At 38.8% G+C, this 72089-nt stretch overlaps 3 protein-coding genes across 3 annotated transcripts; 1 reads left to right on the forward strand and 2 right to left on the reverse strand.

Moving 5' to 3' along the window:
* The first annotated feature begins 28378 nt into the window (after positions 1 to 28378).
* On the forward strand, positions 28379 to 30147 carry LOC113349048 (metacaspase-4-like). Its single transcript, XM_026592971.1, has 2 exons — positions 28379 to 28915; positions 29077 to 30147. The coding sequence occupies exons 1-2, from the start codon at positions 28570 to 28572 to the stop codon at positions 29961 to 29963; spliced, it is 1233 nt and encodes a 410-aa protein (XP_026448756.1). The 5' UTR covers positions 28379 to 28569; the 3' UTR covers positions 29964 to 30147.
* Positions 30148 to 31701: 1554 nt separating this feature from the next.
* Positions 31702 to 32637, reverse strand: LOC113349050 (F-box/kelch-repeat protein At3g06240-like). Its single transcript, XM_026592973.1, has 2 exons — positions 32310 to 32637; positions 31702 to 32217 (listed from the first exon to the last, which is right to left on the reverse strand). Exons 1-2 carry the CDS (start codon positions 32596 to 32598, stop codon positions 32198 to 32200), a joined length of 309 nt encoding a protein of 102 aa, XP_026448758.1. The 5' UTR covers positions 32599 to 32637; the 3' UTR covers positions 31702 to 32197.
* On the reverse strand, positions 31702 to 33257 carry LOC113349049 (F-box protein CPR1-like). Its single transcript, XM_026592972.1, has 2 exons — positions 33126 to 33257; positions 31702 to 33020 (listed from the first exon to the last, which is right to left on the reverse strand). Exons 1-2 carry the CDS (start codon positions 33203 to 33205, stop codon positions 32606 to 32608), a joined length of 495 nt encoding a protein of 164 aa, XP_026448757.1. The 5' UTR covers positions 33206 to 33257; the 3' UTR covers positions 31702 to 32605.
* Between the last annotated feature and the right edge of the window lie 38832 nt (positions 33258 to 72089).

The raw sequence follows: 72089 nt of genomic DNA on the forward strand, positions 1-72089 counted from the left end.
CTATTTATACAAGTCATATTGAACGTACCCTGATCTCGTAGAAAGTTGGAATGATGGAGTTACGGAGAAGTGGGGTCATGTGTAAATGCAGAAACCACATTCCCACTAGGAAGGAAACGGGTTAGTTTACACCCACTACTTCTTGTCGCCACTAACTTCCCTGCTTTCTGACACTTTCTTATAATGGGCGTGTTGCACGCCGCACGCTGTAAACCTCCATACCAATACCCTGATGAGCATCCCCCAGTTTGTGACATGTTTGATTTCTCGAGTGTTTTAACGGAAAATGTGTAGCAGATTGCTATATGTGGTAAGTCAAAGTCAGGAGACTTGCCACAGGAGAATAGCATGTGATGTTATTAGGATTTTCTTGGCTGGTCACCTAAGACTTTCCACAAGCCTGTCAATTATGTGGCGAATTTGGACGGCTGAGATTGTAATTCATGAGAAAGGGTGGCCATTGACAATGGCCACACTCTGTTGGCTCCAGTAGTGGTATAGTGGTGCTGTGGCACCTGCCTAAATTAGGGTTCAGCATGCCACAATGCTGATTAGTGCGTGTGACATGTGGTCGCGACACGATGAAGTTTTTTGCGTAGATGGTGCCATGGCCGCGTCAAATGAATTATAGCAGGGCCATAATGTGGGAACGACCACAGGCGCAAGGAGAGCCATGGGTGGCCATGGCATGTTGCAGTGGCAGGTTTAGAGCAACCTGATTGGTCAATAGAAAGAGGGTCGGCAAGCACTATGGATGCGGCCTTATCCCAAATACGTGTGGCGTATTTAGAGCGACCTGATTGGTCGATGGAAAGAGGGCCGGCAAGCACTATGGGGGCGGCGTCATCCCAAATGCGTGTGGCGCATTTAGAGCGACCTGATTGGTCTATTAAAAGAGGGTCGACAAGCACTATGGGCGCGACCTCATCCCAAATGCGTGTGGCGCATTTAGAGCGACCTGATTGGTCGATTAAAAGAGGGCCGACAAGCACTATGGGCGCGGCCTCATCCCAAATGCGTGTGGCGCATTTAGAGCGACCTGATTGGTCGATGGAAAGAGGGCCGACAAGCACTATGGGCGCGGTCTCATCCCAAATGCCTGTGGCGCATTTAGAGCAACCTGATTGGTCGATGAAAAGAGGGCCGACAAGCACTATGGGCGAGGCCTCATCCCAAATGCGTGTGGCGGATTTAGAGTGACCTGATTGGACGATGGAAAGAGGGTCGACAAGCACTATGGCGCGACCTGATTGGTCGATGGAAAGAGGGTCGACAAGCACTATGGTGCGACCTCATTCCAAATGTGTGTGGTGCATTTAGAGCGACCTGATTGGTCGATGGAAAGAGGGCCGACAAGCACTATGGGCGCGACCTCATTCCAAATGTGTGTGGTGCATTTAGAGCGACCTGATTGGTCGATGGAAAGAGGGCCGTCAAATACTATGGGAGCGACCTCATTCCAAATGCGTGATGCGGATTTAAAGCGACCTGATTGGTCGATGGGAAATAGGGGCCGGTAAGGCAACATGGGGTGTGGCCACTTGCAAGTGGCGCCGGCTGGCCTATGGCATGGCCACACCTCTCTTTGTTGATGCTCCTATTCCGCGGCTCCTTTTATTTCTTGTTTTCTTATTTTGGGTAGGAATTTGCACCTACTAATCCATGGCGGATTAATTGCCTAGTTCTCCTAAGCTTAATTTCGACCGGCGGGGTCTAATATACTGCACAGGGCGCAAAACCCTAATTTTAACAAATTAGTCAGGGTAATATCTGAATCTTGTGAATTATCACAAAATTGATTGAATTTCATGTGCTGGCACAGAGTTCTTTAAGTTTATTGCCAGAGAGCAGTATGCTTTCTGATTGAGTACTTTTATGCAAGGACCTTCACCTTGATACTTGGAAATTCGTGCTACTCTGCTGCGAGTGAACACAAATTGTCATGCCACATCAATATTAAGGGTTCAACTAGGGAACAAAGGATAGGAAAAATAATCGACAGGCTCCGGCATTAGTGAGTAATACAGCTAGGAGATTATATACTAATTAGGCTCTATACTAGTGAACAATTAATCTAGAAGCTTGAGTTTAAATATAATATGAAGAGAGCCATAGGCACTCATCAGATTTTGATACATTCTCCAAATTCCCTGCGGAATATAGACATATCAATGTCTACTACATCTGATGCCGGGTCAGGTAGATAGACTTTTACAGTTGTTGCCCTATACTAAAAACCACCATCAACAGATTCATAAACAAGTTTATGAACTTACTTCCTTAAAACACATGTAAAACATTGTTTCCTAGGATGAAATCCTTACCTCATACCCATACATAATCACAATAGAATTTAAGCGATTATGTCGATGTCTTATCTACAAAGTTTAATGGTTAAGCAATAAACCTCGTATTGTATTCCTTAATACTATGTCTATCTAAAGTGTTCATGCTTCGCAGTTTTGTTTTCAATATGCACGACTTGAAAGATACGTTAGGGAATGAAGCAGTTCAAGTCAAATATCACTAACCTCAAGTGGAAGGATGATGTTGTCGTTGTAGTTTCTTACTTCTTCACTTCTTCAACTCTTCACAATACTTGTAATGTCTCATATCCTAATACTTTAAAGCTAACCTATACGAAATTGACTCTAGTACATAATCAAGCGACTCTTAAAATGAGTTTTGATTCACTAAAATATGACAACCAAACTTGACATACCAATGCTTGGTGGGTTCAACCGAGCAATGTTCTAACAATCTCCCCCTTTATCAATTTTAGTGACAAAACTCTTACAATCATGTGGATAAACAAAAGTACAAGAATTCATTACACATACGCTTGATTCCCGAATTCAATAACACAATAACCTGTATACATTCAATCCATAAATGTTGTTGTTGAAATTATAATAACAAAAGTAATACTCCCCCTAAAGGTAAGATAGGTAGATTATATCAATATGTACGTCTTTGTTATTCCCTTGGTAATTGTTAGAGCATAGCTCGGTTGAACACACCAAGTGTTGGTATGTCAAGTTTGGTTGTCATATTTTAGTGAATCAAAACTCATTTTAAGAGTCGCTTGATTATGTACTAGAGTCAACTTCGTATAGGTTAGCTTGAAAGTATTAGGATATGAGACATTCCAAGTATTGCGAAGACTTGAAGAAGTAAGAAGCTACAACGACAACATTATCCTTCCACTTGAGGTTAGTGATATTTGACTTGAACTGTTTTATTCCCTAACATATCTTTCAATTCGTGAATATTGAAAACGAAACTGCGAAGCATTAGATAGACATAGTATTGAGGAATACAATATGAAGTTTATTGGTTAACCATTAAACTTTGTAGATAAGACATCAACATAACCTTTTAAATGCTATTGTGATTATGCATGAGTATGAGGTGAGGATTTCATCCTAGGAAAAAATGTTTTACATGTGTTTTAAGGAAGTAAGTTCATAAACTTGTTTATGAATCGAAAAGGAAATCGCCAGGCGTTATTGGGATTGTTATTCATTGCATATCTTGTGAACATCCAATATGTGTGATTTAGTATAACCGCTCACGACTTGTTTGTTTTCTTGGTAAAACTATTCACAAAGTCCTGACTTATGTATTTGTATGACTTTTATTAGTGAAACCGATCTTAAGTAATAACCTGAGATGGTATGATCGAGTTTTTGATTTGTAGAACCGAATCTGGGTAAAGGGGAACCGATCATATGAAGAGGTGCAACACATCACAAAGGGGAATCGATTCTTGTATGAGGTGCAACAAGTTTATAGCAGAAAGGGGAACCGATCCTATGGACATGTGCAACACATATAAGTTAGATACCATATATATGTGGGGAACCTATCCTAGTACCTAGTCAACCGAATTTTGGAAAGCTAGTGTGACTATGCACAATACTCACATGGAGGTAGAACCGAAACTTGTTTTGGAAGAACCGTTAAACCCATGATTTGTGATTCAGTGTTTCTTAATCAATCACATAGTTCTTGAAAATCAGATGAACCAATTCTAAACTTATTTGGAAGTGTGGCAAATCGGTTTCAAGGTTGTAAGTATGAAAGAGGACTTACAAAGTAAGGATGTCGGCATACTTTTAACACGTACGGTAATGTTTATCTTTTATTGTTCAAAGTTATTCCTTAATAGCTATAGGAAGAAAATACCAGGATCGAAATATAAATAAGTTAAAAATCTTTTAATTAAGGTTGTTAATTTTATTTTAGGAAAATGAGAATTAGTAATGTGCATTTACTAGTTGAGATTTTCCAAAGATATTTTCGGTCATTATTTTGGACAGAGCATTTCCAGGAATTATGGAAACCGAATTTGGAATTAAATTGCATATCTTGAGAATATTTTCGGTTTTGGAAATTCCTTGGTGTCAAAACTTCCTTGTCTATAAATACTTGAAGTTTGCATTTCTAGCAAACTAATCCTTCGTGACAGCAAACTTCCTCGGTTGTGTTTTTACTGGTGTAGCCGCCTATTCAGAGAGGAGAGTAACCTAATTAGGCAAAATCTCTTACGGCCGCTCAGTTTAAAGTCTTCTTTGGGATTGAGAAGCTCTACGATAACCGCTGGTGGGAAACTAGATAATTGTGGTTTACCTTGTGTTTTTGATTGATTTGATTGACTAACGGTGGTTGAACTTTGATTGCACCTAGTTTGTTTATGCTAGAGAATCTTCTCTTCAGATATAAGATTCAGTCAAACTGGATCGAAGTTTCGACAGGGATCTTTAGACTGTTGTTAGTGCTAAAGACGATCTTGTGATAATCCATTGCTAAAAGACTCCGTTCTGTGCGTGATTGATCACAAGAGATTCAAGTTGTTGTGTACATGTGTTTATTGAAGATCTAAGAAGATTTGAAGACAAAGCGGATATTGAAGATTTCTGATTTGGGATTCATAATCTTTGGTGTGCACAATACTTGTTTCGGTATAAGAGGATCCAACTACAATTGATTTATCCTTGTGGTAGATTGGATTGATTAGTTGTGTAGATCGACATCAATACAATTCTTTGTGATTAAAAGTATTGATTGCAAAATCTTAACAATTACCTTTGGTGATTGACCATAAGATAGATCTAAGAACATGACAAAGGAGTTTATGTTAAGATAAACAGAAAACCTTTGACCGACTCACACCACTTGGTTGAATAGAGTTAATACCAAACATATTTATTGTTCCTTTACTGTTTGGAATACGAACCAAAGGAATTGTTCCAAGTACAAGACTTATTCATAAGTTGGAGGCGTGGGAATACAGACGGAACTAGGTGAACTATAGGTTTAGTTACTTAGTCTCAACTATACGAAGTTAGTATAATTTTGTGTAGCGGCTTAATCCTGAGAGTATTCAATTCTGGACAAAGTCCCGGGGGTTTTCTGCGTTTGCGGTTTCCTCGTTAACAAAATCTTGCTGTGTCATTTACTTTATATTTCCGCATTATAATTGTTTTATTGTAATTAAAGTAAATTACATAAACGTTAATTCCCATTTACTTGATAAGCAATCCTATTGTGTTTGGTTAAGTCCGAAACTTTTTATCAAGTAAACATACTTCGTTGTTGTATTGTCTCGATTTCGTATCCATAGACGATCACACGAAGTGTGAACCGATTAGTTGCATTGTCTCGACTCAGTCCATAGACAATCACTTTCGGAGAAAGGACTTATAGGTAGGAAAAGTTTTAGCTTGAGGTATATTTGGGTACCCTCGCCTTTTCAATTGGTATCAGAGCGGACAAACACGAAAAGATCTAACAATCTGTGTTTGGTGCGATCCAACTGTTTGAGGGTGAAAACAGTTTCTGCTGATTTCGGTAATTTCGGGTGTGTGGGTGAGAAACGAGTTTAAACCCTAAACAATGTACTGCAAGGGAGTACTTTAGATTCGAGAGATCAATTTGTACAAATCGGGCCTAAACCAAGAAATGGTCATTCCAGACTTGTTTCGGTCACAAAGTGAAGGAGAATGGGTTGGTTTTGGGGAGGAAAGCGAAGAAAGTGTTGACACCAGGTTGATTCTGGAAGAGTAGTTGTTTCAAGACTTCTATCAGAAAATGGAAAGCTCACAGATGGAAAGCTAGCGAATGTTTCTGAGTGTTGTATTGACCTGACTGAACTTGTTGTTCGGTGGAAATAGGTAAGACTCATTTATACAAGTCGAAGTGAAACGTACTCTGGTCTCATTAAGGAATGAAAAAAAATGGGTGAGTAAATGGGAGGAGGTGGTAACCGTTAACGCATGGAATTGATGTTCCATAAAAGAGAGAGTTTCACCATTACTCGCTGTATTTACTAACCGCCTCATCCTTATGACACTTCCTTATGACGGGCGTAGTGTACGCCGCACGCTATAAACCGCCAAACCAATACCCAAAGAGAATCCCCCAGTTTGTGATATGTGTTGATGTCTCGAATGCTTTCGTGGAAAACATGTAGCATATTGTTGTCGCCTGGCAAGTCGATCTTGGGAGACATGCTGGCTTGGTGACCTTCGACGGTCGAGATTTTGCATCTTAAGAGGAAAGGTAGTCGTTGATCGTCGCACACTTTCGTTTTTGGTAGCCGCATAGGGAAGGCCAGCATGGTGGTGCGACAAGGTTGGCATGACATTGGAATGGCATGCCTTAGCACGTTTGGCGTGGCCAAACTAGGGTTTTGGGTCAAAGGTTACCATGGCGTTGTCTGGTAACCTTGGACGGCTAGGATTCGCTCCTGGGATTGAAGGGCGACCGTTGATTGTCGCACACCTTCGTTTTGGTAGCCGCATAGGGAAGGCCAGTATGGTGGAGCGGCAAGGTTGGCATGCCATTGGCGTGGCCAAACTAGGGTTTTGGGTCAAAGGTTACCATGCGTTGTCTAGTAACCTTGGACGGCTAGGATTTGCTCCTGGGATTGAAGGGCGACCGTTGATTGTCGCACGCCTTCGCTTTGGTAGCCGCATAGGGAAGGCCAGCATGGTGGCGTGACAAGGTTGGCATGCTATTGGCATGGCATGCCTTGGCATGGTTTGGCGTGGCCAAACTAGGGTTTTGGGTCAAAGGTTACCATGTGTTGTCTGGTAACTTGGACGGCTAGGATTTTCTCCTGGGATTGATGGGCGACCGTTGAATATCGCACGCCTTTGTTTTGGTAGCCGCATAGGGAAGGCCATCATGGTATAGTGAGGCCGCGGATTTGGAATGCAGTGAGCGCATGGTGTGCCTAGCATGGCTAGGGCCAAGGAAAGGTGCGCTTGGCTTGGCATGGTGGGGCCAAGGGCTTTGCATGCCGTTGGCACATGGTGCGGCTAGCTTGGCAAGGGCCACGACAAGGTGCGGTTGGCTTGGCATGGTGGGGCCAAGGGCTTGGCATGCCGTTGGAAAATGGTGCGGCTAGCATGGCAAGGTGCAGTTGGCTTGGCATGTCGTTGGCACATGGTGCGGCTAGCATGGCTAGGGCCATGGCAAGGTGCGGTTGGCTTGGCATGGTGGGGCCAAGGACTTGGCATGGCGTTGGAACATGGTGCGGCTAGCATGGTTGGCATGCTTTGGCGCGGAGATGTGGCTGGCATGGTTTTTTATTGGCACAGTGGTGCGGCTGGCACGGTTGGCATGCCTTGGCGCGGTAGATGTGGCTGGCACGGTTTTCCATTTGCACAGTGGTGCGGCTGGCATGGTTGGCATGCCTTGGCGCGGTAGATGTGGCTGGCACGGTTTGCCATTGGCACAGTGGTGCGGCTGGCATGGTTGGCATGCCTTGGTGCGGTAGATGTGGCTTGCACGGTTTTCCATTGGCACAGTGGTGCGGCTGGCATGGTTGGCATGCCTTGGCGCGGTAGATATGGCTGGCATGGTTTTCCGTTGGCACAGTGGTGCGGCTGGTATGGTTGGCCTGCCTTGGCGCGGTAGATGTGGCTGGCACGGTTTGCCATTGGCACAGTGGTGTAGCTGGCATGGTTGGCATGCCTTGGCGCGGTAGATGTGGCCGACACATTTCCATTGGCACAGTGGTGCGGCTGGAATGGTTGGCATGCCTTGGCGCGGTAGCATGAGAATTAGGGTTTCAACATAGGTGAAGTCAATGCAAAGGGTTCTGCCATGGAACATGATCCTTGTAGAAAAAGGTACCCCAATAATTCTTACGTAAGCATGCTGATTGATTCAACAAATGTATTAATGGTCAATAAATACGCTAATGGTCATGGTGACGTCATGCCAGATGCATAGCTTTACGATTTTAACCCTAAGATAAAAACCACCATCAACATTAAGTCCCCTGCTTAGCTTGGAACAGAAGCATTTTTGCGAGGTAAGAATAAGATGGTGAAGAGTAAGGACCAAAATTGAAATGACAAGTCGTAAAAAGATGGTCAGGAAGGTCCGACTAACCTTTTTCGAGAGGTAAGGAGATATTGTGCTTCCCGTGTTGGCGGCCTTGCATGAATTGTACTGGTGGTGCAGACCGTGGAGCGGTGAGATGAAAATTGTCGGATTAGTCTGGTTATGCGTCATTTTGGCTGGCTTAGGGAACATCACGACGCTGGCTTGGCGAGTTGTTGGTGTTGGCGCGGCAAGTCATGGCGCGGACGGCTTGGCATGGTACAACCATGGCAAGGCGCGATTTGGTGAGGCAAAGCATGCACAGACGGCTTGGTGTGATGGGGCCAAGGCATGGTGCGGACGACTTGGCATGGTGATTTGTCTTCGCGGGCCCGGTTGCCTCTTTTCCTTACTTAACTCAAATAGGAATGGAGCCGTCAGCATCGGTCGGCTTGGAATGGAGCCGTCAGCATCGGTCAGCTTGGAATGGAGCCGTCAGCATTGGTCGGCTTGGAATGGAGCCGTCAACATCGGTCGTCTTGGAATGGAGCCATCACCAGCGGTCGGATTGGAATGAAGCCGTCAGCATTGGTAGGCTTGGAATGGTGGGAATGGTGATGATGCTGGAACTTCGGCTATCAAATGGTGGTGATGGCACCTGACAACTTTGTCTAATTTGGGGTTTGGCATGCCGAAACCCTAATTAGCGCTCCTTAGTAGAATCGTTGTAAATTTCTCGTACGAACTCAGATTTCGACGGTCCGACCATCCATCTGACCGGAAAAGAATTTCCTATCTCCTTACGCGAGAATATTTAGGTTTTGAGCTCTTTCAGAAGGTGAAAACGGCCCGATAGTGAAACTCAGAAAGAATCCATGAGGGATGTTGCGAGCCCGATGTGGTATAGTGATGAGTCCTAAAAAGTGCATATTTCTATATCTTTTTGTTGGCATTTAACTCATCTTTTGTGCATTAATTCTACATTTTATCCCATATTCTGTATTTTCTTTGTTTTCAAGAATAAATATTTTTATTAACTAATTTTGCATTTTTAGGTAATAAATAAAGTTTGGATGAATAGCGGAGCAAAAAGAGCAGAAAAGTGGTGGAAGCCAAGAGGAATCACACAAGGAAGCCGCGAAGAATGTTGTGCGCAAGACCAAAAGGCTAGAAATGGGCTTGAAGAGGAATAATTGTTCTTAAAGAAGATATGGGCTTGGCATACCCAAGGCCCAAAACCCTCACCCAAACCCATTTCCAATATCCATACCCGCCTTCATATTCAGCCGTCGGATTGGATCATCTCAGCATCGTACGGTCGCTTCATCATAGTGCATCAAAATCTGAAGTTCCTGTCTAACACCACAACACCTAATTCTAATCTCAACCGTCATTTTTAATGTATTCATCATCCAACGGTCGGTCAAAGCTTGTTCTCATCTTGCCGTCCGATTCATTTCATCATCTCATCATCCTACGGCTGATCTTCGCAAATCATCAAAGTGGATGATCCCGACTAACACCATAGCACCTAACACACCTATACCCCAGTCGAACCAAACACTCCCTACTCCATTTTCCATCGACTTCTTTTTCTCTTTCTCCCTCACCCTCTGCAGAGAACAACTCTGCCATCACCATCACCTTCTGCTATCGCCATCATCCCTACCAGCCACTACAACCACCCTACATCAAATACAACCAAAACCCATCCTTCCCCCATCATCCTATGCTACCTATTTCACTGATTTCACACTCCCTCTCTCTGTTAGGGTTTTAAAATCGATGAACTAGGTTGATAGGCAGAGGAAGCTCGAGCTGGAGCGTAGCAGCATGGAAGACATGAAGAGGAGCAGGAAGAAGAGCAACAGGAGTATGGGTGAGAATTGTCATGTCAATTTCTTTAATTTCAAAAACCCTAATTCACTGTTTTGGGAATTTGGGGGAAAGTGTAACCCTAATTCGAATTGTATAAATAGGAGCTGTGAGGGTGTTGTTGAGGGTATGCCTGGATTAGCCAGAGCACCACCAAGAGGACTGGACTAGCCAGTTCCTCAATTGTTCATGTTCTGTTTATGTTCAATATTTGAATTCATGTTTCAATTATCTTGTATGATGTATGTTTGTGTTAGCATGTTAGTCATGAGCTAAGTCTCACTAGCTGAGGCTCAGATGAAGCTTTAGTGGACTGTTAGGTAGTGGAATGTTAGGTTAGAAGCCTTAGTTCACTGAATTGATTGAGCAATGGGAGAAATCAGTGCTCACTAGTGCTTGTGATTGATTATACTGTCAAAAGACAGTCAATACTAGGAGAACATCAGTTGAGCAAGCTGATTATCTTGCTATTCCCTTTTTGTATGCTTAGGATCTTAAGTTGGCCTTAACTGTCACTTAGTTCCATTAGGGATTCAACCTAGAACTACATTATTTGGCTCGGTCACAAGGGTGGATTCAAAGCCGTAGCTTATCCCACAATTTGTTTTTACAGTCACTTGCAACTCCAATTCTGTTATTCTTATTGCTCAGTTGAGTTTTCCTTGCTGTTTTATTTAGCTTTTGCACTTCACATCTTGCTGTGCACTGAAATCAGTGCACTGCCTTCCCTGCCCTTGGCTCATAGCCTTGGTTAGATGTTTTACCATCTCTGTTTCACTGTCACTGCAGCCTTGTGACCTTGCATTTAGTTTTGCATCAATTATCAGCATAGTGTAACTTCATTGCACACTCCCAAGTCCCTGTGGAATGACCCTGTTCTTGCACACAAGCTACAACTGACCCTGTGCACTTGTAGGTATCACTGTATGCATCCATTTATTGTCTTATTTTCACATCTTTAAATGCCTACCAAGTTTTTGGCGCCGCTGCCGGGGACTTGGCTGCCGTGTTTTTGAAGTTTTTCTTGCTGTTCTTTGCATACTCATACCTGCTGTGTAGTTCTTGTAAGCATCTGCATATTAGTGTAATCATCTGCATCTTAGTATAAGCATTTTTTTTTTGCATTTCTTGCTGTGAACTGCAGCCCATTTGCACCTTTGTTGCTGGTTCTTCCTTGAACCTGGTGTTGCTGCTGCTGGTGTCAGAACTGCTGCCTGAAGTCCTGCTCTGTGCCTTGTGGTGCCTCTGAACTTGTGGTGCTGCTGCTGTGGAGCTGGTGCTGCTCTATTGTTGCTAGAACTTGTGCTGTTGTGGTTCTCCTGCTGGTGCCAGGCCAAGTCTGCTGCAATCTCTGCTGAAGCTGCTGCAGCTGGTGTAAGATAAAGCCCAACTGGGCTTGTGAAGTGAACTTATTTGAACCAAGCCCAACTGGGCTGTAAGCTGCTGAAGGAGAAGAAAGACCCAAGCCCAACTGGGCCTTGAGTGTTGAAGCCAAAGCTTAGGATGATCCAAAGCCCAACTGGGCTTTTGCAACCAAACTGAACAGCTGGGCTGTGCTTCAAAGGTAAGCCTAAACCCATTAAGAGAACCCAACCTGTGGGCTTCCATTTTTAATCTGTGGGCATGTAATAATTTTTAATTTTAATTTTATTTCTTTCTTTATTTGGGATTGTAATAATTTTAGTTTTTTTTTTTTTTTTTTGTGGGTTTGTAATAATTAGTTTTATTTTTATTTCTTTCTTTATTTGGGCTTGTAATTTAGTTGTTTGTTAGGCTTGTAGTTTCTTAATAGTGGGCTTGCTCTAAACTTAACTTTTTGGATTTTGGGCTTGCTTTTGTGAACCAAACTTAACTAAATTTTGGGCAAAAAAAAAAAAAAAAAAAAAAAAAAAAAAAAAAAAACTTTGCTCCTTATTTCAAAAACCAAAATTTTATCCCAAGCAAAACCAAATTTTCTTTTCAAAACCCTTTCAAACCAAATTTTCAAAACCCATTAAAACCAAATTTTTTGAAAAAATGGGCGAGTGTGTGAATAAACTCCGTAGTCTCCATGAATACATGTACCCTAACATAATAAGTCAGTTATCATGTATCGTCTTACCCCAGACTGATGGCCCATTTGAACTAAACGCAAGCATGATACAAATACTTCCTATATTTCGAGGGTTCGATTCTGAGAATCCCTATAACCATGTAAGAGAGTTTGAACAAATTGTCCGGGCTTTACAACCTGACCATATATCCGAAGACTCTTTGAAATTGCGTTTGTTTACTTTTTCTTTAAAGGAAAAGGCCAAAACATGGTTTTACGGTTTGAGACCGCAGTCAATCACCACTTGGGACCAACTCACAAATCAATTTGTCGGAAAGTTCTTTCCACATCATAGGACCATCTCTATTCGTCGAAGTATTAATTGTTTTGTCCAGTTAGATGGAGAAACACTTTTTCATTATTTTGAACGATTTAATGATTTGTTGTTTGAGTGTCCTCATCATGGCCTCGAGAATGGAGACTGGTCGCCATTCTTTATGAGGGACTAGACTTTAAGTCTCGAGCCTTGGTTGAATCTATGTGTAATGGTGAATTCATTGATAAAACTGTGGACGATGCATGGTTATTTCTAGCTGAAGTTGCAGAGAAAACCCATCAGTGGGAAACCTATAGGGAAACTAGGACCATGCCACATGATATGGGTAATCACCATGAGTCAGATGTTGATTTTCCCAATGAGCTTAATTCTGGATATAGTGTTTCATACCCTATTGCTGAAAATGTCAATCCATATTCACCTATTTTAGAGGCAGATGTATGGACGAAAAACACTAATGGTTTTGACAAAGTAGGATTTTCATGTATTTGTGATGATGATGATTATGATGATGTTATATTAGAAGAACATGTCTATGCTGAAAATGTTATGGAACCTTTGGGTTCAAATACATTAGGCTTTTCTGCCCCGACCTTCATGAATGATGTTTCTTCTAGTATTCCATATACATGTGATGAGGCTACTGATTTAGATATTGTGCAGTTATCCTGTGAAGAGCATGACTTAGGTAATGTTGAATCTTCTGTTGACACTAATGATCTATGCATGAAAATATAGTTGATGTGTCTGATTCCATACTTAAGCCACAATATATTGCTTCTTTTGATGTTAATTTGGATATTTCGGATAACCATGATTCTGAATTTGGACTTGTGAAATTGTGTTGTGATGATGAGCATGCTACACAACTTGATTATGATTTAGAAAATGCTGATGTGACTGATAATATTGGTACTTTTGATCTCATGCATGTGAGAAACTTAGATGTCACCTTCTTGCCTAAGTCACAGATTGAGATCATTCCACCCAACCTAGATTTGGTTTGTAACAAAAATTTTAAACCAACTTTTCTGAAGATTCCCAACCTAGGATTGGAACTGTGTGCCTCTCAAGTCCTCTTGGACTATTTTGCATCTAAATACAATACTTTTAAGGAGCCACAGTTGGAATGTGCATGTTTGTCCATCCCAAACAAAGTCCATTTTCAGTTAGACCTTGTGAATCCTGCACCCCTAAAATTGTTAGATTTTGTGCTTAAAAGTAAACCTGTTGAAAAATTTAGGTTTAGTGGTGATTCATCCGGTTTTTCACTCTCGCTCTCATTTCAGTCCAATTTTAGTGTTTTGAAACTGTCTATGTTTCAACACTTTGTCTTTTGGGTTGATCCTCAACTCTTTAGATTGTTAGTGTATGGTGAATTTTTTGTATATAATCCAGTAGATAAAAATTTTAAAAACCCTTTTGTTCCTTTTGTATATATTTTGCTAATCCAATATGATCTCGGCTGACATATGTTGGATTCTTGCCTGAATAACGGAGTTCTAATTACTTTCGCCGAAATCGGGTATTCTCTTTCCTTTCTCTACTCAACATGATCCTCTTCATATGTTGTATTATAATTTTGTTCATATTTTGAAACATTGAGGACAATGTTTAGTTTAGGTTTGGGGGTGAAAAGTAGATACTTTGATAATATGCCATAATTGAAAACAAGAACTCCTCTTTTTGAAAAAATTTGAAAAATTCCAAAAAAATTAAAAAAAATGAAAAAACATAAAAATGGAGCTCATTTACCTTGAAATGTTGACTCTTGTGCAAATATGTAATTATTAGGTCTTAGTCTAGATATTTAGGCACCCTGATTCTAGCACAATTCACATAGTGATAAGAAATTTGCACGCGCACGATCTACCAATACATGTATAGCCTCGATCTTCAAGGTGTTTGATAGGAAGTACGATTGCCAATCACTTTAGAATACTGAACGAACTTGACTAGCTTGTTCTTTGGTTGGCTGGGATAGAAGTTGGAGATACGTTAAGAAAAGCAACCATAGAATTTGACCGGATGCATTCGATAAGGCCACCTCTTGCTAAGAGTCATGTAATTATGTTTTTCTTTTTGTTCATGTATCAAAAGTGTCACTATGTTGTAAAGATCAAAGTTATTTCTTCAAAAAAAAAAAAAAATCAAAAAAAAATCAAAAAATCAAAAAAAAAAATATTTCAAAAAAAAATAAAAATAAAAATTCAATCAAGTATTTATTCCATGTTTTGTCATGTTAAAGACAATATTCTCTCTTGTTCCAAAAATAAAAGAGAGTAATCAATGTAAATAAGAGTCATGTAAATAGTCATATTTTTGTTGTAAATAGTCTTGTAATAAGCAAGGAGGGTGCAGCCATCGATGTATAACGCGGGTAAACTGAAATATCACCAACTCATTGGGTGAACATTCACAATTCTCGTAAAGCCGGACATCTAGCTTGGCTTAGAATTTGGTTCTTAGCCTAAAAACTATCTCTTGGTGATTAGTAGTCATAACTTCAGGTCATTCTAGACACATGTGTAGATACACTTTACACTCTTATCACATGTCTTTTTTTGTTATCAGTGCTAGGATTGTGCCTTAGATAGCTAGATTGACATCTCCATTTTGCTGTGAGCTTAAACTGTCTTGCACATGTCACATTTGATGGAATCTGAGCTTATATTTTGACCTAGAACTTTGTAGGTACGTTCTAAGCAAACCTTCACGAGACTTCACTCGTCCACTAGGGACACTTAGTGGTTTAAAAGGCTTAGTGCATACGCTAAATGCATTCGAGAGACCAGCGACAGTGGTATAGGTAGGATTTCCTTAGTTTTGTTTTACTTGAGGACAAGTAAAATTCAGGTTTGGGGGTATTTGATGAGTCCTAAAAAGTGCATATTTCTATATCTTTTTGTTGGCATTTAACTCATCTTTTGTGCATTAATTCTATATTTTATCCCATATTCTGTATTTTCTTTGTTTTCAAGAATAAATATTTTTATTAACTAATTTTGCATTTTTAAGTAATAAATAAAGTTTGGATGAATAGCGGAGCAAAAAGAGCAGAAAAGTGGTGGAAGCCAAGAGGAATCACACAAGGAAGCCGCGAAGAATGTTGTGCGCAAGACCAAAAGGCTAGAAATGGGCTTGAAGAGGAATAATTGTTCTTAAAGAAGATATGGGCTTGGCATACCCAAGGCCCAAAACCCTCACCCAAACCCATTTCCAATATCCATACCCGCCTTCATATTCAGCCGTTGGATTGGATCATCTCAGCATCGTACGGTCGCTTCATCATAGTGCATCAAAATCTGAAGTTCCTGTCTAACACCACAACACCTAATTCTAATCTCAACCGTCATTTTTAATGTATTCATCATCCAACGGTCGGTCAAAGCTTGTTCTCATCTTGCCGTCCGATTCATTTCATCATCTCATCATCCTACGGCTGATCTTCGCAAATCATCAAAGTGGATGATCCCGACTAACACCATAGCACCTAACACACCTATACCCCAGTCGAACCAAACACTCCCTACTCCATTTTCCATCGACTTCTTTTTCTCTTTCTCCCTCACCCTCTGCAGAGAACAACTCTGCCATCACCATCACCTTCTGCTATCGCCATCATCCCTACCAGCCACTACAACCACCCTACATCAAATACAACCAAAACCCATCCTTCCCCCATCATCCTATGCTACCTATTTCACTGATTTCACACTCCCTCTCTCTGTTAGGGTTTTAAAATCGATGAACTAGGTTGATAGGCAGAGGAAGCTCGAGCTGGAGCGTAGCAGCATGGAAGACATGAAGAGGAGCAGGAAGAAGAGCAGCATGAGTATGGGTGAGAATTGTCATGTCAATTTCTTTAATTTCAAAAACCCTAATTCACTGTTTTGGGAATTTGGGGGAAAGTGTAACCCTAATTCGAATTGTATAAATAAGAGCTGTGAGGGTGTTGTTGAGGGTATGCCTGGATTAGCCAGAGCACCACCAAGAGGACTGGACTAGCCAGTTCCTCAATTGTTCATGTTCTGTTTATGTTCAATATTTGAATTCATGTTTCAATTATCTTGTATGATGTATGTTTGTGTTAGCATGTTAGTCATGAGCTAAGTCTCACTAGCTGAGGCTCAGATGAAGCTTTAGTGGACTGTTAGGTAGTGGAATGTTAGGTTAGAAGCCTTAGTTCACTGAATTGATTGAGCAATGGGATAAATCAGTGCTCACTAGTGCTTGTGATTGATTGTACTGTCAAAAGACAGTCAATACTAGGAGCACATCAGTTGAGCAAGCTGATTATCTTGCTATTCCTTTTTTGTATGCTTAGGATCTTAAGTTGGCCTTAACTGTCACTTAGTTCCATTAGGGATTCAACCTAGAACTACATTATTTGGCTCGGTCACAAGGGTGGATTCAAAGCCGTAGCTTATCCCACAATTTGTTTTTACAGTCACTTGCAACTCCAATTCTGTTATTCTTATTGCTCAGTTGAGTTTTCCTTGCTGTTTTATTTAGCTTTTGCACTTCACATCTTGCTGTGCACTGAAATCAGTGCACTGCCTTCCCTGCCCTTGGCTCATAGCCTTGGTTAGATGTTTTACCATCTCTGTTTCACTGTCACTGCAGCCTTGTGACCTTGCATTTAGTTTTGCATCAATTATCAGCATAGTGTAACTTCATTGCACACTCCCAAGTCCCTGTGGAATGACCCTGTTCTTGCACACAAGCTACAACTGACCCTGTGCACTTGTAGGTATCACTGTAGGCATCCATTTATTGTCTTATTTTCACATCTTTAAATGCCTACCATATAGTCGCTCCCATTCATCTATTCCCGTTCATGGAGCAAGAATGAATCTTCATTCTGTTCAAACTCTAGAAACTCCGTTCGCATGAAAAGAGGTATCGACCCTCTTTTGTTGCTCGTCTGGATCTGTGCTTTCGTCTGCAGTGCCTCTCCAGTGGATTCCAAAATTTACCAAAACTCTACTGCATTCTTGGGATGAATGGATGAAATATATGTTTGGAAACGATCATGTCAGGGCTAATCTTGGGTATTGTTGTTGCATTGTCGGCCATCCTTGACTTTAGGTTGTTCAGTGTCTAGATCCTATGATTGCGATGATGATATATTGTGGATGATCGTATGGTAGAAATTTTCCCAAGACACAATTTGAAACAGATGAGTTGGGAGACATTCTGTCGCCGTTGTGCTGCTATCAAGTTTTCAAGGACTTTGTTCCAAGAGACATCCTTCGAACTAGCTTCTGAATCTTGGATTATCGTATGGAATGGGACGCGGTGAACAACCCCCAGTTATACTTCCGTTTGATCCGACGGTCATGGCCGAATATGTGAATGTACCTACGTAGCGTGCTTTTGGAGTCTTCGGTGTATATGTACGGCTTCATGTTGAGAAATTTTTGCGTAAAAATCCGACAGTGATGACGTTGAAATTAGAAATAACCTGGTTGAGGGGAGTGAAAGCGTCCCATGTTGGTAGTCCCCATGTGTAGCGTACTTCCATTGCATCGCCTTGGATCCACGTCCACGGGATTTGATGCAAGCTTATTTGTATTCTTCTGGATGTGGATGTGATGTCGGGATGCTCAGAATACCACATGGATGAAATATTCTGGGTAGCGAAGAGGTAGAAAATGATAGATTTATGTTGTTTGTCGTGACTCCCTATGTTTCTTCAGGGAACTGTTTCAGCCGCATCTCTGGAGTTTATCTCACGAATCTTTGATGGTCGTCGGGATGGAATGCGATGATCAGTGCCCAATCGCGCTTTTCTTTAGTTTCTGAAGTTGTTTTCTCTGGGAAGGCTTGGGATCTGTCGCGGCCTCGTAGAGTGTCGAAGGCGTCTTCTATACAGAGAGGTGATGTTATTTTTGCGCTGCATCCTTGAAGAGTAGATGACTTTGTTGTGGCCATGGCCTTTTGGTTGACTGTGTCACTGAGCTTTGACAGTGAAGGGATTCTGTGTATATCCTCAGTCCCCAAGTATGGTTTACATGTTTCCATCTTTGTAGTGATTGTTGCTGTGGTGAAGCTCTGGCTGGTATCAACAAATGAGCGGCAACATTTTTTGGTAGCAGATGTAATCAGAAGAGACTGCATTGTCGTTGTAACAAAGTAGGTTGTTTGGAATTGTATGGGAATCCATGGTAGTATAAGGATCGGCTGGATGCGTTAGCGAGCGAACTGTCCATGATCACGAGTTTTGGAAGGATGGATTAAAAGGCGGCCATAATTACGAATAATGGATGGCTGTGATCATGATCCTTGACACGGGGAACATGGTGGTATGACCTTTTGCAGGAAGAAGCGGTATTGATGCAGCTTCGGCCCTTGGAGAGGATGTTGAAACTTAAAAAAGCCAAACAGACATTGAAGTGAAGTGGTTGTTGCAGCGAACGTTGAAGCGGAGCGGCTGCGTTAATCAGTGTGTTGACAAACTGGACACCCTTCAAGCGAACAATGGTTATAATTCCCCAGTTCCATTTATCAATCGTGCTTTCCAGGAGAGGTTAGGGTTTGGGAACGGCTTCTCTGGTTGGAAACAACTGCTTCCTTGATGCAGTGCGGTTGAGGGATGCGAATATGTCTTGACGCTGCGCCTTGGAGAAATACAGATCTCACGTAGGTGTTTCATCATAGACTGCACGATTTTATGGGCGAAGTCCCAAGAAATCATGCATCTCCTGACGGGAAGAGAGTCTTTGTGAACTCAGGGGGTTGTTGATTTTCTTTGCTTCGATTTTGGAGAAGCCATTCCTGATATTTACGTGTTATGAAATTGGGTTGCTGATTCCCTTCTACTGGGCGTTCAGAAACAACGCTGGAAGAATGCAAGTTGCTAGTACTGGGAAGATGCAAGCTTATGTAATAATGCAAGTTGTAAGCGCTGGAAGGATGCAAGCTGTTGGTGCTGGGAAGATGCAAGATGTTAGCGCTGGATCGGCTTGGAATGGGCGCTGGCTTGGCACGGCGTTGGCTTGGCGTGGCGCAGACTGTTAGCTTGGCACGGTGCTGGCTTGGCGTGGCGTGGTAGTAATAAAGTGGCCAAGCATATTCACGGTCTGTACTCCAGCGTTTCTCTTCCAATTTGTTTTCTTGTGTTGGTGAATACCCTAGCCATAGGTATGCCTTCCATAAACATGTAGAAATATTGTTCTTCCGAACTGGTGTAAACCTTAGCCGTTGGTATGTCATGATAAACTTGTAGAAGTACTTATTCTTCTCTTCGAACATCACCGTAGTAGTGTCGGTTACCTCATGAATAGTGACTGGCAATCGTTATTATGCAAAGTAGGTACGTACGGGTAGGTGAATGATTCCACGAAGAACTGGGTGTTATGGTTTCTCTGAGATACAAAAGTTGCAGGCCGAGGTGACCAAAGGTCCTTCCGCGGATGTGGTCAAACAACAAGAAGCGGAGGTCGAAAGGCTGTCCAAAGAGTTTGAACGGAAACAAGCGGTCCACCAAATGACGAAGGACGCCTTCTTCGAGAAGAGCAAAACACCGTTGAATGGCTTCCTTTGAATGCACTTTTGTCTTCTGAAATTCTTCTGTTTCTTTTTATTTTCTTTCTTTTTTTGAAAGGAAAATGGAACACCTGGCTTATGGTTTTGATTTTCTGGATTTTTGGGTTGATAGACAAGTGTTTCCTATGAGAGTTTTGGATTATTATTCTGGATGAACTGTTTTAGGATGATGTCGTTTTGGTTATGATTGTAAGTAACACAAACATCCTAGGGAAGATATGGAAACATGAACGTTGCGTGTCGGTAGATGACATGGGATGAAACATAACATGGCTATCAGTTTTATCATTCCCGTGAAAACTTAAAATAGTAAAACATGTATTTTGTCTAGGCAAGACTTGCTCGATTTTTTGGATCTGCTAACTAAAACAAGTCAGGTGCAAGTCCGACCTTCTTGGGAAACACCGCGATTATGGAAAGTCCCTCGTCGTCCCTGAGTCACTTGATGATCGAGTCGTCGAGCCTGAGCGGTTCGTTTTGCTTTTAACTTCTGGGAAGTCCTCGGTCGCCCCTTGTCGCGTCAAGACTGGTTGGATCGTTCGCTTTTAAACTCTAGGAAGTCCCCAGTCATCCCTTGCCGTGTCAAGACTGATAATCAGGTCGTCTGGTAACTGAGTCGTCAATCCCTGAGCGGATCGCCTGCTTCTACCGTCTTGATGTCTGGGTCGAAGCATGAAATCGATGGTCGAAAATTGACATTGTAACCGAAAGATCAATCTCCCACTGTGGTCGCCAATTGTTTGAGGGTGAAAACGATTTCTGCTGATTTCGGTAATTTCGGGTGTGTGGGTGAGAAACGAGTTTAAACCCTAAACAATGTACTGCAAGGGAATACTTTAGATTCGAGAGATCAATATGTACAAATCCGTCCTAAACCAAGAAATGGTCGTTCCAGACTTGTTTCGGTCAGAAAGTGAAGGAAAATGGGTTGGTTTTGGGGAGGGAAGCGAATAAAGTGTTGAGACCAGGTTGATTCTGGAAGAGTAGTTGTTTCACGACTTGTATCAGAAAATGGGAAGCTCACAGATGGAAAGCTAGCGAATGTTTCTGAGTGTTGTATTGCCCTGACTGAACTTGTTGTTCGGTGGAAATAGGTAAGACCTATTTATACAAGTCGAAGTGAAACGTACTCTGGTCTCATTATGGAATGGAAAAAATGGGTGAGTAAATGGGAGGAGGTGGTAACCGTTAATGCATGGAATTGATGTTCCATAAAAGAGAGCGTTTCACCATTACTCCATGTATTTACTAACCGCCTCATCCTTATGACACTTCCTTATAACAGGCGTAGTGTACGCCGCACGCTGTAAACCGCCAAACCAATACCCAAAGAGGATCCCCCAGTTTGTGATATGTGTTGATGTCTCGAACGTTTTCATGGAAACCATGTAACATATTGTTGTCGCCTGGCAAGTCGATCTTTGGAGACTTGCTGGCTTGGTGACCTTCGACGGTCGAGATTTTGCATCTTAAGAGGAAAGGTAGTCGTTGATCATCGCACACTTTCGTTTTTGGTATCCGCATAGGGAAGGCCAGCATGGTGGCGCGACAAGGTTGGCATACCATTGGCATGGCATGCCTTGGCGCGTTTGGCTTGGCCAAACTAGGGTTTTGGGTCAAAGGTTACCATGCGTTGTCTGGTAACCTTGGACGGCTAGGATTCGCTCCTGGGATTGAAGGGCATAGGGAAGGCCAGTATGGTGGCGCGACAAGGTTGGCATGGCATTCCTTGGCGCAGTTTGGCGTGGCCAAACTAGGGTTTGGGTCAAAGGTTACCATGTGTTGTCTGGTAACCTTGGACGGCTAGGATTTGCTCCTGGGATTGAAGGGCGACCGTTTATTGTCGCACGCCTTCGCTTTGGTAGCCGCATAGGGAAGGCCAGCATGGTGGAGCGACAAGGTTGGCATGCTATTGGCATGGCATGCCTTGGCGTGGTTTGGTGTGGCGAAACTAGGGTTTTGGGTCAAAGGTTACCATGTGTTGTCTGGTATCCTTGGACGGCTAGGATTTGCTCCTGGGATTCAAGGGTGACCGTTTATTGTCCCACGCCTTCGTTTTGGTAGCCGCATAGGGAAGGGCGGTATGGTGGCGCGGCAAGGTTGGCATGTTATTGGCATGGCATGCCTTGGCGCGGTTTGGCGTGGCCAAACTAGGGATTTGGGTCAAAGGTTACCATGCGTTGTCTAGTAACCTTGGACGGCTAGGATTTGCTCCTGGATTTGAAGGGCGACCGTTGATTGTCGCACACCTTCGTTTTGGTAGCCGCAAATGGAAGGCCAGCATGGTGGCACGGCAAGGTTGGCATGCTATTGGCATGGCATGCCTTGGCGTGGCCAAACTAGGGTTTTGGGTCAAAGATTACCATGTGTTTTCAAGTAACCTTGGACGGCTAGGATTTGCTCCTGGGATTGAAGGGAGACTGTTGATTGTCGCACGCCTTCGTTTTGGTAGCCGCATAGGGAAGGCCAGCTTGGTGGCGCGACAAGGTTGGCATGCTATTGGCATTGCATGCCTTGCGTGGTTTGGCGTGGCCAAACTAGGGTTTTGTGTCAAAGGTTACCATGTGTTGTCTGGTAACCTTAGACGGCTAGGATTTTCTCCTGGGATTGAAGGGCGACCGTTGATTGTCGCACGCCTTCGTTTTGGTAGCCGCATAGGGAAGGCCAGCATGGTATAGTGGGGCCTCGGATTCGGAATGCCATGAGCGCATGGTGTGGCTAGCATGGATAGGGCCAAGGAAAGGTGCGTTTGGCTTGGCATGGTGGGGCCAACGGCTTGGCATGTCGTTGGCACATGGTGCGGCTAGCATGGCTAGGGCCACGACAAGGTGCGGTTGGCTTGGCATGGTGGGGCCAAGGGCTTGGCATGCCGTTGGCACATGGTGCGGCTAGCATGGCTAGGGCCATGCCAAGGTGCGGTTGGCTTGGCATGGTGGGGCCAAGGGCTTGGCATGCCGTTGGCACATGGTGCGGCTAGCATGGCTAAGGCCATGGCAAGGTGCGGTTGGCTTGGCATGGTGGGGCCAAGGGCTTGGCATGTCGTTGGCACATGGTGCGGCTAGCATGGTTGGCATGCCTTGGAGCGAAGATGTGCCTGGCATGGTTTGCCATTGGCACAGTGGTGAGGCTGGCATAGTTGGCATGCCTTGGCGCGGTAGATGTGGCTGACACTGTTTGCCATTGGCATAGTGGTGCGGCTGGCATGGTTGGCATGCCTTGGCGCGGTAGATGTGGCTGGCACGGTTTGCCATTGGCATAGTGGTGCGGCTGGCATGGTTGGCATGCCTTGGCGCGGTAGATGTGGCTGACACGATTTTCCATTGACACAGTGGTGCGGCTGGCATGGTTGGCATGCCTTGGCGCGGTAGATGTGGCTGGCACGGTTTGCCATTGGCACAGTGGTGCGGCTGACATGGTTGGCATGCCTTGGCGCGGTAGCATGAGAATTAGCGTTTCGGCATAGGTGAAGTCAATGCAAAGGGTTCTGCTGTGGAACATGACCCGTGTAGAAAAAAGGTACCCCAGTAATTCTTACGTAAACATGCTGATTAATTCAATAAATGTATTAATGGTCAATAAATGCGCTAGTGGTCATGGTGACGTCATGCCAGATGCATAGTTTTACGATTTTAACCCTAAGCTAAAAACCACCATCAACACCAACCTATAAGAATAAATCTAATAAGTGATTCAGTTAACGTACCACCAAGATTTAATGGGACAAATTACCCATTGTCGAAATCGGTTATGAAAGCTTTTCTTCAATCCCGAGATTTTAATACTTGGCTATTAATCGAAGATGGATACAAACAACCAATTGATTATTCAGAGTCAGAGTTTAAATGCTTAGCGTCTTATACTCTTGAAGAAAGAGCTCTTGCAAAGCAGAATTCAGATAGTTTGAATGCCATCATACATGCTGTTAGTCATGATCTTCTACATCGTGTGCTGACCTGTAGAACTTCTAAAGAGGCATGGGATATTCTTGAGAACGTATTCGAAGGAGATGAATCTGAAAAAGAAACTAGACTTCTTTCCCTTTCATCTGCATGGGAACATCTCAAAATGGATGATAACGATACTTTCGAGGAGTTTAATTCTAAACTTTCTGAGATTGTCAATGCATCTTTCTTTCTTGGAAAGGCTATACCTGAAATGGAAATAATATGCAAAATTCTCAGATCGTTACCATCAAAATACGAGTCTAAGAAACATGCCATAATAGAAGGTAATGATCTTTCTCTACTTTCTCGAAGCTCTCTCGTAGGAAAGATAAAGATCTTTGATTGAGAAATTCTGCTGAAGAATGAAACTAAGAAAAGTTTCCAAGAGGACAAGGTATCTATTGAAAAGGAGCTTGACTCAACTATTGTGTTTCTAGCGCAACGAATAAAGGACATATTATCTATTGATAAACATGTTCCTGATCCACTAGCAGTTTGCCATAAAAGGGGTAGTGATGAAGTACAATGCTTCAAGTGCCGTAGATTCGGACATATGACAAAACACTGTCCCAGCAGAAGAAATCAAAAGTGCAACAAAGCATATGTATCCACTCTTGATGATATTCCGGAGGAAGAATCCAATGAAGAAATATCTAAGTGTAATGCACTTCTGGCCAGCTCTAACAATGAAAAATTCTGTGAGTCTAATCAACTCCTAGAAAAACGTGAGTTGGAAATCAAAGAAAATAAAAGGTTAAGCCTGGTACTTGAAAGCCTTTAATTTGAAATTCCTTCCAGATAAAACCCGTAAGGTAAAATCTGAACGAGAAAAATTGGGTGAAAAACCAAGAGAATCGGAAACTAGTTTTTCTGTTAACATGATAAATTCTTCATGTGGAAAAAATAATTTCACTACAATCCTTCTTGAAAATAAACTTATCAAAACTCTTCATAAGAGGCTAAAGAAGACTGGTAAATTTATGAGAAAGATTGCAAACTCTTGCAATTACAAGAGAAAGAAAAAAAGAACAGAAGAAAACACAGTATGATGGAAAAGGGGGCACTTTCGTAATATATTATGGTTGGATAAAAACCCTATGCCTCTTATAATCTTCTCTCTCTTTAAATTTATGTGCAGCTTACTCTCTTCTTATCTTTTATGCGCAGCTCACTCTCTTCTTCATCTTAGTCTCTGACTATTTTATCATCTACGTTTCTAACAAAAAAAAATGGAAGCATACTGGAGATATAGTGGCCTAATTAAGTTCAAAATTCTTCATGATCTGAAAAGCTTTATTTTTTTTCTTCTCTTTATGGATGATTCCATGATTAATATATATATATATAGGTTGGATGAAGCAAACGCCACAAAACTTGACATTTTAGCTTGTGCTCCTACAACATCGGCTGGAACATCTGCGAATCGTCTTCAAATTGATTGTAACCACTCAAATTTTAGCTTGTGCTACTGTACGGCCAAATTTCAGTTTGTGCTACTTTAATCAAATCAAATTTTAATTGATACATCCCACATAAATATATCTTTCGTTTCTTTGATTTGATTAAACTTCATGTGTTTGAAAAAAAAAATCGAAATTCAATTTTGTTTTGAATTTCATATCATCATAAAATTTCTGATTATCATTTTACCCTCAAATAATTTTTTCTCTTTTGATTAAGTTGTGTAAATGTAGGGGCAAAATAGTCCTAAAAATTTGCAGCTTCACTCTGCTACAGGAAGGGTAGTTTCCTTTATATAATATAATATAGAATAGATTTATCATGCTTATGGATATTGTTATCATTCGATGTTTCATTTGGGTCCTATCACCAGCTTGGATATTTTGATGCTAGACGAAGACGTAAGCTATTCCCCAACCTTGGTAATAATGTAATATGATTTCACCATTCCTAAAAAAAATATGCGTAAATGATATAATGACGGAATCAATCTCCCGATTTTCCTCCCGCGCCAAATAAAAATGGGACTTGCATATGCCCACTGGCAATCCATATGTTGAGAGCTTAGATCTTATCCGTCCATTTCCCTGTCGGAACACTTTGATGTAGAAAAAGTTTGTACATGTAGCAACCTCCCAGAAACTGCAACATATGATGTGCCGTAAGAGCCAGCACTATGGTACTTTCCATTCCTTCCCTATCCCTCAAATGTAGGGAAGGGATAGTACAAGCAAGACAATCTCATTATGGTGTTCTCGTATCCTTTTCCTACACGAAACGACTACTCAGTAGCTGTATGAATAGTGTCAAACGGCTACTGAGTAGCCGTATTTTTTTTTTCTAGTTTTTTTTATTTTCCAATGGAAATCTATTTGTCTAGGTAAAAAAAAATATTTTAGAGTAAAAAGATATTTTAGAGGTAAAAAGAAGATATAATAGGTAAAAAAAGAGTTTTAGTAAAAGAAAAGAGTGGAAAAGGAAAGTTTTAAGGTAAAACTTTAAAAACCAGAAACGGTTACTCGGTAGTCGTGTAAAATGCTACGGCTACTCAGTAGCTGTAAAGTGTAAATAAATACAGCAACTAAGTAGCCGTGTGATTTCCCTTCCCTACAAAGGGATCAGATGTGATCCTCCATGTAGGGAAAGGGGTGGATATCCCTATACATGTAGGGATATGGGAGACCATAGTAGATGTTTTTGGAGATTTTGAGAGATAGTGAGGGATAAGGAAGGGATGGAGAGCACGATAGTGCTAGCTCTAAGGCCGAGCACTATGGGAGAGGGCATCCCTTTCATATCCCTCAAATAAAGGGAAGGGATATGAGTGAGAAGGCAGCCTCACTATGGTGTCTTTTCATCGCTTCCCTACATGACACGGAAACTGAGTTTCCGTGTGAATAGTGCCAAACAGAAACTGAGTATCCGTCTTTTCTTTTGCTCAATTTTTTATTTACGTTGGAATATTTATATAGGTAAAAAAAGATAATTTAGAGTAAAAAAAGGAGATATAATAGGTAAAAAGGTTAAAAAAGAATTTTAGTAAAACAAAAAAGAGTGAAAAAGAAAAGTTTTAGGGTAAAACTAGGAAAATCAGAAACGGATACTCAGTTTCCCTATATATGAGGAATAGGGAAGAGAAATAGGACACCATAGTTTTCGAGTAAAGCAGAGATTTACTCGAAAACTCATTTCCCTTCTCTACAAACGGGATCAGATCTGATCCACTTTGAGTAGTAGGGAAGGGATATCCCTATTTATATAGGGATATCGGCAGGGGCAGAGCTAGAATTCGACATACGGGTGGGCAAGTTATAAATCAATGCATGTTTGAGGGGGATGCAAAAGGGTTAAAATGACTAAAAATTGGATCAAACTTCTCAAATTAGGCTTGGGAGCTCACATTTGAGGGGTGCAAATGCAAACCCACCTCTCCATGTGGCTCCGCCCCTGGGTATGAGAGATCATAGTTGATGGATTTTTCGGTTTTTCCCCATATACTAGGGATAGGGAAGAGAAACAAGACACCGTAGTGCTTGGCCTAAAATATATCTGAGGCCCACCAAGCATCACTGATTCACTGTGGCTGATTTTAAAAATGCCAGAAAATCCTATATTGACCGAAAGCAAATCCAGAAGCAGAAGTTAACCCCGCAACACACAAAACAGTGGGGACTCACTTTTGTCTTTATTAAACCCAATGTTGAAAGGCTTTCTTTTTGTCCATTAGATCCACTTTTGCCTCTCATTCTGATATGATATTCCAACCAACAAAATGCCTTTCCTTGAAAAGGTAGGCGATGAAGCTTCCGCGTGTATCTCTGGCGAAGTATGACAAATCAGCTGTGGACGTGAACTGCTAGAACTTTGAAGCAGCATTCTATATAGTGTTTATTTTTGGTTAAGTTTGAATCTAACTTGACCTTTTCAATTATTTCTCTATTATTGAGTTTATGGATTCCTGTTCAATAAAATTCTATCAAAATTTTTACACATTTCCTACGGTTATTTGTTGAAATGCAAGTAACCTTTTACAGTATTTAGATATTATTTCCCCGTCTAGATGTTTCTTTTGGTGACTTTCTAGTTAAGATTTATTAAACCGGCAAATGCTCCGTCTATACCGTTGTTGCATTCGAATTACCCTCGCACACATGCAATGCAGTGACCGATCTTTTCCCTTGACAGTTTAGTTCAACTTTAACGATCTCCACATTTCTATAGTGTCGGGATCAGGTAATTAATGAAAACATTAAGGTTGCTCACATCTTAGGTGTATACAGTGTATACGTTTAATATATTTTGCGTCAATTATGGTTCGCAACCTACTAATCTGCAATAATGGTGGGCAAGTAAAAACTTATTTTGCTGCACGGACATACCACTACTGGTCAGCAAGCAGAGCAGCAACTACCAAACGGTAAGTCCAAAAGTCTAAAGCATATAAATGAGTTTTCTAACTTTTATCCTCTGAATATTTCCTCAAGAGAGAACTGAAAAAAAAAAAAAAAGGTAAGGAGACTTCTCAGATTAAGATGGCAAAGAGAGCAGTTCTTGTAGGATGCAATTACCAAGGAACAAAAGCAGAATTGAAAGGATGCATTAACGATGTGAAAAGGATGTATCAATCACTTGTTGACAAATATGGATTTGCAGAAGAAGATATCACTGTTTTGATTGATACTGATGATTCTTACATTCAACCAACTGGTAGGAACATTAGAAAGGCTATAACAGATCTGATTAGATCTGGTGAACCTGGTGATGTTTTATTCTTTCATTACAGTGGTCATGGAACTCGTCTCCCTGCTGAAACTGGTGAAGATGATGATACTGGTTATGATGAATGTATTGTTCCTACTGATATGAATCTTATCACTGGTAATCAAATACAAACACAACTCTATCTTTTGTTTTTTGATCATTTATTTGTATGATTCTTGATTTTCTTTTCCTCAGTAGTGTTGTCCTTGATTACCCTTTTCAGTAGGTATAATTCTTGGTGAATTTTTTTTTTTTTTTTTTTGTATATGTTTTGGCAGATGATGATTTCAGGGAGTATGTGGATCAAGTCCAAGAAGGTTGTAGGATAACGATCGTATCGGATTCATGCCACAGTGGAGGTTTGATTGATGAAGCTAAAGAACAAATTGGAGAGAGTACTAAGACTGGAGGTGAAGAACAGAGTTCTGGATTTGGATTCAAGCATTTCTTGCACCGGAAAGTCAATGATGCTTTGGAATCTCGTGGCATTCATTTGCCAAGTAGACACGGCCGTGGGGACGAAGACGAAGAAGAAGAAGAGGAGCAAGAAGAGGAGGATGGACCTGTAAAGAACAGATCACTTCCTATATCAACTTTGATGGAAATCCTGAAACAGAAAACAGGCAAAGATGACATGGATGTTGGGAAAATTCGTCCCACACTGTTCGATGTTTTTGGAGAAGATTCAAGCCCTAAGGTGAAGAAATTCATGAAGGTTATATTGGACAAACTCCAAAGTGGAGGTGGCGATGGTGGAAGTGGTGGACTCTTGGGGATGGTTGGATGTTTAGCTCAAGAATTTTTAAAGCACAAACTAGAAGAAAATGATGACAATTACGCCAAACCTGCAATGGAAACACAAGTTGGCAGCAAACAAGAAGTTTATGCTGGATCGAGTCAGCGATCTCTACCTGATGGTGGGATCCTGGTTAGTGGATGTCAGACTGATCAGACTTCGGCAGATGCAAACCCTTCTGGAAATGCTGATGATGCTTATGGAGCTCTCAGTAATGCTATTCAAACCATAATTGCAGAGAGTGATGGTAGAGTTACTAATCACGAATTAGTGTCAAAAGCAAGAAAGATTCTTAAACGTCAAGGGTTTACTCAGCGCCCTGGACTCTACTGTTCTGATGAGCATGCCGATGCTCCCTTCATTTGTTGAAATCACCCAGACGAGATAACATGCAAGTTTGCGAGTGTTTCTGTCTGTCAGCGTGTGTTTGCTTTTGTTTTGGCATTCTGAGTTATTTGGTGTTGTTTGCAAAGGAATAAGGCTTTTATTTCAATGGATAAGGAAACTTTGATTTCAACTGTGTTAAATGAAAATTTGTGGCGCTTTCAACTCATGCTTAGCATTTTGTACGGAAAAAAAATGTAGAATACAGTAACATGCTCTTTCACTAGAAAAACAGAAAAAAAAAATCAACTTCGAAAAGTTGTGGCCGTTGACAAGGCTACACGCCTCAACGAACATTCAGGAGACATGATGTGCACTTTCAAAAAACAAAAAGAACTACCCTGTGAACAACTGGTACATAGTAGTGTTCTTTCCAGAAAATTGTTCAAAGAATAAATGAGGTATACATAATCAACATGTACAGTAGGTAAAGAAATGAAAGCGGCAAGGATTTCACAGGTGGCCTTAAAAGTCCCCACTCTCTAACCTTTTCAAGATCAATGACTGACAAACTGTTATTGCTGTGAACCTAAACATCTCAAATGCTGCATAAAATAAAACTTGGTGCTCAAATTTTTTGTCAAATGTTACTCCAGGGTTACTAGAATGAAATTAAATAAACTGCGACGAATGCAGTGGACATTAACACACCCAAATTTGTGCAAAGAAAAATCACTCCCCTGTGCCAATAAGTGGATCAAAACCAGGTTGAGCTAATTGAATTCAATCGATGTATGCCATTATTACCTTATCTATCTACCATTTTCATAAGCAATAGGATGCAAAATGTGGAAGAGGAACCAAGAACCCTCGAGCAGTTCACAAGTATGCAACAAACATGGCCCATTTTTCAAGCGTAGTACCATTGATTCTAAATCGAGATGCATAATAAGAACTCAGAATAGATGTTATACCTTAAAAACTCCAACAGGACACAAAAATTAACAACAAAAGTTGAACAAGAATCCAAAATTGTTTACCTCATTTGGAATATCAAATTCATCCCTTTTTTCAAGCATAGTACAGTTGATTCTAAATCGAGATGCAAAATAAGAACTCAAGAATACATGTTATACCTTAAAAACTCTGATAGGACCAAAAAATTAACAGCGAAAGTAGAACAAGAATCCAAAATTGTTTAGTCTTCATTTGGAATATCAAATTCATTCAATTGTGTTGTAGAAATCTTGATTGTCAAAAATATTAGAAGTTTTGTCTTGGTATTCAAGGACTGTGAAGCTCTTCACAAGGAGAAACTTACCGGAAAACACAAATGTCATAGTAATTCATAGATCCTAAGGAAATGAACACAGTATAAAAATTGCTTTTACATGCACTACGCACTCTACCCAGAAATTCAAGTACAGTACATGGGAATAGCAACTGCATGTTAAACTCTGTCAAAAGATTGATTATGCCACCAGCTCAATTCCTAGAAAGCTGGTTGATCATAGTTACATCGAAATAAATGAAAAAAACTAGATATCTGATGACGGATTAGTTGAGGGGGTACAGAATATGCGATTCGTGGACTCCAACTATATTTCATTTCATTCATAATCCAACTAAGTATCCACATATTCTAAAAAACAATAAAATAACATTGAAACCAATTTCATTTCATAAGAAATTTAATGCAGTTTCAACAAACAAAATAAAAGGCCCGCATCCATAAAAAGTGCAGTAAGAAAAAACAAGCATAGTGGTAAGTGTGTAGAAATACTGAAGTGAAAGTATCATCAAACATTACTATGTTAGATAGTTTTACTGATTCTTAGATAAACTTTTCTAGTCTCCAAACAAGATAAAAAGGTAAATTCACGAGAGGTGGAAAAACCTTACTCAAAATATGGTTGAACAAACAAGGTAGCTTTCTTAGAATCGTCCGCCTTAAAAGAGTACCAAGCCCAATAAATTGGCAGAACGCCTAGCAGCTCCCACATCTTCATTTTCCCCACTACTTCCATTCTACTCCATAATAACTTCTCGGTTACAGTATAACATTTCAGAAGTAGCGTGACTTCACCCTTTCTTAAAGTTTCCTTCTAGCTTTATAATTCCTCGAATTCCCTTGCCCCCACAAAAATACCTGATTTAAGTGAAACTAAGCTTGGAAAATAACTCTCAATGCCAAATAAGATATGAGGACCAAGTAGTAGAACTGTACTCCTTTTATGTTTCGGTTCATATAAAACAATACCATTAGGCTCAATGGCTCATCAACTTTCTCTCTCCCTAGCTGAAAAAGGATTTCACCCGTTTTGAGAGAATGTATAAGCATCGCATAACTTATAACACATTTATCAATGGTAAAAAGTTTAGCCCAGTTACCTTTATCCTCTCCAAAATCTTTCATCACCCATACCTCCGCATGAACATCAAGTATATCACAAATCAGGCAAAGGTTCCCATCAAGCACACTCAAACTAAATGCCACCTTGCCGGCTGAAATGTCAGCAGGTAGTGTTATCTCATGGCCACTCTCATCACAGATATCGAAAGAAACTATTACCAGGCATGATTTGAACCCATCTCCTTCGAGGGTGCGAGCAGCAATCCAGTACAGAACTCCATTAACATGCACCCCCGATTTGTCTCCAATGCTAACATCATAGCGCATCAATGTCCTAGATTCTATTTTTTTTCCATGTATTTGTTCCTAATGTATAAATGCTACCTGCTGAAAGGTACACCACATATTCAAAGCGTTCATATCGAACCAACTTATAATCCCCAATTTTGGAATCATAACCAAATCCATACGAGTATCCCTTTCGTCCCATCCTATGGGCCACATCACGAATCTCAAATTCATTCGGTGGTGTTTGTATTTTCTTGAACTCGGTTGTAGATGGATTCCAGATACAAACATCACGCCTATTAAGTTCTGAGCAGACTAAACCATTACATGAACCAATAATTTCAACTAATGGTTTCTGGGACTTGAACGGATAATCAATTTCAACGGATTCATAATCAGACAATAATAACGAAGAATCACTTCTACTGGCCATTGAATGGAAGCTCTGATCATCACCGTAGCTAGAAATCAAGAGTTTAAACTTATCTTTTTCAATAGAAAGATCGAGATGCTTTTGAATGAAATCATGGCTTTGTAATAAAAAGCAAAAATTCTTGTTAACACACCTGAACCTTGCGATAGATATCACTGGTAATCTTAAGCATATATCCAGTAAGATCCCCTCCGGAAGATGATGCTCGAACATTTTTGCTTCTTCTCGATGAAAAAATGCAGAGGGAGGCGAACTTGTCTTTAGAGTTTAGGGTTTTAAAAGACAATACCTAAGTTTATCTCTCGGTGATGCAGTTATCTTTTGACTTGACTACTACAGCTATCGCGCATAAGGGCATTTCCTATGGGCCGTCCGTTATGCAAATTTCTACTGTGGGCGAAGTGGATTTTCCACTGTGGTAAATGAATTCGGCCGCGACAAAGGCAATACCGCCCGGTTTTGGGTCCAAGCTTATGGATCGGTGGTTTCTCGTCAACTCCAATGAGGAGGAAGTCAGGGGTTCAATCCCCACCATAAAGATTTGTAATAGTACATGGGTATAGTTAGGTTATGGAGGGTTCAGTCGTCTTTTGCTGTGAACTGATCTAGTATTTCATGTGATGTATTTGGAAACTAAGATGTGATGTGGTTTTTAAAAGAGTTTTCATAAATTTGGACAAAGTCGTTCTGAATACTAGAAGAATGATTAACACATATATTGCTCCTTCTTTTCCAGCTCAAGTTCTCAGAAAAGATGTTAAAACTTCGACTAATGTTGTCAACCATGTATTATTCTTAGATGATTCTTTTAAGAACTTTAACATGGGTGTGGGTCTGATCTTGTATGGTAATACAAGAAGAATAAACTTTTCTCGTTCGAACTTTGGGCTAATTCCAAATGCAGTTAGTGCGGAGGCGATTGCTCTATTTTTGGCTATATCTTGGGTGAAGGAGTTAAATCTGTCCAAAGTTCTTTTCTTTAGTGACTGTCTTCAGGTGGTGGATTTTGTTAATGAAGTCAGTACTTCGGTCGGGTGGAGATGCAACGATCTTTAAGAAGATTGTCGGAGTTTTATTTTTAGTAGTAATGTATATAATGTTATGTACGTTAAGCGTGCTAAGAATATGTTAGCTGACGGGCTTGCGCGTCGGGCTAGGAAGTTCTGTATTAAAGACTCTTGGATCACCTTTTCTTATTTTTTGGACGATCCAGTTAGGAATGAACCCATCATGGATTTCCACACTTATATGCATTTCCAAAGATCGTACGAACTTTTTATTGAAGTATTTAATTAAGTTTTTATTGTCTAAAAATGTTTTTATCTTTTAACAAATGAGACAGTAATGTTAATGAATTAGAAAACTTTAGAACTTAAAAATTTGACTTCCACATTTAGAGTTACATTTAATTAACTTGGTCATATTTAATAACGATAAAATAACGCGAAAATTAAATTGGATTAAATCCATGCACATAAATTGCCAACGACCATACAAGAACAACTATATTTATAACGGTCGTTCTTTGAAAATTATCAATGGCTATATAATAACAATTCTATTTTACCTTATGAAATACCATACCACCAACGATTTTTTTTCTAAACAGAACCTACATAAATCATTCTCAACCAACATCATCCACCATGTATTCTAAAAAAAAAAGGAAAAAATATTATCTGTCGGAGCAAGAGAGGTTTGTCCATTGTGTTTCATGGATAACCAAAATCTGATGCAATACCCATGGGTACATTCTAAGTGTCCACAAGAAGGTTGTTCACGCATCATAATGGTCATTGAATCACAACCATAAAGGCTCAGGTATTTGCATTGTCAAGATCCTAACTGTCTTGAGAAACCAGATATGCTAGATGATTCTCTGAAGGATGAAGAAGATAAAGAAAAGTTAGCAACATTGTGCAAAACCTTGAAAATGAAAGCTAAATTGAAGAAGTTACGATGCGCGCGACCACCGTGGAGATGGAGGCCACCAAAACAAATATTGTCCACGAAAAATTAGTGGATGCACAAATCCAGGTTGCATGACTTATATGCTTTTCCACACTTCTACATAAATCTACAGAAGAAGACACATATGGAAAGCACTTTCGGATATGTCCTACATGTTTTTTGGTGGAGTTGACTGATTAAGTCTAGGAACTGACTCACTGTCATTTTATGCTTTTGTTTGGTGTTATGTTATGATATATTCATTTAATCAATGAAAGTGTCTTTGTATTTGCTCTATCCAGTGCATTATCATAACTAACTTGAAGTTTTATTATTTTAAAGAAAACTACATTAGATTAAAGCAACTACACAGGAATAAAACATACTACATTCGATTAAAACAACTACATTGGATTAAAACATTATACATAGTCGTTAATTAATGTCCTCATTCAATGGCCGAGTGGTGGAGAATCTAGGAAACAGAAAGGGTTGAATCCGTGGAGCTCTTTAGGAATATTGAAACAAACTTCGTAAGCGAAAGGTTTGCCATTAGCTACTTCCCATGTATATTGCGGATATTGCTCATTAGTTAACCTAAAAATTACGTGATTTGTTGATTAATTGTTTGAAGACGATGTGATAGTCCTTGAGCCTCACACATATACGGGTTCCTCGAAACTGCGACGAACATTATTCTCCCAAATATCAGAGTCGAGATGGGTTGATTACTACAAACATTTTCTCTTGTTTGAAAAATACAAGCTCTACAAATAGCTAAATTCTCTTCTAGAATAAACTTAACACCACGAACTTTCAGAGGCATTTTTAGATGATTTTTGATTGAGATTAAAGGTGTAGAAGGTATTAATTTGGAGTTGGAGAGAGTTGAATTTTTAGGGAAAAAGTTTAGAACCGTTGGATGATTAAATATTAGTCGTTCATATATATTCGTTAGAGGCTCGGCTAGCGCCGCGTGTCTGAGGAAGAGACACCAGTGGTTGAAGTTATAACGCGCGGTGGAGGTTCAACCGCCGACGATTGAATTTTTTCCATTCAGATCTTCTTTGATCGCAGTGGGAAAACCAATATATTTTCCCATTTGTCCATCCATTTAGCGGGAGCAAAATGGGAAAATCTAATTCTTAGAGGGCATGATCCCAAACATTGATAATGAGGTAGTTTACTGGTGGGTACCAAATTTCATATAAGACAAACGAGAGAGTATAGAATCCCCTCTACTCTACACTTATCCCAATGATAAAGCAGTTAGGTAGACTCCCATTGAATCCCTTTCGTACGAAACTTCCGTAGATTTTCTCCTGCATGTGATAAGATGCATATAGATGATGTGGGGTTCGACCTTTTAGAAATGCATGCATATAGTGAGATGAACCTTTGTTGTGCACTCAAATATGAATTGTTATCGGGTTCATCAGCAAGTAGAATTTCTTGAAAATTTAATCACCTCACCCACACTATGAAAAACTAGAATAAAAGATGTGTCTTGAAAATATACATAGAAAAATCTTGGAGAATAAACAAATCACCCATCTCCACCCTCGCATCCTCAGTTCTTTCCTCATAACGCACTTTAAAGTATCTAAGTATAATTTGTTCGCTATAAGACAGTCACATAGTTGTTTTATGTTTGAATCCTATTAAAGTGACCATCTTTACCATATGGTCTCAAAGTTGTCCAATTCAATTTATGGGTTCGATTAAACAGTTGACTAACCTAACCATTAAGTTCATTGGCTATATTGACCGTATGAGCCCCTGTAAAAAAAATTTAGTAAATCGAACAAGAATCAAAAAGTTCAACAATTAATCCAAGTTTCATTTACTTTCAATGTGATCATTAGTAAATTTAATAAGAAAGTTACAATAAATATTTTATTATAGGCTTCTGTTTTTCAGTTAGCAAAGTTAGGACCAATTTTGTTTTCAATGCACCACCAGTCCTCATTGTAACAAAAATACTAATAAGATTGATAAAACTAAGCGCTTTAGGTAATGACAAAAATCTTACAGTCAAGTTAGGAAGATCTAATGACAAGGTTACCCAAAATGAATACACTAATGTAAATGTATCTCGTCAAGTCATGGTTAAGTTACCGATACAAAAAAAGGTAGACGGGGTTCGGTGTTAAAACTTACATCCAAGTGGATGATATCACTATGATTTGGATAAGATTACAGGTGTGTGCATGGCTTAATCTCTCGAAGAAAAAGATTAGTTAAGTAAACATACTCGACTTAGAGCCTCTCTGAATCTTTTCCTCTCAAGTATTTTCCAACACCTTAAAAACATAACCGAGTGTATCTTTTATAATTCAAGGATTTTCAGAGTTTATACATAATTACCACTTCACTATTTTACCAACTGTAACTTGGGATCATGTCCGAGATCAGGGACTAACTTTTACTCCTCTGACATTCCCATTGGCGCAGCGAAGATCTCGAATCCCTTTGTAGAGTAGTTTAGTTGAAGAGGTTTATGTGTTCTGACCAGATACTATCTCATTTAATGCCTTGTCTCTCATAAGATTGTCGTTCGTTTATCTCTTATTAAACACATATCACCATCTGAACTACCTAATAGATATATTGGACATTATGAAGGAAATTATCATGTGTAACATGCATTATAATTCTATCATGTTCACAACTCTTGATGTCCTTCACGTGGCTAGAAAATATTTTGTTTTAACATTTTGTCTATTTTTCCCGTGATGTACGAAAGTCACGCGACTTGTCTCAGTAGATAGAATGATAGATAATACGAGTAAATAGGATATTCAGTCTCCACATACCTTGGTTGATGGAGTTTCCGGTGACTCCGTCGTTCTCCAGTCTTCAATCTTCAAGGTCGATTAATAAATTTATGATACTCAAGTACCATATGTGCTCTATTCCTAGTTTGAATATGACTTTAGCAGATTATAAACAAGAAATAGTTTTGATCAACTAAATTGAAAACATCTTGACATACCAAAACTTCTGAGTTTGATGAGCGATGTTTTAAAAAGTACCATATAACGAACGAAAAAGACTAGACATACCACTAGCACAATAGGGTGGACCACCCGACCAAGGAATTCCACATCTTCAGCGCCGTCAGCGTAATAAAGAATAAAAATGCATTGCTTCTGTGGTAGCGCAAAAGCCATTGTTTACCTCTTTTTTTTTTTTTTTTTTTGAAGTAGTGAAATTTACATAGGAGCAACAACAACACCTGCAAGTAATTCTAATAAAGATCGCAGAGAAGGAGGATCTCCAATCAAAATAAGCATTGATAAGTTTTTTTATTACTTATCTAGCTTCGAGCGTGCATTAGTCTCACAAAATTTAGCTCACGTCCATTCAGGTTTCTTACTGATCTGAAATTTTCTCAGTGACCCAAGATCTATTTCGTGACCCATATAAAATTCGTATTCCGATATAAAATTTGTTAAGCGAACCAAAATTCAATATCTAGCTCAAAAGTTCGGCTGGTGCCCAAAATCTTATCTGCGAAAAAAATTAAATATTGACCACAGTTTATCACGTGATCCATGATAATATACACCCCGACGCTATATCTAACCATTACGATGACCCAAAATCTTCAAGGTGAACCAAATTCTGATTTTTGTGTCCCAAACAAAGCTCATAAACCATCCAAAAAATCTGTCTGGGATCGTAGAGAATGAGGATCTCTAGTCTAAGATGAAAAGAACTTTGTGATATCTATCTCGTTTCTGTTCTATAGCTCGGAAACTACAAATATCAATAAGAACAAAATTCAGATAAAAAGAACTATTAGGTAAAAGATAGTCATATTGGGCTTCACGAATCCCTTACTGAAGTCTTTCCAAATCGTAACCTAATACGATTTCAGTAGAAGAAATATTGATTTTTAGAGGATGGATCTAGCCGTAACTAGGACACAAAAGTGTCAGGATTGAGTTTCTAGTGTGCAGGGAGTCCTCTATTTATATTGATAAACAAGGCTTGGTAGTTTACAAACAGCGCTAAGTTCGTGAATTAGTTTCCATGTTTACGAATTGTTTTGTAACCAAGCAAGCTAAACTTATCCATTTAGATTGTACATGTAAGCATAATTACCTTCCCTTGAATCTAAAATAAGATGTGTGCAATCGTAAGTATATGTAGGCATCAAGTGGTTTTCTATTGAGCCACAATTAAGTAATTCTGGAATCAACAAGCTTAATTTATCACAAGAACAATTCATTTCGTGAACAATCAAAACCGTTTTTGAACTAAAAAGTCATCTTGTTACTCATGAGCATTTTAGATTGACGAGCTCAAGAACTGCCTAAAAAGTGTGCAGGAAACATTCAAAATCAACCAGTTTTGTGAACTGCACAAATCAGTTCGTGCACTATTGAATTAAATAGTATCCAGGACTATCTCAAAATCGGCCAATTCTCGAACTAAGCAACTCAGTTCGTATACGCGAGTTGATTGAGATATATTAAACAAATTATTTTATATTTATAAGTTCGAGTCCATGAACTGGTAAAACAATTTGTGAAATTTAAGAACTAACTTGACTGCTCCTTATTAGTTGCATTCTTATTTGCAATAGTCATCATTATACTAAAGTTGTACGCCTTTTATTAGTAGATAAAATGGTAGATAATATGAGTAAATAGGATAGTCAGTCTTATCATGTCTTTGTTTATGAAGTCTCCGCTGACGCCGACTTTATTTAGTCTTCTATGTTCAAGGTCAATTAGTGAATTATGATACTCAACTACCATGCTCTATTCCTATCCCAAGACCGACTTTAGTATATTATATATCAAGAAATTGTTTTAATCAATTAAAATTGACAAAAAGATTGACATACCAAAACTTGTGAGTTTGACCAAGCGATGCTCTAACAAGTACCATATAAAGAACGAGAAAAAAAAAAGACAAGAAGCATGTGATATTGCCACAGAAAGGTGAACTACCCGACCAACGAATGCCTTAGGTGACTTTTCTTTTAACAACCATGGGGGGAGGGGGGGGATACACTTTGGAAATTGAATAAGAATCAAGCAAAATCCACTCTCGACCTATCAAGTAACACCGAGAGGTGTGCGCCGTCAGGGTGATAAATAGTGCATAATGCATTGCTTTCGTGGTAGTTTTTTTACCAAAAAATTTTTAAATAGTGAAATTTATGAAGGAGCAACAACAACCTGTGGTTAAGGGTACACACGGTACGGTTCGGCTCGGTTCTTGCCGAGGCCGAGTACCTGTACCTCCCTAGCCTCGGTTCCAAAATTTTGGACCGGTACCTGTAACTTGTACCTCGGTTACGGTACCATTCGGTATACATACGGTACCAGGTACGGTTCTGGTACCAGTCGGTACTTTAGTAAAAAAAAAAATCATGTTCTTTATAATTGAAGATAGATGTAATGTTAACAATCTATAGCTAAATAAATAACAAGTAGAAAGTAGCTGCAACACACACACACATAATTACAAACAATAGTCTTAACACTCTTAACTTAAGTAATTTGAATGAAGAAAAGAAGTAGGCATTGCAAAGAAAAGAGGACTATTCGGCTATTCCATCTCCATGGCAGCACTGGTGGTGGCATGGATAGAACCCAGTAACTCTGCAAAAAAAAAGTAATAGCAGTTAGTAAGTAATTTGAACTAAACACAACATTTTTAAGTATATAAGAACACATCGATCACCCAACTCAGAAATATGAGAAAAATGAGCAAACATTCCTGTAAAATGCAAATTTGAAAATCCGAAGAAGAGTTTGCAGTATAATACATAAAAGACCAACAAAGTACAAGATACTGCAAACATAAATGCCTAAGAAATTTAGTTCCAACTTATCCTTGTTTTGTAAAGAAGATAAGGTTTACTGCGCTATGTGGTTGTTCTCCTGAAACCCTTGTGCACACAAGCCATATGAACAACAAAAACAAGACAATTCTAAACGACTAAAACCATTTTTTGCAAAAGCATAACATTAATGGAATAAACTGAAACAGCACCAATGCTCCATCTGAATTTATACTCACTGACAAAATAGATATAAGATGAATTAGAAAAAACAATTGTGTACTACTAATTCATCATCAACCATCATAAGATTCATGTTTCAATGATCATGCAGTCAAAGTATCTGATGCAATGCAACATCATGTTCAAGCACGGCTAACTTAGGCTTAGCTTGTTACCCTGCAAATTTGTTACCTTCAACAAAAACTGTAATTTCTTGTCTCTACAAAACCAAAAATTTGCCATCCTGATACAGGAAAACTACATGTAACAACTACTCTTAACATCAAAGACTAATTCGAAGAACCAGTGATACATTAAATAAACAAAATCAAAAACAATAAATTCACAAATCATAATTCACAAATCACAATTCACAAAATCAAACACAATAGATTAGTCGACGATCACTACTAAAAAAATTGATTACCTTGGTTCGATTTCAGGTACCCAACAGATAGATCGATCACTCCTCAGTCTCAATTTAACTGAACACAAAAAGGAAGAAAATAATCAAAATAAAAAAAAATAGAAACATCAATCATAATCATAATCATAATCAAAGAAATTAGTTACCTGTCGTGGACTTGTTGTTGAATGAATCAAAAAAGCAGTGATGATGGCGTGTTCTTATGAACACAGTGATGGATGAGGAGAGCGGCGAAGAAGAAGAACTGAAGAAGGAAAATAAAATGAAACACTTCTGAACCTAAACCCTAACCTAATTTCTTTATGTACTAGAAATCTACCACCGTCAGATTTATCTAAATCTAACGTTCAATATTGATCGGTACAATCGGTACCGGACGAAAAGGGATATGGTTAGGGCCGAGTACCTGTACCTCCCTATCCTCGGTTTCTATTTTTTGGACCGGTACCTGTACCATGTACCTCGGTTCGGTACAAAAACAGGTACGGTTCCACCGGTTCCGGGACGGTCCGTCGGTCCGGCTCGGTTCCTGTGCACCCTTACCTGTGGTAGTAATTTTGATAAAAATCACAGAGAAGGAGAATCTCCAATATTATTTGGATACTAGGTCTGATAAATTAAGCTTGTCAGTTCCAGAGCTACCTAACCATTTTTCTTTGGAAAACCACTTGGTGCATAACGTATCACATACATTGTACATATTTTATTTGTGATTCAAGGCAAACTTCTCATATGCATACTTGATCAATCTATATGGAGAATCTAAGCTTACTTGGTGACAAAGTAATTCATAAACATGGAAACTAGCTCACGAACTTAGCATTGTTTGTAAGCTATCAAACCCGGTTCCTCAATAGATTAGAGGATTCCCTCCACATTAATCCTAGCACTCTCGTGTCCTAGTTGCGGCCATAGTTGTCCTCTAAAACCTAGATTTTCTCTGTCCCAAAATACTTTCTTCTATACAATGGAATTATTTTGGGACTAACATAGTGGTCTTCCCTTAATTTTCTACTGTATTGGAAAAATATGTCATCTGTTAAAGCTTTTGACTTCTTAAGCATAAACTCAATTTAAATAACCATAATTAGGAGGTTGGTTGTTCATTGATTCTAGGATTTCATACATCACTCATATACCTATGTTAAACCTATCAAAATATTTATTCCTACTAAATTAATAAATAATATATATTATATCTAAAGCTCATTGAAACCCATTTCAGATATAAACAATAATATCAAAGTCACTCTTAGGGCAATTTCTATCGGATGAGAAAATCATTTTGATCCCACTATGGACTGAACAAATGAGGAAAATAGATGTGCAAACAGGAAAATTTATTGGTTTGCAATGTGGTCCATCAAGAGCCGCGCGTCTCTTATGCATTTGCGTGCCTCAACCTCCAGCGATTTATCTTCAGCTGCGTGTATCTACTTAACCCTTGGAGGCTCTATCTAATCAATGAGGCCCTTCACCGCCCTCCAATGGATAAATCTGAACGAATACAAATTTAATCATCCGGCGGCTTTCTTTTAATTTCCTATAAATACTACTCATTTCTACTCCAAATGCACACCTTTTTCGTCTCTAAATCTCACTCAAAAATCATCTAAAAATGGCTCCCAGAGTTCGTGGTCCTAAATACACCCAAAAAGAGGGTTTAACTATTTGTAAAGCCTATGTTTTTTAAACAAGCGATAGTACCAACGATAATGAAGCCGCGTTGATTCATACTTTTTTGGCTTAAATTTTTCGAATGTTTGTCGCAGAAACGGGGCTAGGCTGAGGGATTCTAGCTGAAATTACGAGGGTGCCAAGTACACCATAATCTTTTTGATATCACTATAAGTCTGATACCTTGTGTGATCTAATATAGACAGAGACTGTCAAGAAGATGACAACAACAAGGTATACACTTGGTATATAATATAATTCTGAAACCGAACCTAACTAAAGGGATCAGCCCAAGTGTTTTGATTAATGTGCAATGCATTTACTTTTAATTATAACTAAAAACAATAATTATGAATGCATAAAGTGAAAGTAAAGACACAACATGATTTTGTTAACGAGGAAACCGCAAATGCAGGAAAACCTAGAGACCTAGTCCAGTTTTGAGTACTCTCAGAATTAAGCCTCTATACAAAGGCTACTACCAACTTCGTATAGTTGAGATCAAGCAAACTACCCATAGTTACCTAGTTTTCTCAATATCCCTACGCCTACAACCAATCTGGCCAACTCACACGAGTCTTAAGATAAAGTCCACTATCTTAAGTTGCTTCAGCCACTGTGAAGACTTCAAGCACTCAACTCCTTTGGATCGTCTTCCGAAACAGTAAAAGATTAATCTGTTCGGTAACCACTCTAACAATGTCAAGAAGTAAATCAGAGATTGTTTTTGAGTTCTACAAAGGCTCTTCTATTTAATCTAATAAACTCCTTTATGCGGTTAAATCTACCAAGATCTATATTATCAAGATAACCAGATCTAAGTATATAAACTGTCAGATTCAGATACCGAATAATGCCACCAAATGATAGGTTGTAGATCTAAATATGACTAGTAAGAAGATGTCTATCAAAGATAAAAAAAATCCTAGTCGGATCCCGACCAATCAAGTGTGTGCATGAAGTATATCATAAAGATTGGAAACCAATGCCTTTAAGATCTACAGTGTCTTTAAAGTACCCGCACGAACAAACTTGATTCCCTTGTGATCGATCACGCACCGAATGAATTTTGTTAACAATGGATGATCACAAGCCTATCATCAAATCTAAAAACAGATTTGAAATATGTCAATCCTTGATCTCGTTTGAGTGATTTTATGTCAGAAGAGAAGGATCTCAAGAATAATCAAAATAGGCGCAATCAAGGTTCCACCACCGTTAGTTAATCATATCAATAATCAAAAACTAAAATAACAACGCAAATTCTTGTTTCATACCAGTGGTACTTAAGGCTGCACAGGAACCGGACCAGAACCGGTGAACCGCTCCAGAACCAGAAAAAAAGAACCAGAACCGGCGAAGGCGGTACAGGGAACGTGATTAGATTTTAGAACCGGTTGATAGGGGTATAGGTACCGGTTCTAAAGCTATTCCCGGAAGTACCGGTACCCCAACACCGGTTGATCTTATCCCATGCTAAATGCTAATCATATTCGTCCATTTTAGGTGTTTAATTTTACACTGTCTCTTTAATATTTATCGTTAACATCTCACCAAAAAAAATCCATTTTTCTATCTTTCTTCTTTAGAATTCCATTTCCCATGTTGCGGCGCCAAAAAATCTAAACCTAATTTTACAGACTTCATCAAACAATTCTTATGCATCACATCTAGACCTAACTGGCCGATTGATTGAGCTTAGATTTAATTGATTGATCTGGTGAATATGACAGAAGGCGGTGTGTACTGAGATGATGAAAATCGATGGCGGGGGTGTTGGTGGAGAAACTGTGACTGAAAAGACGAGGGTACCCAAATATACCTCAATCTAAAAACTTTTCCACCTATAAGTCCTTTCTCCGAAAGTGATTGTCTATGGACTGAGTCGAGACAATACAATGAATCGGTTCACACTTAATGTGATCGTCTATGGATACAAGATCGAGACAATACGACAACAATATAACTTGTGTGATTGACGATGGATACAAGATCGAGACAATACAACAACGAAGTATGATTACTTGATAATAGGTTTGGACTTAACAAAACACTATATTGCTATCAAGTAATTAGGAATTAACGTTTGTGTATTTTACTTCTAATTATAATAAATCAATTATAATTGCGGAAATAGAAAAGTAAAAGACACAACAAGATTTTGTTAACGAGGAAACCGCAAATGCAGAAAAACATCGGGACCTTGTCCAGAATTGAATACTCTCAGAATTAAGCCGCTATACAAAATATAAACCAACTTTGTATGGTTGAGACCAAGCAACTAAACCTATAGCTCACATAGTTCCCTCAGTATCCCAATGCCTCTAACTTGCAATAAGTCACGCACTTGGAACAATTCCTTTGTTTCGTATTCCAAACAGTAAAGGAACAACAAATCTGTTCGGTAACAACTCTTTTCAATCAACGTGATATGAGTTTGACAAAATGCTCTTCCGTTTAACCAATAAACTCCTTTGTCGGGTTCTTAGATCAATCTATTCAACAACTACCAAAGTAATTGTTTAGACTATGCAATCAATACTATGAATCACAAAGAAATATATTGATGTCGATCTACGCAACTGTTCAACTCAGAGCTACATGGACTCATCGTCCCATAAAGTCAGCAACTGACTCCGCAATCACGAGATTTCAATCGTGTCACATGGTGTGATATTAACTAGGGTTTTGGTCTGACGGTCTACGGCACGTGTATTTACCCACGATGAGAATGTGAGCAAGTCGTGCAATCAGTTGGAAGAGTCAGCAAAGTAGTGGGTGGAAAGTTAACCAAGTCTCCGCACGATGAGTAATTGGTTTTAACATGATTTCCCCATTCTCTGATTCCAGCAACTGTCACATTTCATCAGTGGCTTTGTCATTCATGGTTGATAAGAATCGGCTAAGATGCTCTCGTGCGTTTCCTTGTCCGTCATATACTTTCAACTTTGGAGAGGTGTAATCTTCGGGATATTGATATTCTTGGATGTACGCGGGGTATGGGATACTTACGCGATAGTGATTGTCTTCTTTTACCACATGATAGTTCCGTTCTAAGTATTTTGCCATTTCTTCTTGTGCCATCGTTGTTGTCTTGCCTCCTTTGTGTCCTCCGCTTTTTGTTACTTTTTCGGGGGGGGGTGTCCTGCCATCAGCGCTTGTGCTATCCAATCTTTTAGCTCTTGCCTCCTATGCAGGCGCTCGTTCAATTCTTCTTACATGGTATGCAAAGTTGATGACGTGGGTTTCAATAATTGAACTACCCGCGCGTTCTTTCCTTGTGTTGCTACCGCCCCTCGGCTTTGGGATCCATGGTTTGCCGATTGTTTGACAATGCCTAGGATCAGTGTTTCTTCTTCGCTGTCATCGTCCTCCATTGTTACCTCGTCGAGGTTGATAGGCTGGTTGGCCGCTTGGTTTCCTATCACGCCTGGGCTGGCTCCTTCTGGGTGTGTCATGATGGGCTAGGCACGACCCTCCGGTTGTGGTCGCCAAATGTTGAAAGGTGAATTCGTGTTTAGATCCTACCCGTCCTAGCCACACCAAATGACCTCACAATACCCATAATAGTAAGAGAGAGATTTGCCTTTCTATTGTACCTTGCCCTTTCTTATACAACCTTTCCTAAAACCCCTTCTTTTTACTACATCATGACACATGTCCTAACCTCTCTTAATTACTCTTAATGCCATTCCTTAATATAACCTCCTTCTTCTTTATTAATTCCTTTTTTGTCCTTCCTTCCTCATGGGTATTTTCCATTTGGACTTGAGTTCAGTCCCCAAGTCCCCATACCTTTTGTCAAACTCATCTCTATTCTTAGGGACACCCCAAACCTGTTAGGGGGTATTTTTCATGTATTAACACCGAGGAATCGTCGGTAAACAATGAGAGCACCACTAGAGATTAAGTTATATGCTGTAATACTTAATCCAAGAAAATAGACATCTATATTTGATTTTCTTTCAATGATTGTATTAAGTCTTTTATGAATAAAACTATTATGAATAAAATTATTTAATTTATAATTTTTCTTGTGATGGTTTTTGATTTACATAGCCTGTGCTTGAATGCTTTTGTAGTTGCAGGAAATCCTACACTACACCACTCATATGATTTCATGGATGATCAGCTCATTTTTAGGTTTTCACTCTTAATTTTATTGATTAATTTTTGAATGTTCTTACAAGAAAGATAAAGAAGTCAAAAATGATCTCTGCTCTGAACTTTCTCTCTCCTATTTACTTGTTTCTTACTTAAAAATGATCTCTCCCTCTCTTTACAACTCGAATGACTATTTATAGGGAAATACATAATGGATGACAACTAATCTGTCCTTTATTTTCGGATATAGTTTGCAATATTCTCGCAACCTTACAAATGTTAATTTCGCAAGCTCTCTAATTTTCGCAAGACTGTCACATCTTTCACATGACTTTAAATGACGTCATTTATTCTATCATTACTAAAACTGTTCTGCGACGCTATTGTGCTGTACCATTGATAATTTCGCTGAGACATAATTATTGCGAGATTCTGATCCTACATCTTGCCTCTTCTCATATCTTCTCTGCAAAGTATAGAATGATGTGAGAAATGCCGCAGCTGCTTATCTTTTCATATTCCACATTTATCACACGTACTCTCTCTTTCATTTATTTCTTGACACGTCTTTTGTAACCGCTACTTTTCAACCGCTCACGTCCCTTCGTCTTAATGGTGTTTATTTCTTCGAGAATTTTTTTTCTTTATATACTCTTCTCCCCCCCCTTTTTCCACTTTTATTTTTACTTTCTCTTCAATTTTTATTCTCTCATCTCTGCAACTCTACTATTCTTCAGCAAATTCTGCTGCTGTAATTTTTTCTTCCTTCAATCCTTTTACTTTCCATACATTCCCATACTCTATATTCAAACATGGCTCCAAGTGGTCATAGATATGAGAAGAATTTACAATATGTCCAAAAAGATCTTGCTGATAAAGGTTTTACACTCTCCACCATTCCTGGTGAGAATGCCAAATCAATTCTTTCTGTTAGATTCTCGCAGGTCTCCCTATTCCTCTTTATAACCCAGATCTTCCTTTATTTTATGAAATTCTCGCTCATCCAGGATTTTCGCGAGCCATCTTCCAACTAAGTGGGGACTGCATCCGTCTGATGCTAGAGTTCGCTAATCGTGGTGCTGGTAGAGGATCTCTTTACTCCAAAGAACTTAGGGATACAAAATTCGCAAACCTAGAAATAGTTGCTGAGAAGTATACAGTGGCATATTTCTTTGAAAACTACGAACTTATCTCCATGAAGAAAGAGAATACTCGCTGGGGTATTCGATTAAGATATTCGATTAAGAAGGAAAGATAACATTGATGAAGCCAAAATTCTTATGCAAGATATTGACTGCATTCTGGTAAAAACACAACTCCTCGCCAATCCAAAGATGATAAATGGTGCGTTTTTCCTTTAATGTTAAAGGGACCCTACATTGCTGGATCAAACGTTCTTCCTGCGAATCTCGCTGCATATGAACCTTGGGTTTTCTCTTGGCCCGAGAAGGAGAAAGAGGTATGTTTCTCCCCTTTAACTCATTTTATATTTCTTTATTGATTTTTACTATTCTGTTTGCTAAATCTTGCGATATTCCGCAGATCCAAAAATTGAAGGATAGTTATAATAGGACTGGGAAATCTAGTACTCTGTTAGCTCTTCGCTCATACACAGATGAGCTAAGAAATTTTCTCTTATGACTTTAAATAATACTATTACTTTCATGCTTCCATTTCTTATTTCTATCTGTGTGTGAAGATTATTGCTGAAGTAGAAGAATCTGCTGATGCTGCGAAGATTGGTGATAAAGGTAAAGGTGCTCTTCGCAGGGAAAAATCAACTGTTCCTCCTCCAAAGAAAACAAAAGTTCGTTCTCCTTCTCCTTCAAATGTTCCTTCTAACAAAAATTTCGAAAGTGACAAGGGTGATGAGGATAACGATGATCTTGCTGCAACTGAAGATTCTCCACCTGAATCTTCTATGGCTAAGCTTTCTGGCCTCTTTTCTGATTCTCTACAAGGAATGGGAGATAGCCAATTCGCAAATACCTGCAAAGCTCTCGCTACCCTTTGTGACGTCCCTTTACTAGATGGTGATAGCTCTCTTCGTGGAGTTTCTAGATCAGTGACTCCCGACTTCTTGCATTCTCTCAATAGTCTGGTATACTTTTTCTTTTACTTCTTCATTGTTATAACTCAAAATTCTTTCTATATTAATATTTTTTATTTCTTTTCGCAGGCTGGAAAAGCTTCTTTTTGTTGCCTCAGATCTAGAGAGAAGACGCGAAAATCTTGAAAAGAAGAATCTTCAATTTCGCAAAAGAATGAAGAATTGGAAGCTGAAGTTAAAGGTCTTCGCGAGAAAAATAGACAATTAGAAATTGATTCTTCCTCGTATAAGAACAAAATTTCTAGTCTTCAACAAGCTAATAATCAGCTTTACGGTATGTTACTTTTCTCTTTATTCATTCATCCTGTTGTTTTATCTTATTTAAATGATCCTTTTGCAGACATTTATGGTCTTTCTGATGAAGCTACCCTTCTTCGCTCATTTCCTAATGCCTTGGATAATGATACCCTTCTTGAACGTCTTAACAATTCCTTAAATAGCTTCTCAAATGATAGAATTTCATCTCTTTCTCTAAATGAACTTAGATCGAAATTTCGCCTCTTAGAAATTGATCATAGATCCAGTTTAGGCTTAGCCAACAGATTTAAGCGTCTCCTTATTGATTCCAAAGAGAAAACCAATGAGTTAAGAACCAAAATTAGCGGTCTCATAGATGATAAGGATCGTATCTCTGATCAAGGTGCCAAGGCTTTGGCGAAATTCCAAGAGGCTCTCCTTGAAGTTCAACTTGAGCGAGATGAAGCTAACCGCAAGAATATTGAACTCTGCGAAAGGGAAAATCAAATTCGTTCTCGTCTTCTCATAAGTAGTGAGGATGAATTTGTCTGGGCTGCGAAAATTTTAGATGATGCTAGAAAAGATTTAGGCGTAAATGTTAGTCTCCAAGTTGAACATACAGCCTTGATTAGAGACATGATTTCTGACAGAGAAGGTTGCTAATTGCTCTTCTTTACTAATCTTTTGCTTCTTATGAATTTTCATCAAGTTAATAATTGGTTGTCTTTTGTTCAGATTCTGAAAATAATATCGTGAAAAGATTGAAGAACTTGAAGCTGAAAAGGAGGAACTCGCAAAGAATCTTTCTTCTCGCAACGACAAGTATTCTAGATTAAGAATCAAATCAAATCACCGTTGAGAATTTTAAGAATGACGCTATGCATTTTCGCAATCAAACCATCCAATGGTTTGTGATGATCATAATATCCCACATTCTGATTATCCTTGTCTTTTGAAGAAATCCCACAGAATACTCCCAGTTTGATTATCTCTGATAGCGAAGCTGACGATGAAGAATCTGATAGTGATGGAAGTTCTGATGGTGATGAAGATTCTGACGCAGATGAAGAAGTCTGATGAAGATAATGAAGGATTAACCAAGAAATCTTTACTTCTTTCTTCTTTCTTTGATTCTTTGTAATACTTGTACATTTATTCTTCTTTCTGTATATTTGTGTTTCTTTCATTTTACCTGCGTAAATGAAAACAATTCTTCTTTGCAATACAGTTAATCAATAAATCATTAATTCTTGAATTTTTGAGTAAATCTCTCATATGGAGACAAATAACATTTTCTAATTTCATACATTCCCATACTTGCCTCTGTTATTTGAATCCAAATGAGAGATTTCATAAAAAATTCTTATTGTATAATTTCGCAATCTTTTGCGAAGTGAATTTTGTTTCTTTTCAAAATCTCATTCCTGTGTGGTCTTATTTTGCCTTCCTAATTAAAGGTCTTATTATGCCACCTCTTGTCATTGCGACAAAATCGCAGGACGTCCTTGCATTTCATGCAAAAACCCATTGATCTTGCCTTAACTTTTTTTTTGTATTATGGCCTCTTCAGGAATGTTGCGACAATATGACAGGCCTAAATATTCTTGCGAAAATAAAGCCCCATGACATTGCCGTCTTGCGACGAAATCGCAGGACGTCTTCGCACTTTCATGCGAAAACCCATTGATCTCGTCTTATCTTTTCTTTTGTATTATTGCCTCTTCAGGATTGTTGCACAAATATGACAAGCCTTAATATCCTTGCGAATAAAAAGCCTCATGACATTTGCGTCTTAAGACACTTATCAGCTCCCTAATGGAGGGTGCCGCCCTTATCTCCCCCTGGTTGCCCCTTCAAGGAGGCGTACTTCTACCATACAAGGTTAGCTCCTCCCATCCAGTCTTAACAACAACCAGTTGTTTTCGCAGCCTCTTATCCCTTTTACCTATAGGGCTTATGGTTACGAGACTGCACCCTAAGTGGGGTTTTCTTCAGGCCGAGTGCAGTATAAGCCAAGACTTGTCAAGAATGGCAAGGACGCTTCAAACGCCCCCGGCACTCTTGACTCAACCGTGTACCTCGGCGCCTTGATCAGATCTGCACTCCTTGGGAGAGTCCTTATTACCTTAGTCGCCCAACCTAAGTCATATGCTTAAGTTGAGAATCCAAGGTGCCTCTCCCGGATGGGCTTTATTGACCCCAAATCTCCATGACTCAGGTTCCGGTGGTGTAGCCTTTCCCTGAATCATGCAATAGGTACCCCCTTATGACGTACTTTAGGTCTTACATTTGCCTCTTGCGAAATTGTATTCGCGAACTAGGGTGTACGGTTCGCCTCTTTCTCTTTTGTCATTCTTCTCTGATTATTTTTGTAAAATTCATTATCTCTGCGAGAGTCTCGCAATCATTATATTGTATCTGAATTTCGCAATCTCAATTTTGTTGTTCAATCAAATATTTTTGAGAATTTTACTTATTGCGAGATTATCGCAACAACTTAATCATTCATACATTTCTTGTTTTTATTACCTTTGCATCCTCTGCTTCTTTATTATTTTCTGCTACTGCTTCCTTGGTAGTGGTATGTTCATCCTTTTTATTCTGAGCTAGCATTAATTTCGCAACATCTCTTCTCCTTTCTTTTCGATTGTATCCACCATCAACCTCTCACTTCTTTGTACATCTTTGATTTTGTGTCGCCAGTTTTCCTTCTTGTTTGCTCTTCCTTCGCAAGATTCTATCTCAGTTTCGTAACATCTCTTTCCTTCAACCCAATCTCCCTTTATGATTCCTACACCATTGGGGTGAGGGAATTTGATGCATTGGTGGAAAGTTGAAGCTACACCTAGAATCCCATGTAGCCAAGGTCGACCAATTAATGCATTGTAGGGTGATTCTACATCAACGACACAGAATGAGATTTCAGAAGATATTCCCTTCAATGGAATTTGCATAGTAACCTCCCCTTTAGGCTTGTTAGCAGTACCATTAAAACCATATATCTTATATGTTGATGGTATAAGATCATCATCTCTTCCACCCATGGTTTTATAAGTATGATAAAATAAGATGTTCACAGAGCTTCCAGTATCGACTAGAATTCTATTGATTGCCCATGAATCTTCAGCTTCATCATCCTCATCTTCTTTCGGTTTTGGATTAATTTCTAATTTTATTACCAATGGATTGTCATGCACCTCTTCTCCTTCGGGAATTTCTTCTGCGGTAAAAGAAATGATCTGTTTCTTGCCATTCCTCTAGTCGAGATTTTCGCAATATTCATAATTTCTCTTCCATTATTATCTCTTGCGAACACTCTACTCAAAACATTATCATGAAAATCTTCAATTGTCTTATATGAATGTACGATAGAGTGACAGAATAGATTTTTTGCTTTTGCACCAACTTCTATGAAGAATGTTTCTTTCTTTTTCATCGTATTCACTTTGTGATGTTCTGGTGGTGGTGGTAATGGTTGAGATTGGATGCCCTACCAGAAAGTCGTTTAGTTTTCCTTGATCTATCATTCTCAAAATAATTCTCTTTACATTTCTGCAATCGTTTGTGGTATGTCCATGAAAATGATGATAAGAACAAAATTCATGACTTCTGTGGTTTGGAGGTGGTTCCGTTCCCATGTTCCATGGTGTTGGTATATTCTCCATCAAATTATAGCTTCCCATATCTTCTCCACACTTGCATTTAGAGGTGGCATCTTGATTTCTTCCCATATTACCTTGTGACTCCTTGTCCTCTATTAAAGTTTGGTCTTTGACCTCCATAAGTTTCTTGCGGTTGATCGAGTCTTTGAATCTTGTTATTTCCTCCACGATTGTAGAAATTTCTTTCTCTTTCATACTCTTCTTGATCTCGGCTCCCATAGCTACCAATTCTGTGATTGTTACTGTCACCTTTTCTTGTTGTACTTGCGAAGTATTCGCCACTGTGTTTATTAGCTTGGGTAATAAGCTTGCATTCGCTGTTTGTGAGCTGGTGTTCGCAACTGGATATGATTCCATTTCATTTTGTCTTTCCTCTAAAGCAATGTATTCTTCTTGAAGTTCTCGCAATTCAGTCATTGTAATCGTATTCTTGACTCTGAAAATTTGGACATACAACAGGTTTGTTGCAAACATAGCATTGATAAATGATAATATGAGATATCTCTCATCTACACGGCCAGCCATTTCGCTACACATAGTTCTCCATCTTTTAGTCAAGTGTTTCAAACTTTCGCCAATCCTTTGTTTTAATCCAAACACATCTTCTATACCAGGTCGTGAGGAATTATTACTTATATATGCTCCCAAGAATGTGGTCTGCAAATGATTGAAGGAGGTTATTGTATTCTTTGGTAAACCTTCAAACCATTTTAACGCTTCTCCTGTTAAGCTGGATGCGAAATATTTGCACAATACCGCATCATGATTTTCCCATTGTAACATGCACCTCACATAAGCTTTAATGTGTTGAATTGCACAAGTTGTTCCATCGAAATGCTGGTTAATGCAGACAAATTGCATTTTGGTGGTATTCCTCCTAATTGTACTTCCCTTGTAAATGGAGTTTTCGCAGCTTCTTCTATTGCTTCATCCAATTGTCTTCTACCTACTTCTCCTCTGTTATTTAGCATTCCTCTCATTTCTTCTAATTCTTTAAAGATTTGTTTATTTACACCTGAATCTTGATCCATTGGTCTCTTTAATTTTGCTCCTCTTCTTCTACGTTCACGTCTATCTTCTCTTGCGAAATTTTGCATCTCTTCTTCATTATCCTCATCTCGCCTTCTTCTGCGATTCTCTTCCTCATCTCTATCTTGGATTCGCAATTGATGATGCCTTTTATTTTCCCCTCCATTATTTTGTTCATTTCTTATCAATTCAATTCGCTGTCTTTCAGCCATTCTCTTTACTCTATCATACTCCTCACTGAGATTATCATTATTCCGGTTTTGTGTACGCCTTCTTTCTCGATTGTCATGATTGTTCTGGAGAATTGTCTCATGAAGTTCTTGTTCTTCCATTTCCGCTCTCAATCTTTCACGTTCGCAGATTAAACGTGCTTATTCAGCATAATGTCTTTCAATTTCTTCTTCAATTGTCTGTTGATTTCTTTGAGTTTCTCTCACATGTAAATTTATTCTTCCTTCCTCTTGATTTCCTTCGCCATCTTGATTATTTTGTCCCTGATTTTGTCCGTTCTCTTTATTTCCTCCAATTTGCCTATCATCAAAAGTTTCATTTTGTGGAATGTAACGATCATCAGTTCTTTCTCTATTTTCGCGATTTTCTTCATTAGGATTTGATATTTCTTCTTGAATATTATTTCCAGCATTGATTGTGGGTGAATTTTGCCTCATTTCTCTTCTAGTCGATCTTGAATATGATTTTGTAATACTTCTCGATCTTCTATTCTGTAGTCTTATATTCTCCATCCTTAATTCGTGATTTTGCCTTGTTAAATTTGCACGTTCTTCTGCTTCAGCTCTTCTTTCTTCATGTATTCTTCGTCTCAATGCTTCTAACGCTCCAATTTCCTCACCTCCATGAATTATTCTTTCATCTACTTCTTGATTTCTCTCTTCCTGTCTATAATTTCTGTTTTGTTGCTCTTCTTCTATTTCTTCTGCTGAATTTGATCGCCAAGTGTGTATACTCACCTTGTCATAATATGTATTCCTCTCTTGAACTAGTGTTTGTTGAATTGACGGTTGAATTTGATTTTCTCTATCATTTCTCATTCTAGTAGATTCTCCCATTTCACTTCTTTCTCTTCCAGAAATTATTTTGCTTCTTCTAATAGTAGTCGGTTGTTCGGATATATTTCTTCTTCTAGCCATTTCTTTAAATTTTCACGAATCTCAATATCAATCTTTAGCTTTTTCTAGAATAATCTTAAACTCAATACTGTTTCTAGCGCCATTATGTAGTTGCAGGAAATCCTACACTACACCACTCATATGATTTCATGGATGATCAGCTCATTTTTAGGTTTTCACTCTTAATTTTATTGATTAATTTTTGAATGTTCTCATAATAAAGATAAAGAAGTCAAGAATGATCTCTGCTATGAACTTTCTCTCTCCTATTTACTTGTTTCTTACTCAAAAAAGATCTCTCCCTCTCTTTACAACTCGAATGACTATTTATAGGGAAATACATAGTGGATGACAGCTAATCTGTCATTTATTTTCGGATATAGTTTGCGATATTCTCGCAACCTTACAAATGTTAATTTCGCAAGCTCTCTAATTTTCGCAAGATTGTCACATCTTTCTCATGACTTTAAATGACGTCATTTATTCTATCATTTCTAAAACTGTTCTGCGACGCTATTGTGCTGTACTATTGATAATTTCGCTGAGAGATAATTGTTGCGAGATTCTGATCCTACAGCTTTATTATTGCTATAGATGTTTATGGGATATTTGATTTCGGTTTTACTACCTTGATATTCGATCTCATAATATTGTGAACCCTTATGGTTTGGGTGACTTTTTGATTTAGCAGGATTAAGTTCTAGCTCATGTTGGTAGGCTTTATCAAAGGATCATGAGGGGTTCTGGTAGAAACAATATGTGAAAAAGTCACAATATGTTGAATCGGTTTTGGTTTAGCATAAAAGCATATGTGTTTCGACGGTTTTTCAAATTTTGTTTGCAATAGTTAGAAACCGGTTTTCAACCCTTCTCCGGTAAAGGTTGGTTGTTGTTATTCTTTTGTTTTGCATAAGGATAACAACATAATGATATTTCGATATCAATTCTCCCTGGAAGAAGATGCAAACATATTGGAGAAGTGGATGTGAAATTTGAGGTAATAATGTTGTTAGTTAATTGTTTTCCTGTCTAAGAAAAGCCTGATTTTTATTTTCATATATATTTTGCTTTTGCTTAACAAAATTTCGGTACAATTGATGTTTTATTCCATTATGTGTATGGATGTGTGTGTGATTCAATTGGTTTCGGTTAAGAAAAACTATTGTTATCTTGCTTTATTGTGTGGTATCAATTGTTTAGGCTTACAAAATTTCGGTGCAATTGCGGTGTTTTAATGCTTATGTTGATTCAATTGATTCCGGTTGAGGTGAATAATTTTGCAAGTTGATTTGTTTGGTTTGTATGAATTATTTATGGATGAACGAAAGAAAAGGTTTACGGGATGGATTGTTTAGTCCAATTTGATTCCGGATAAGAGGAGCTAAGTTTATCTTAGTTAAACTTATGAAAGTGGAGGTTTCGGTTATTCAAGTCTAATCGAATGCCTTAACAAGAAATGCTAGTTAACTAACCTAGTACTTGTCTTGTTTAAAATTGAAAGGTCTAAGTTATATGGATAATTAGAACCTGATGAGAGAAATAGAGTTATCTTTATTTTGGTCTTATCGAATGAAGCGGTTGTATTTTTACAATCGGGTTAGCAAAGGGACTAAGTTGCTTAGTTGATTTTTGGTTTGCTAAACTAAATTGGGAAAATTTATTCAGGCGATTGTTTCCTTGATAACATATCAAAACAAATTACTTTGTAGTTTCGGTTTTGATATTGGTTGTCAAAAATGGTGTGTGGAACCCTCGTGCTTAACTCTATAGGTTTGCAAGTCTATTTTGAGATTTGTAAGATTCTTTTCGTGTTGTCCTTTATTTTTTCGGTTATTTGTCATTTTGTGACAAAAAGGGGGAGAAATATATGGAGTAAACAAGTGATACTGGTATTGATTTTATATTGATTGGTATCACTAAGGAAAAGAACATTTGTGCTTAAACGTTTATCTAACGAAAGAGTGAAAGCATAGACTAAGGGGGAGTAGCATATCATATTAATTGGTATAACAAAGACGTGCGGATTGACGAAATCTACCAATCTCGCCTTTAGGGGGAGGATTAGCTTTGTTATTATAATGTCAACAACGGCATTTAAGGATTGAATGAATGCAGGTTATCGTGTTGTTGAATTCGGGAATCAAGCGTATGTATAATGAATTCTAGTAATTTGTTTATCCATATGATTGTAAGAGTTTTGTCACTAAAATTGACAAAGGGGGAGATTGTTAGAGCATAGCTCGGTTGAACCCACCAAGCGTTGGTATGTCAAGTTTGGTTGTCATATTTTAGTGAATCAAAACTCATTTTAAGAGTCGCTTGATTATGTACTAAAGTCAACTTCGTATAGGTTAGCTTGAAAGTATTAGGATATGAGACATTACAAGTATTGCGAAGACTTGAAGAAGTGAAGAAGTAAGAAGCTACAACGACAACATCATCCTTCCACTTGAGGTTAGTGATATTTGACTTGAACTGTTTCATTCCCTAATGTATCTTTCAAGTCGTGCATATTGAAAACGAAACTACGAAGTATGAACACTCTAGATAGACATAGTATTAAGGAATACAATATGAAGTTTATTGCTTAACCATTAAAATTTGTAGATAAGACATCGACATAATCGTTTAAATGCTATTGTGATTATGTATGGGTATGAGGTGAGGATTTCATCCTAGGAAACAATGTTTTTACATGTATTTTAAGGAAGTAAGTTCATAAACTTGTTTATGAATCGAAAAGGAAATCACCAGGCGTTATTGGGATTGTTATTCATTGCATATCTTGTGAACATCCAATATGGGTGATTTAGTATAACCGCTCACGACTTGTTTGTGTTCTTGGTAAAACTATTCACAAAGGCCTGATCTATGTATTGGTATGACTTTTTTTAGTGAAACCGATCTTAAGTAATCACCTGAGATGGTATGATCGAGTTTGTGACTTGTTGAACCGAATCTGGGTAAAGGCGAACTGATCTGATGTTCAATTGAGTTGTAGTAAAAGGTTCGTTGAGGCTTGTGAAAGCAAAAGATTCTAGACTTAATAAAACTTAAAAGTAAAGAAAACTTAGATCAAAATTTGATTTCAAGATATTAGAAAATAACCAAGACACTAGAATCCACTATTACACATGAATGAATGATGTCAAATATTTCATAATTCTAATTAGCCTTTTAATCCTTTATTTCTTAATTCACAAATAATCAAACATATTCTCAAATATTAATTGTATCCCCTAAGCATAGATTATCTAAACAAAGCATAACATATCTAATTGAATCACAACTAATAAAGAAAATTATGTAAACTTTTAAGAACTCTGCAAAAGCAGTGATTGAGTGAATTATAATTAAATATTAGAGAAAATGAAATAGTTACCCATTATTCATGTGTGAATAGCTTCATCCATTGCCTTGGTTACGCGAGAATTTAGCCTCTCATCATGTTGGAAACACGCTCAAAAATCATTTTTATTGCTCAAGGGGTTTACAAATGATGAATATGGGAGAAAATGAATAAAACCGGGTTTGTAACAATTATTTTAGTTACAAACCGAACTGTTACAAAGAACGATAGAAATGATGTGTTACTGTCACTGTAGATATACGACCCCCTCCTTTGTGTCGTTGTTATAGCATGAACGACAGATTTTTGTGGGTCAATGTTCTTCGTGTTCTTCGTGCAGCAGCAGAAATGGCAGCTCTGCAACTTCGGTTTTTTAAGCTCTGTGGTGTTCTGATTCTCCCCAAACTCCATGTCCTTATGATCTCCAGACCCCTTTTATACTCAATAGGCTGCGACAATCTCTGTATTTTCTCATAATAAATTCCGAGAATAATCTGCTATCAAACACCTTTATTCTTCACTGCCAGTTATGGAAAGTCTTCTCTGCCGTCCGATGAATTGTCTCCACTGTCAAAGAATGAAATCCTCTAACAAAATATTCTCCCCTTCAAAGCATATCCCCCAAATACAAGGAAAGAATATCCGATGCTCTAACTGCTCTGTTTGTCGAAGGGAACTTTCTTTTCTTATCAATTCCACACGCCTGCATCCTCTAAACACGATGAGACTCCTTGAAACCACACACCAACCTCTGTGAATCATTCACAAAACACGGGAACGCACAACAGAATCTCGTGTCCCTGTTTTGCCGAGATTTGAAGAAATATGCCTCAATCCAACCCATATACCAACCCTGTTTCGATGAAACAGGTGGATATCAATCTAAATCCACGAAGAACTCGAACAGAAATCCCGTCAAAATTGTCTCCAAAAGTTCCGCAGTTGAAAAACCATTTTTCCCGCCAAAACAGTTTGTAATTAAGAAGATATTGGTAGCCCCTATCCAACGTCCTGGGTGCCGAATAACAAATGGGTGTTGTGGACAAATAGGCTACACATAGCCGTGGGTGACACATAGCAAAAGTGGGGGTCCGTATAGAAAATGTCCTCGGGGGTGCTCCGAGCAACTTTTCGAGCCGAATTTTCCAACAATATTTATTTCCAAAAAATACCTACAAACACACAAAACACCATAATAAGGACGAAAACGAGTACTAACAATATGAAACATTGAGGATAAATTAGACACATAAATGCATCTATCAAATACCCCAAAACTTATTATTTGCTAGTCCTCGAGCAAAACTAAAAAAAATAAAACCGGGTTAATCTTGGGAGGGTTTACCAGAGGTGTACCCACGAAACCATGACTTCTAATTTGTCACAAGTATCCAAAGAGCTTTGAGGACAGACAAATTCTCAACCTATCTCCAAGTAACTAGAATGCCAGAGAAATTAAAGGTGTCAGCTCTAAAGCTGACTAAAGAAAAGGGGAGACACATCCGCAACACTGCTAGATAAAGAGATATCCGCTACACAACTAGATAAACATTGTAAGATGCGTCCGTTGATTTACAGCTGGATAAGATTAGGAGAGAGATAAAGATGAGAGTGACATCTGCTACACAGCTTGACTAATTACGTGTGATGAATTGAACCAGTGCTGGAAAGATCTTGTGCCAGATGGAAAGCGGACTAACAAAGCAACCAAATGTATCTTTCTTCGACTCTCTCATAGTGCTCAGTAGAAACAACGTCTTCTTGGGTCTTCAACTGTTGATGAAAAACTATCGAACCTCATAGAACCTTGACAATTAACTCTTCTCTTTAATTTTTTACTTGGCTTAAAAATTTCTACTTCCCTGTGGCCTTATTGAACAAAAAAGAACTAATTATAGAACGTAATGATGATTTTTTTTGACACAAAAATTACAAGACAAAAATTTACATGTCCATGAGAGAAGGACTTTAAAAACTTGGATCTTCGCAACTTGTGATGTCTTGGTATCATGAATTCCAACAACTTATATCATTTGCTCTTATAACTTCTTGTAACTAAGTCTTCAACTTTGATTTTTGAATTATTCTTTTCTATTGTTGCTTCTAAACCTTAAACGTCTTCAACTTTCTTCATAGATTTTGATGTCGCTTCGCTTGTTGATGATGATAAGTTTCTACTGAGAGAGAGTCGTAATACAGTAACTAAGACTACATTGTGAGGTTGCTTTGTCTTTCTGGAATTTCCTGACCTACTTTCCTTTCCATCATGGATGGTTAGGTCCATCACGGTTACCCTCTAAAAGGAAAAAGTTATATCCTGAATTTCAAGGATCTCAATGTGTTTTTCTCTAATGTCTGAATAGGTTGTTATCCCTAGCATTCCAATTTCTATCTTTTCGGTGAGAAACAATATGTAAACTAAGCTAACCGGATACCATGTGACGCTAGAAGTTTCAAAAGTGCAACTAAAAAGTTCTTCCCCACCCCAAACTTAAATCTAACATTGTCCTCAATGTTTCTAATGAAAGAGCAATACCAAAAGTAAAATAACACGAGGAGAAGTTGGAAAGATAGTACCTGGGTGAAGAGAGAGAAAATCAAAAACGAATATACAACATACAATCGCCTCGATGGTCAGTCAAGGGTAAGCAGGGTCCTCCAGAGGGACCTCCTCAACATCACCTATAGGAAAGGGCTCCAAAAAGGGTTTCAATCGCTGACCATTAACCTTTGAAGAACTACTACCATCTGGTGTCTCGATCTTAATAGCTCCATGAGGAAAAACAGTACGGACCACAAAAAGACCGGTCCACCGAGAGCCTAACTTCCCGGGGAATAGATGCAAATGAGTATCATACAAAAGAACTTTTTGACCTTGAGAAAATGACTTTCTTAAGATATTTCTATCATGCACAAGTTTCATTTTGTTCTTATACTCCTTAGCACTATCATAAGCATCTCTACGAATCTCTTCCAACTCATTGAGCTGGAGTTTCCTATGGGATCCTGCCTTGTCAAGTGAAAAATTTAGCTGCTTAACAGCCCAATAAGCTCTATGTTCTAACTCAACAGGTAAATGACATGCCTTTCCATACACAATCCGATAAGGCGAAATTCCAACGGGGGTCTTAAAAGCGGTACGGTAAGCCCATAAGGCATCAGTAAGCCTATTGGAAACCTCTACCTGACCACTAGTCTGTGGATGATACGGGGTAGCTACCTTATGTGTACTACCATATTTCTTCATCAGAAGCCTAAAAGGCCCATTACAAAAGTGCGACCCTCCATCACTAATTATAGCTCGCGGTGTACCAAAACGTGTAAGTATATTATTTTTCAAGAACTCAATCACAACCCTATGGTCATTGGTTTTACATGCAACCGCCTCAATCCATTTAGATACATAATCTACGGCGACAAGGATGTAAAGGTTACCAAAAGAATTAGGAAAAGGACCCATAAAGTCAATACCCCACACATGAAAGACCTCAACAATTAAAATCGGGTTCAAGGGCATCATATTCCTACGGGAAATGGTTCCTAATTTCTGGAAACGTTCACAAGTAACAAAGTAACTATGGGAGTCTTTAAACAACAAAGTCCAATAGAATCCACACCGCAATATCTTAGCAGCAGTTTTCTTAGCACTAAAGTGACCCCCACAAGCATGATCATGACAAAAGGAAATAATACTGGACTGGTCAATCTCAGGTATACATCTCCTAATAATCTGGTCTGGACAATACTTAAAAAAATAAGGATCATCCCAAAACAAATGCTTAACCTCGGCTAAAAACCTAGAACGATCTTGTTTACCCCAATGTTGGAGCATTCGACCAGTAACAAGATAGTTCACGATATTCGCATACCAAGGTAATTGGATAACAAAGAAAAGTTGTTCATCATGAAAACTACCCCTTATAGGAAGGGAATCATCAGGGAATCAACAATTATCCTAGACAAGTGGTCTGCTACTACATTTTCGGCACCCTTTTTGTCTCTAATGTCTGGAGAGAACTCTTGAAACAAAAGGATCCACCTAATCAATCTAGGTTTTGTATTCTTCTTAGACAAAAGACATTTCAAAGAAGCATGATCAATATATATGACGATCTTAGAACCTAAGAGATAGGGTCTAAACTTGTCTAAGGCAAACACAATGGCTAACAGTTCCTTCTCGGTAGTGGTGTAGTTCAACTGGGCATCATTCATAGTTTTGCTAGCATATTAAATCACATGAAGTAATTTGTTTTCTCGCTGACCTAGCACAACACCAATAGAATAATCTGAAGCATCACACATGATCTCAAAGGGTAGGTTCCATTTGGGTGCCTGGACTATGGGGGCGGTAGTGAGTAAAGTCTTAAGCTTCTCAAAAGCCTCTAAACAAGCATCATCAAAGACAAACTTAACATCTTTATCAAGCAAATTGCATAGAGGTCTAGAAATCAAGCTAAAATCCTTAATGAATCGACGATAAAAACCTGCATGCCCTAAGAATGACCTAATATCTCTTACGTTTTTGGGACCTGTAAAGTCTTGATAAGGTCCACTTTGGCTTTATCTACCTCTATACTCTTAGAAGATACGATATGACCTAAAACAATTCCTGATCGAACCATGAAATGACATTTCTCCCAATTAAGCACTAGATTCTTTTCGTTACACCTAGTCAACACTAATGACAAATGATGCAAGCACTCATCGAAAGACGAACCAAACGCTGAAAAATCATCCATAAAGACCTCTAAAAACTTTTCTACCATATCGGAAAATATGCTCATCATGCAACGTTGAAAAGTCGCAGGGGCGTTACATAGCCCGAAAGGCATGCGTCTATACGCAAAGGTACCAAAGGGACAGGTAAAAGTGGTTTTCTCTTGGTCTTTTGGGGCAATAACAATCTGATTATAGCCAGAGTAACCATCTATGTCCAGCTAATCTCTCTAGCATCTGGTCGATGAAGGGAAGGGGAAAGTGGTCCTTCATAGTGACCTTGTTCAATTTCCTATAGTCAATACAAACACGCCAACCCGTGGTCACTCGTGTTGGGATTAACTCATTGTTATCGATCTGGACTACAGTAATACCAGATTTCTTGGGAACAACCTGAACGGGGATGACCCACTTACTGTCTGAAATGGAGTAGATAATACCTGCATCTAACAGCTTAAGAGCCTCAGTTCGAACTACTTTTTTCATATTAGGGTTTAGTCTTCGTTGCATCTCCCTAGAAGGTTTGGTATCTTCCTCTAAATAGATCTGATGCATACAAAAAATAAGACTTATACCCTTAATGTCTGCTATAGTCCACCCTAAAGCTTCCTTTTTGTTTTGAAGTACGGTCACTAGCCTACTTTCCTGATCACTATCCAAGTCGGATGCTATAATCACAGGTAAAGTCTCAGGCGGGCCTAAAAACACATACTTCAGGGTATCTGGCAATGGTTTTAGGTCAAACTTAGGAGGCTCTTCTAACGAAGGAACTAGGGTAGACTTAGAAATTGGTAGTGGTTCGAACTTAGGTTTCCATCCATTACTAGTGTCTAACAAAGGGGTTGAATCTAACAAAGCATTCACCTCATTAATCACATTATCATCATCAAAATCAATCCCAAAGTGAGCTAGGCATTTCTCTAATGGATCTTCTATCAACGTGTTTGGTAATGATTCCTCGACTAATGTTCCTATCATGTTCACTTCTTCTATGATCGAATCATCCAGTTCAGAGGGCAGCTTACTAATATAAAAGACATTCATCTCAATAGTCATATTACCAAAAGACAAATTCATAATACCAGTTCGAAAATTAATGATCGCATTGGATGTTGCTAAAAATGGGCGACCTAAAATCACTGGTATCTGGTTCTCTGGGTCAGGGACAGGTTGGGTATCTAGGATAACAAAATCCACTGGATAAGTAAACTTGTCGACCTCAATAAGAACACTCTCGATCACACCACGAGGAATTTTAACGGACCTATCAGCTAACTGAAGTGTCATCTGGGTAGGTTTCATCTCACCAAGTCCTAGCTTAAGGTACACATGGTATGGGAGTAGGTTCACACTGGATCCTAAGTCAACCAACTCTTTCTCAACACGGTATTTACCTATTGTGCAAGAAATGGTAGGGGAGCCTGGGTCTTTATACTTAGGAGTAGTGGTATTCTGAATAATGGAACTCTCGTGACTAGTTAGGAAGGATTTCTTTTGGACACTAAGCTTACGCTTTCGTGTACACAAGTCCTTAAGAAACTTGGCATAAGCGGGAATCTGCTTAATCGCATCTAATAATGGGAGGTTGATAGTAACCTGCTTAAAAACCTCCAATATATCATCAAAGTTGGACTCCCTCTTAGTTGGAACTAGCAGCTGTGGGAATGGGGCTCTGGGAACAAATTCGGACTCATTAGGACCCTCATTGGTCTCTTTAGAGACTCTATCAGTCTCCTCATTTTCTGGCTGAGAAGGGTGAACTACAACATGTTCACCATCAGGCATGACAACCTTATTGTCAACTTTCTTTCCACTCCTAAGGGTTGTAATAGAATTCACATGATTGTACGATTTCTCTCCTTTTGGATTAGGATCAGTATGACTAGGGAACCTTCTATCTTTTCTCTCAGTAAGGAACTTAGCTATTTGGCCGACTTGAAGTTCTAATTTAGCAAGAGACTGGGAATTATTCTTAAAATTATGCTTGGTTTCCTCTTGAAAATTAACCTGGATCTTTACTAACATTTCCTGACTTTGTGATAGCATATCTTGGCTCTTTTTTAGTATACTAAGAGATTCCTCTAAGCTAGCCATTCTATTCTCAGAAGGGTTCTGGAACTGGGCTTAACCTGAAGAATTCTTATTATAACCAAAACCTGGGGGAGGATGAGAATTACTAGGTTGACCTTGATTCTGGACTTTAGACCAAGAGAAATTAGGATGGTTTCTCCAACCAGGGTTGTAGGTCTCTGAGTATGGGTCAAACTTCTGACGGTTCTCGAACCTAGCATTGTTATAGACAACATGGGCTTGCTCTTCACTAACATGACCTTCCCAAAACGAGTTATTGGGTTCTAATTCACAACTAGAGACTTGAGAGGCTCTAATCCTATCACCAGGTTCAACAAGAGACCTATCTTTAGGCTGATTCAATTCCAAAGCTTCTAACCTTCTAGACAAAGCAGCAAACTTAGCATCTGACGCAAAACTCGTATCTACCATATTGGTGCTACTTCTATTAACCAAGAGTCTTTTAGGGGATTCAACACAAGACTCCCACTGTTGAGATTTCTCAGCAACAACTCCTAAGAAGGTAAAGGAATCCTCAACACTTTTACTAGTGAACTCACCAGCGCACATAGAGTCGACCATGGCTTTGGTCAAATAGTCTAAACCATCATAAATAATCTCTACGAGTTTCATCTTATCAAATTCATGGCGAGGACATTGGGATAGGAGATCATTGAATCTCTCTAAAAACCTATAAAGAGACTCTCCCTCTTGTTGCACACTAGCACTAATTTTCTGCCTAACAGCTGCAGTTTTATGCTTAGGGTAGAATTTCATATAGAAAGAAGCAATAAGTTCCTGCCATGTTTCAATGGATTCAGATGGTAGGTTGTTTATCCAGGTCTTGGCTTTATCTTTCAAGGAAAAGGGGAACATCTTAAGTTTCAAAACTTCATCAGTAAGGTCTTTTATTCTAACTGTCCCACAAATTTCCTCAAAGTCCCTAATATGAAAATATGGGTTCTCATCATCTTTTCCTAAGAATATAGGGATCATCTGAAGAATACTAGGTTTTATCTCGAAATTAGCCGTATTGGCTGGCAATTTAATGCACGAAGCTCGGTTGGTCCTAGTTGGGAACATGTAATCTTTCAAAGTTGCCACCGCTGGCACAGTTGAAGTACTAGGGGTACTTTCCTCACGAAGAGACAGATTTTCAAAATTGAAGTTTCCAAAAACAGGGCTCTCAAAAGAAGAGTCTTCGAGCTCCCTGTCTTCACAAGAAGAACTACTAGGTTTTTCACTAATCAAACGACCTAGAGTGTCTCTTTTCCAAGACCGTTATCTAATGACCTCAGGCATACACTAGAAAAAAAAAAGAAAAAGAAAAAAAAAATCCTAAAAGGAAGGGAAGTTCTATGCAAACACAAAAAAGGCTGACTCTACCACAACAAACCTACTGATTTCTAACAAACAAAAAGCATGATTGCTCCACTTAGATTGTTTCTAGACCAGCTTCTAATCCTTCAAAAGGGAATTCATTACAATTTAAGCAAACCCCTCTGGAATCAATCCGAGTCAAAGTAAGTTGAATCGAGACGAGGGAAGCTCAGTGGAGCTTTGATACCCAAGGTCTCACCGGTATTACAAAGCGGCGCAGTCACGCATTCAACTCACAGAAACCATCATGAACTTCGAAGTATGCTAAAAAGAGTAACTAATATTTTTCGAATGACTTTCCTATTAAGCTCGTTACCCTATCGGTCTCGTTCTATTCCAAATTTTAAAGCTTAGGTTCGCGTTAAATATCGTTTTCCTAAGGCGGGCAAGAAGAGAATGGTGATGAAATCCGAACCCTTATCTTGTATGGCCAGTCCTTGCCCTTTAATAGGAAATTAAAGCAGCCGTTTCAGTTCCTCGACATATATTCACACGAAGGAAGACAGTAACTCGCTGACAGGGGATTCACGAGTGTTTCGACAAACTTACCTCCCGTTCCAGACGGGGGATGAACAGTTGTAGTCGACTCAGGCCACTGACTCCGATGTCAGTGTACGAACCCGAGGGGCCGAGACGATATCGTAATCGTCGTCCTTCTCTGCACACAGTTTATATTTAAACTACCCTTCCGTAGGGTTTAAAAATAATGTCCCAAAGTTTAAAGTCCAAAGTCCAAAAATAAAGTGCAAAAGAAAAGGAAAGTCTAAAAAAAATAAAAATCTAAAAAAAAATAAAAATGTCTCTCTTTTTATTTTTCCTCTCTTGCTTTATAAAATAAAATAAAATCTTCTTCTTTCGCTTCGCCTTTTACTCCAAGTCTCTAAGTATTCACCAAAAGCTTTGGCAAAATTTTCTTTCGCTCCAAATTTCAAATTCTGTAAGGAAAAGACAAAAACCCAAAAACGTAAAGAAGAACAAAATAAATAAATAAAAACAAATAAAAACCTAAAAAAGAAAAAAAGAAAAAAAATCTAAAAACTCTAGCCTAACGACAAGCCGGCGTCGGCGGCGCCAAAATTTGATCTGATGTTCAATTGAGTTGTAGTAAAAGGTTCGTTGAGGCTTGTGAAAGCAAAAGATTCTAGACTTAATAAAACTTAAAAGTAAAGAAAACTTAGATCAAAATTTGATTTCAAGATATTAGAAAATAACCAAGACACTAGAATCCACTATTACACATGAATGAATGATGTCAAATATTTCATAACTCTAATTAGCCTTTTAATCCTTTATTTCTCAATTTACAAATAATCAAACATATTCTCAAATATTAATTGTGTCCCTTAAGCATAGATTATCTAAACAAAGCATAACCTATCTAATTGAATCACAACTAATGAAGAAGATTATGTAAACTTTTAAGCTGCAAAAGCAGTGATTGAGTGAATTATAATTAAATATTAGAGAAAATTAAATAGTTACCCATTATTCATGTGTGAATAGCTTCATCCATTGCCTTGGTTACGCGAGAATTTAGCCTCTCATCATGTTGGAAACACGCTCAAAAATCATTTTTATTGCTCAAGGGGTTTACAAATGATGAATATGGGATAAAACCGGGTTTGTAACAATTATTTTAGTTACAAACCGAACTGTTAGAAAGAACGACAGATATGATGTGTTACTGTCACTGTAGATATACGACCCCCTCCTTTGTGTCGTTGTTATAACATGAACGACAGATTTTTGTGGGTCAATGTTCTTCGTGTTCTTCGTGCAGCAGCGTAAATGACAGCTCTGCAACTTCGGTTTCTTAAGCTCTGTGGTGTTCTGATTCTCCCCAAACTCCCTGTCCTTATGATCTCCAGACCCCTTTTTATACTCAACAGGCTGCGACAATCTCCATATCTTTTCATAATAAATTCCAAGAATAATCTACTATCAAACACCTTTATTCTTCACTGCCAGTTATGGAAAGTCTTCTCTGCTGTCCGATAAAATTGTCTCCACTGTCAAAGAATGAAATCCTCTAACAAAATATTCTCCCCTTCAAAGCATATCCCCCAAATATAAGGAAAGAATATTCGATGCTCTAACTGCTTTGTTTGTTGAAGGGAACTTTCTTTTCTTATCAATTCCACACGCCTGCATCCTCTAAACACGATGAGACTCCTTGAAACCACACACCAACCTCTGTGAATCACTCACAAAACACGGGAACACACAATAGAATCTCGTTTCCCTGTTTTGCTGAGATTTGAAGAAATATGCCTCAATCCAACCCATATACCAACCATGTTTCGATGAAACACGTGGATATCAATCTAAATCCACGAAGAACTCGAACAGAAATCCCGTCAAAATTGTCTCCAAAAGTTCCGCAGTTGAAAAACCATTTTTCCCGCCAAAACAGTTTGTAGTGAAGAAGAGATTGGTAGCCCCATATCCAACGTCCTGGGTGCCGAATAACAAATGGGTGTTGTGGAAAAATGGGATACACATAGCCGTGGGTGACACATAGCAAAAGTGGGGGTCCGTATAGAAAATATCCTTCCGGGGTGCTCCGAGCAACTTTTCGAGCCGAATTTTCCAACAATATTTATTTCCAAAAAATACCTACAAACACACAAAACACCATAATAAGGACGAAAACGAGTACTAACAATATGAAACATTGAGGACAAATTAGACACATAAATGCGTCTATCAGGAACCGATCCTATGAAGAGGTGCAACACATCACAAAGGGGAATCGATCCTTGTATGAGGTGCAGCAAGTTTGTAGCAGAAAGGGGAACCGATCCTATGGACATGTGCAACACGTTTTTAGGCAAATAGGAACCGATCATATGGACATGTGCAACACATATAAGTTAGATACCATATATATGTGGGGAACCGATCCTAGTACCTAATCAACCGAATTTTGGAAAGATAGTGTGACTATGCACAATACTCACATGGAGGTAGAACCGAAACTTGTTTTGGTAGAACCGTTAAACCCATGATTTGTGATTGAGTGTTCTTGATCAATCACATAGTTCTTGAAAGTCAGATGAACCAATTCTAAACCTGCTTGGAAGGGTGGAAAATCAGTTTCAAGGTTGTAAAATATGAAAGAGGATTTACAAAGTAAGGATGTCGACATACTTTGAACACGTACAATAATGTTTATCTTTTATTGTTCAAAGTTATTCCTTAATAGCTACAGGAAGAAAATCCCAAGATCGAAATATAAATAAGTTAAGAATATTTTAATTAAGGTTGTTAATTTTATTTTAGGAAAATGAGAATTAGTAATGTGCATTTACTAGTTGAGATTTTCCAAAGAGATTTTCGGTCATTATTTTGGAAAGAGCATTTCCAGGAATTATGGAAACCGAATTTGGAATATATTGAATATCTTTGAGAATATTTCCGGTTTTGGAAATTCCTTGGTGTCCAAACTTCCTTGTCTATAAATACTTGAAGTTTGCATTTCTAGCAAACTAATCCTTCGTGACAGCAAACTTCCTCGGTTGTGTTTTTACTGGTGAAGCCTCCTATTCGGAGAGGAGAGTAACCTAATTAGGCGAAATCTCTTACGACCGCTCAGTTTAAAGTCTTCTTTGGGATTGAGAAGCTCTACGAGTACCGTTGGTGGGAAACTAGATAATTGCGGTTTATCTTATGTTTTCGATTGATTTGATTAACTAACAGTGGTTGAACTTTGATTGCACCTAGTTTGTTTATGCTTGAGAATCTTCTCTTCTGATATAAGATTCAGTCAAACTAGATCGAAGTTTCGACATGGATCTTTAGACTGTTGTTAGTGCTAAAGACGATCTTGTGATAATCCATTGTTAACAGACTTCGTTTACTGCGTGATTGATCACAAGAGATTCAAGTTGTTGTTTGCAAGTGTTTATTGAAGATCTAAGAAGATTTGAATACAAAGAAGATATTGAAGATTTCTGATTTGGGGTTCATAATCTTTGGTGTGCACAATAAAATTCTTGGGGTACATAAGAGGATCCAACTATAATCTGTTTATCCTTGTGGTATATTAGATTGATTAGTTGTGTAGATCGGCATCAATACAATTCTTTGTGATTAAAAGTATTGATTTGCAAAATCTTAACAATTACCTTTGGTGATTGAACATAAGATAGATCTAAGAACCTGACGAAGGAGTTTATGTTAAGATAAACAGAAGAGCCTTTGTCCGACTCACATCACTTGGTTGAATAGAGTTGATACCAAACAGATTTGTTGTTCCTTTACTGTTTGGAATACGAACCAAAGGAATTGTTCCAAGTACGTAACTTATTCATAAGTTGGAGGCGTGGGAATACAAACGGAACTAGATGAACTATAGGTTTAGTTGCTTGGTCTCAACTATACGAAGTTGGTTTAATTTTATGTAGCGACTTAATCCTGAGAGTATTCAATTCTGGACAAGGTCCCGGGGTTTTTCTGCATTTGCGGTTTCCTCGTTAACAAAATCTTGTTGTGTCATTTAATTTATATTTCCGCATTATAATTTTTTTATTATAATTAAAGTAAATTACACAAACGTTAATTCATATTTACTTGATAATCAATCCTATTGTGTTTGGTTAAGTTCGAACCTTTTTATCAAGTAAACATACTTTGTTGTTGTATTGTCTCGATCTCGTATGCATAGACGATCACACGAAGTGTGAACCGATTAGTTGCATTGTCTCGACTCAGTCCATAGACAATCACTTTCGGAGAAAGGACTTATAGGTAGGAAAAGTTTTAGCTTGAGGTATATTTGGGTACCCTCGTCTTTTCAAATCTGGTTTCTGGAGTGGTGCTAGCTCCTCTCAGCAGCCACTTAACAGAGACACTGCTTACATCAGAAACTGGCAACTAATGCAATCATATTTTCACTGGGATGTGCACTACCATCTCCAAAGAAGCTTAAAATTACTGAGATAGACTTAAACAGTCAGCCACAAGAACAAATGCTTGAATCCCCAAGGGATATTTATGTTATTGATGAGCAAGCTAAGTCCAAAACCCATCCTCATGAATAGTTCAGTGGTGAAGGATCAAATGCTACTCCTGCCAACCTAAATCAAATGGCAAGGAAATTGCAAAGTTGGGCTGATGTTAATATGACCCCTAAAAACAGCAGAAAACTATGTGACCCAAAGTGCAAACTTCCATCAGAGCCCGTGGCTCCTTTATTACTTGCTTTTTTTGGTTTATAGTATGATATCTTATGA

Source organism: Papaver somniferum, chromosome 2 (genome assembly GCF_003573695.1).
Source record: "Papaver somniferum cultivar HN1 chromosome 2, ASM357369v1, whole genome shotgun sequence".
NCBI classification, from domain to species: Eukaryota; Viridiplantae; Streptophyta; class Magnoliopsida; order Ranunculales; family Papaveraceae; genus Papaver; species Papaver somniferum.

Excerpts from the sequence above, each read along its gene's own strand:
- LOC113349048 (XM_026592971.1), top strand. The coding sequence starts at position 28,570 with ATGGCAAAGAGAGCAGTTCTTGTAGGATGCAATTACCAAGGAACAAAA. Across the intron at positions 28,916-29,076 it reads TGATATGAATCTTATCACTG|ATGATGATTTCAGGGAGTAT; the intron begins GTAATCAAATAC and ends ATGTTTTGGCAG.
- LOC113349050 (XM_026592973.1), bottom strand. The coding sequence starts at position 32,598 with ATGCGCTATGATGTTAGCATTGGAGACAAATCGGGGGTGCATGTTAAT. Across the intron at positions 32,218-32,309 it reads AGATTTTGGAGAGGATAAAG|CTAGGGAGAGAGAAAGTTGA; the intron begins GTAACTGGGCTA and ends ATCCTTTTTCAG.
- LOC113349049 (XM_026592972.1), bottom strand. The coding sequence starts at position 33,205 with ATGTTCGAGCATCATCTTCCGGAGGGGATCTTACTGGATATATGCTTA. Across the intron at positions 33,021-33,125 it reads ATATCTATCGCAAGGTTCAG|CTACGGTGATGATCAGAGCT; the intron begins GTGTGTTAACAA and ends CTTGATTTCTAG.